The sequence below is a fragment of the Erigeron canadensis genome, chromosome 2, assembly GCF_010389155.1.
Source record: "Erigeron canadensis isolate Cc75 chromosome 2, C_canadensis_v1, whole genome shotgun sequence".
Lineage (NCBI taxonomy): Eukaryota > Viridiplantae > Streptophyta > Magnoliopsida > Asterales > Asteraceae > Erigeron > Erigeron canadensis.
Window position 1 is genome coordinate 42,618,890 of NC_057762.1, and position 70,108 is coordinate 42,688,997.

The 70,108-nt window shown below is 32.4% G+C and overlaps 12 protein-coding genes and 1 long non-coding RNA gene across 16 annotated transcripts in view; 8 read left to right on the forward strand and 5 right to left on the reverse strand.

The window, feature by feature from the left end:
- The first annotated feature begins 2,372 nt into the window (after positions 1–2,372).
- LOC122588303 lies at positions 2,373–3,296 on the forward strand. Its single transcript, XM_043760417.1, has one exon. The coding sequence runs from the start codon at positions 2,373–2,375 to the stop codon at positions 3,294–3,296; it is 924 nt and encodes a 307-aa protein (XP_043616352.1).
- Positions 3,297–5,231: 1,935 nt separating this feature from the next.
- On the forward strand, positions 5,232–6,073 carry LOC122588305 (high-affinity nitrate transporter 3.2-like). The gene is made up of 2 exons (XM_043760418.1): positions 5,232–5,361; positions 5,610–6,073. Exons 1-2 carry the CDS (start codon positions 5,232–5,234, stop codon positions 6,071–6,073), a joined length of 594 nt encoding a protein of 197 aa, XP_043616353.1.
- A 3,490-nt stretch (positions 6,074–9,563) lies between these two features.
- On the forward strand, positions 9,564–10,520 carry LOC122587492 (high-affinity nitrate transporter 3.1-like). The gene is made up of 2 exons (XM_043759678.1): positions 9,564–9,697; positions 9,808–10,520. Exons 1-2 carry the CDS (start codon positions 9,571–9,573, stop codon positions 10,290–10,292), a joined length of 612 nt encoding a protein of 203 aa, XP_043615613.1. The 5' UTR covers positions 9,564–9,570; the 3' UTR covers positions 10,293–10,520.
- Positions 10,521–12,615: 2,095 nt separating this feature from the next.
- LOC122590305 lies at positions 12,616–16,215 on the reverse strand. Its single transcript, XR_006322458.1, has 3 exons — positions 16,138–16,215; positions 12,851–13,103; positions 12,616–12,717 (listed from the first exon to the last, which is right to left on the reverse strand). It is a non-coding gene; the product is annotated as an uncharacterized LOC122590305 (long non-coding RNA).
- LOC122590304 (high-affinity nitrate transporter 3.1-like) lies at positions 16,194–17,140 on the forward strand. The gene is made up of 2 exons (XM_043762628.1): positions 16,194–16,373; positions 16,478–17,140. The coding sequence occupies exons 1-2, from the start codon at positions 16,247–16,249 to the stop codon at positions 16,960–16,962; spliced, it is 612 nt and encodes a 203-aa protein (XP_043618563.1). The 5' UTR covers positions 16,194–16,246; the 3' UTR covers positions 16,963–17,140.
- A 9-nt stretch (positions 17,141–17,149) lies between these two features.
- LOC122590303 (manganese-dependent ADP-ribose/CDP-alcohol diphosphatase) lies at positions 17,150–18,815 on the reverse strand. 2 transcript variants are annotated; one of them, XM_043762627.1, is made up of 2 exons: positions 18,556–18,815; positions 17,150–18,266 (listed from the first exon to the last, which is right to left on the reverse strand). In XM_043762627.1, exon 2 carries the CDS (start codon positions 18,263–18,265, stop codon positions 17,306–17,308), a length of 960 nt encoding a protein of 319 aa, XP_043618562.1. In that variant the 5' UTR covers position 18,266; positions 18,556–18,815; the 3' UTR covers positions 17,150–17,305. The 2 variants fall into 2 exon arrangements, with proteins under 2 accessions (XP_043618562.1, XP_043618561.1); XM_043762626.1 differs by having other exon boundaries at positions 17,150–18,284.
- Positions 18,816–20,990: 2,175 nt separating this feature from the next.
- LOC122588537 (quinolinate synthase, chloroplastic) lies at positions 20,991–26,768 on the reverse strand. The gene is made up of 7 exons (XM_043760671.1): positions 25,999–26,768; positions 25,016–25,300; positions 23,903–24,121; positions 23,634–23,813; positions 22,607–23,113; positions 21,492–21,653; positions 20,991–21,397 (listed from the first exon to the last, which is right to left on the reverse strand). The coding sequence occupies exons 1-7, from the start codon at positions 26,671–26,673 to the stop codon at positions 21,326–21,328; spliced, it is 2,100 nt and encodes a 699-aa protein (XP_043616606.1). The 5' UTR covers positions 26,674–26,768; the 3' UTR covers positions 20,991–21,325.
- Positions 26,769–38,650: 11,882 nt separating this feature from the next.
- Positions 38,651–42,270, reverse strand: LOC122586828 (serine/threonine-protein kinase AFC2). Of its 3 annotated transcripts, XM_043758822.1 has the most exons (12): positions 42,037–42,270; positions 41,125–41,311; positions 40,803–40,829; positions 40,540–40,693; positions 40,389–40,437; positions 40,178–40,292; positions 39,924–40,015; positions 39,690–39,846; positions 39,552–39,616; positions 39,374–39,471; positions 39,169–39,271; positions 38,651–39,081 (listed from the first exon to the last, which is right to left on the reverse strand). In XM_043758822.1, exons 1-12 carry the CDS (start codon positions 42,136–42,138, stop codon positions 38,932–38,934), a joined length of 1,299 nt encoding a protein of 432 aa, XP_043614757.1. In that variant the 5' UTR covers positions 42,139–42,270; the 3' UTR covers positions 38,651–38,931. The 3 variants fall into 3 exon arrangements, with proteins under 3 accessions (XP_043614757.1, XP_043614758.1, XP_043614759.1); XM_043758823.1 differs by lacking the exon at positions 41,125–41,311 and having other exon boundaries at positions 42,037–42,107; XM_043758824.1 differs by lacking the exons at positions 40,178–40,292; positions 40,389–40,437; positions 40,803–40,829; positions 41,125–41,311; positions 42,037–42,270 and having other exon boundaries at positions 40,540–40,558.
- Positions 42,271–47,382: 5,112 nt separating this feature from the next.
- Positions 47,383–50,924, forward strand: LOC122589178 (cytochrome P450 736A117-like). Its single transcript, XM_043761429.1, has 2 exons — positions 47,383–48,293; positions 50,204–50,924. The coding sequence occupies exons 1-2, from the start codon at positions 47,394–47,396 to the stop codon at positions 50,822–50,824; spliced, it is 1,521 nt and encodes a 506-aa protein (XP_043617364.1). The 5' UTR covers positions 47,383–47,393; the 3' UTR covers positions 50,825–50,924.
- Positions 50,925–54,450: 3,526 nt separating this feature from the next.
- On the forward strand, positions 54,451–56,496 carry LOC122588306 (cytochrome P450 736A117-like). The gene is made up of 3 exons (XM_043760419.1): positions 54,451–55,383; positions 55,869–56,041; positions 56,196–56,496. The coding sequence occupies exons 1-3, from the start codon at positions 54,451–54,453 to the stop codon at positions 56,494–56,496; spliced, it is 1,407 nt and encodes a 468-aa protein (XP_043616354.1).
- Positions 56,497–57,701: 1,205 nt separating this feature from the next.
- LOC122586972 (28 kDa ribonucleoprotein, chloroplastic-like) lies at positions 57,702–60,153 on the forward strand. Its single transcript, XM_043759022.1, has 4 exons — positions 57,702–58,197; positions 58,428–58,529; positions 59,529–59,813; positions 59,920–60,153. Exons 1-4 carry the CDS (start codon positions 57,781–57,783, stop codon positions 59,980–59,982), a joined length of 867 nt encoding a protein of 288 aa, XP_043614957.1. The 5' UTR covers positions 57,702–57,780; the 3' UTR covers positions 59,983–60,153.
- Positions 60,154–61,773: 1,620 nt separating this feature from the next.
- On the reverse strand, positions 61,774–65,392 carry LOC122587385 (protein-L-isoaspartate O-methyltransferase 1). The gene is made up of 4 exons (XM_043759535.1): positions 65,148–65,392; positions 63,329–63,599; positions 63,088–63,252; positions 61,774–62,236 (listed from the first exon to the last, which is right to left on the reverse strand). Exons 1-4 carry the CDS (start codon positions 65,343–65,345, stop codon positions 61,986–61,988), a joined length of 885 nt encoding a protein of 294 aa, XP_043615470.1. The 5' UTR covers positions 65,346–65,392; the 3' UTR covers positions 61,774–61,985.
- Positions 65,393–70,022: 4,630 nt separating this feature from the next.
- Positions 70,023–70,108, forward strand: part of LOC122588415 (leucine-rich repeat receptor-like serine/threonine/tyrosine-protein kinase SOBIR1) — a 2,144-nt gene continuing 2,058 nt past the window's right edge. The window contains exon 1 of the mRNA XM_043760525.1: positions 70,023–70,108. This exon is cut by the window's right edge and continues 2,058 nt beyond it. Coding sequence (XP_043616460.1) covers positions 70,102–70,108 — 7 coding nt within the window. The 5' untranslated portion in view covers positions 70,023–70,101.

A 70,108-nucleotide genomic window follows, 5' to 3' on the forward strand; every position in this document is an offset into this window, starting at 1 on the left:
TGTGAGATGGTGCTTAGTAAGGAAGATTATTTAAAGACATTTTTGTCTTATTAGATTCTTAATTAAGTTAAGAGAGGAATCCAGTTTGCTTTATAAGGTATTATAGATTATAGATATATAGTGCATTGTATTTATCAACTCATTATTCATTACGCTATATTAATCGATATCAATGCTAGTGCTATGGGATCAATGCAAGTCTAATTAAACACAAATCGACATTAAGTTGTGCTAATGTAATGAAGTTAAAAAGTCGACGTCTAAGTTTATATTCTCACAATGATTAGACTGATAAGTGATAACACCAACAAAGCTAATTAAGCTCACAACTTATTACTACTATCATATCATATCATCATTCATCATACATATGATAATAAATATTTTGTTCACCCAATAATCATTGATATGCCATTATATCTGAAGGCGCCTGGTATCCCGATTATGATTTTGGTAACCCGACCAGATTATTAATGACAGGGGGCCCGCTTTTTACTCTATCATATATACTATTATAGACATAGGGACCCACACTTTTTGGTTGGGATACCAAAAAGTGTGGTTGAGATACTAGGGGTGTATCTGAAGGTTTAGGCATTTTATTTTGGTAGATGATAAATGTACTACTAATTTTAATAGATTTACCATGCTGTATAAGTTTTATAACAAACTGTACAATTAAGTAATGCATGAATATAATAAAACTATCAAAATATATGTTACAAATATCACCTTCTTTTTATTTTTGTTGGAGAGATTCTATGTGAGGCTACACCTAGCATCTTGCTGTCTAGATTCCAGTTGCCCACTATCTAGTTTTTTCAAAATCTTAAAAAAGAATAAAAAATACATAAATATTTGAATAAATAAAACATGAACACCCAGGACACCCAACTTTTTAATCCTTTATTATTAAATGGAATGCTTTTACCTCAATGTTTAAGATTTGACTGGTCATGAGTCAGATCATGTGCTCTCTTTCTTTAATTATACTCAAACTTATATACTCGTATATATCATTCGATCTATTATTGTTATTAACGAATGTTAATCCAATCAATTTTGTCCTTATCCATCCTAGCTAGTCCAATTTCCACACTCGAATTTGATCATAAATCCAACATATATTAATAGCTGTTAAAACCAAAATTTAAATTTACAAAACCAGCGAATACGGCTAAATTAAAACAAAACATATGTTTCAATTAAGTATAAACCTCTGGATTCCACAAATTCTTTTAGCATTCGGTATGTGTTTTTGAGATGATTTCTAGTGTTTTGTTAATTAATACTGTTTTAATGAAATCTAAGACCGGTCCTTATAAGCACATCGTCGTGCGTCTAAGCCAAATCTGACGTACCAGACGCCACCGCCGCTATTAGCACGGGGTGCGTCTGGTGCCGGCATCTGAATTCAAACGCAAGTGAACGTGGGTGTGTGGGGCCCGAGTTGTGGTCATCAGCGAAAATATAAAAAAAACAATTTTTTTTTTTTTGAAAAGGTAAAATGAAAGAATATAATAATGGATGAATAGTGTTAGAATTGGGTTAGGCTCTCCCCAACGCAAGTTTTCTCACTTTTTCTGGGTCTTTTTCTGAGAAAAAGGTTCTAACTTTTTCTCAAGAGAAAACAATAGAAAGTAGAGAGAGAGAGAAAGTAAGTAGAGAGAGAGAGGCTAATGTGAGTATAAGATTGTTTTCTTTTTTTTTTGAGAGAAAAGGGTGAGAAAGAGGTATGGTTGGTAGTAGTATTTTCTGGAATATAAAATGAGAAAAGAGATGATGTGGTGCTGACGTGGCAGTGAGAAAGAGGTTATGGTTGGGTAAGGCCTTAGAAGTGGGGGTTATAAGGAGGGGTGTGTCTTGGTGTGTCTAGAAGAGAGAGAAACTAATGAATAGTGTTAGACGTGGATTAGACGTCGTTCCTTATAAGGAGGGACCTAATACTACTATATATTATGTTCTAAAAAGAAAACTGAAGCATCTGAAAAATAAATTAAAATACTTTAAAACCAAGTGTCTTCAATCTAACTTTCACCAAAATTTGAAGACTAGGTGATTCGTATTTTTAGTACAAGCAAAAAGTTAAAAGTTGGAATATAATTTGACTGTTCCAAGTCAAAGGTGATGGATGATCGATTCCTAATTAATAATGTACCAACAGGGGCAACAGATATATACATGTATAAAGTTTTATAATAAAGGGTTTTAATGCACTCACTTCCATTATCTGACTGGCCATCTACCATCCAGTTTGAACATTTTTAAGCAACATTTCTTGCCACCATCTCCCTATAATAAAACACCCAAATACTATAACAAACTAATTTCTCTCATTTCCAAAAACTTTCATACAATTAATCATAAATAAAATGTTGCAAGACCCAATAGGGATACCAATCCCGTCTTGTTTTTCATCTAGTAGTTCTAATGAAGATCAACCCACTGGTGTCACAAAATCTGGCCAGACACTTTTTATGTCTGTTTACAAGACCAAAATAGGCGGAAACAGTCGATACATAACCATAACATGGTTTAAACACATGTTACTTCATGGTTTATCGGTATCCGTCGATGGACATGACCCAAATGAGGCTGACTACACTTGTAAAGTGGAGCTAAAGCCATGGTGCTTTTGGAAAAAACAAGGGTCTAAAAGGTTTACAACGTCCGATAAGGCCAATTTCGACGTTTTTTGGGATTTAAAAGGTGCAAAGTTTCATGGTGAGACAGAACCGAGCTCAGAGTATTATGTGGCTGTGGTTTGTGATCAAGAAGTGGTGCTTTTACTTGGTGATTTGAAAAAAGATGCTTACAGAAAAACAGGTTGTAGGCCTTCTTTGAATGATCCTGTTTTAGTATCAAGAAAAGAACACGTTTTTGGTAAGAAAAAGTTTACCACAAGGTTAAAGTTTCATGAAAAGGGACATTTTCACGAGCTTTCAATCGAATGTAAAAATCGAAGCGACGTTGCTCCAGAAATGGAGATAAGAATAGATGGGCATTCGATGGTTCATGTCAAGCATCTACAATGGAAGTTTAGAGGCAATGAATGTATTCATTTTAAGAAAGTAAGAATTGAAGTTTATTGGGATGTTCATGACTGGCTTTTTAGTCCTGGTTTAAGACATGCATTGTTTATTTTTAAACTAAGTGTTCCTTCGAGTAGTAGCTCTCCGGCGATATCCACAGCATCGTCGCCATTGTCATCGCTAAGTTCGGGTTCGGTTGATGGGTTTGATCCAAGTGGACTACATGAACTTTGCCTCTTTTTATATGCTTGGAAGGTTGAGTAATAAGCTCATATTGTATGTCAAAATATTTGAGATGATATCTTAGCTACTTGTTGTATATGTAAACATACGTTTGAATTGAATTGACGAGGCTATTATTTGTTATATATACTTAATTTATGACTTTTATCTTGGACAATCAATTGAATATTTATGAGGTCGATGTAGTAATTTAAAATATCAAGCTTAGTTATAATGTTGGCATGTGGGAAGGGTGAGGGTAGTTATTAGGATATTTGTGTAGTAGGGAGGGCCAAGAAGAGAAAAAGTGATACTTTTTGAGCGTTTGGTTATCTATATTCTATGGAAATGGGATTCATCCCAGTTTTGCCTTTTGGACCACCAACTTTTACGAGGCGATTTAAACAATGTTAGCCCGTCCGTAATGAAAAATAAAAGGGCATATTCATCCCTAACACACCGAATATTTGCATCTATTTGGTGGTGACCGCAGCAAGGTGAGGAACATGTTAGCTTTATTGGGCTCAAGTTTCTTCTCTTGATATATGACAAAACTTCACAAATGAAGACATTGTAGTGTAATTTTGTGGGTTATAAACAATGATGCCACGAATTTTCTCCTTTATAATGAGGGAAATTTGGAACGGGCCAGAGCTGGAAAAAGGATATGTCTTTGATCGGCCCATTTGATACTAACTTCAGATATATTATAGTTCATCAGATAGCCCATCTTTAAAGCCCAAATGGGACCAGCAGAACTACACAAAATGCAAAGATGCAAAGCCCATTTGACCAGCTAGTCGGCATTCGGCAACACGAGCTGTAAAGATGAGCCAATAACATCCTCGTTTTCGTAAAAGTTGTCCATGTTTAACTTTGTGATTTATGAAGTTATTAGGAGAAGAACAAAAAGAAAAAAAAACCCAACAAAAAGAGACATAACAATAACAATATTGTATAGATTTCACTTATTAATTGCATATATAGCTTGAATAATCCGTATTATGATTATTTAAATTAATGTTTTTTTTTTCCATACATCCACCTTGATCAATCCTATGACGTCTTTTTGTGATATTAAATAAATGTTTGACATGGGAGGGTGTAATTCAACTTTGTTAGTACATAACGTACGACAATCTGTACTACATTTTGTATAAATGGGTATACAATATAACCCAAATAATTATAAATGTTATATTTCATTAAATATTATTATCCATACAGATTAGAACCTTGCGACCATTAAAACAAGTGGTTATATTTTTCGATGAAAGTCAACTTCGTGAGTCGAAAAGACCTTTTTACCAATACATTCACTTTCAGAGATGATATATGTAAATAGCGAAAATGATTACTAACATAAAATGCTCGATCACATATTCCCATAATGTATATGTTGTACGTGCTATATAGTTTTGCAATTTGTAATTATACAGACATGCGAATCTCATCATTTCCTAAATATAAGTATATATGATGATTATTAACGTGCATGCATTCGCGTATAGGTTAAAAATTGATACAATTTCGTTTTGTGTGTGATAATTCTTTATATATGACAACTTCTTCTATTGGGATTTATTGGATGAATATATCTATTTATCAGCGGCGGAACTTGAACATAATTACAGGAGGGGTCAAAATCTTTCTAAACTTGATACATATATATATATCTTAAATTTTTGAAGGGTAAATACATATAAATGTTGTTTTTCACCATAAAACATTAAATAATTGCTAATTATATCTTAAAATTCTGAAAAGATCAGAACCCCTTTTGATCCTATTGATCTTCCGCCAATGCTTGTTGCCTTGTACTAATAAAGATAATGTTTTCAATTTGTTTATTTACGTACACAATTGTGTAAGCAACTATAAATAGCCTTTTGGTCTAACATCTCAAATCAAAAATAGCAAAGAACTTAAAGTGAATTGTTGTTAAATTGACTTTTAGTTTCAAAAGTCCACCCTTCAATGGAGGTTCATCCAACTATTCTCCTTCTTCTTGTTTCTTGCTTTGTAACTGCTTCTTATGCTCATAATGTCCACCTCTCATCTCTTAACCAATCCCTCATTGTTACCACTTCGCCTAAAACAAACCAAGGTACGTAATTTTCTATCATTCTCGATCTCCGTTAATATTTAAAGTACATTTACCCTACAACACACCCGACATTTTTGAAAAAACAGGTATCGGGTCTGTTGTATGGCAACAAAATTTTTTTTAAATATAGTCAAGCTCAATTATTAGCTACGTACTTTTAAGAGCTAAAGTACACTAATTAAACAAATAATTAATGATGTACCCATAACAAATTAGTTGTATGTGTATATAATATATATTTTTGGTAGTTTTGAAGGCAGGGGAAGATAACATAACAATCACATGGACATACAACACAAACCTCACGGCTTCCATGCCAGACACCAACTACACCACGGTGGAAGCCAAACTATGCTACGCACCCGTGAGCCAAACTGGACATGATGATAGAAAAACCGACGACAACCTTGATATTGACAAGACTTGTCCGTTTGACATCACGGACGGACCCTACAAACGCTCAAATAACTCTTTCACATGGTCCATTCCAAAAGATATCCCGAAAGCCACCTATTTTGTTAGGGTTTATGCCGTAAAGGCAAATAAACATGAGATTGCGTATGGCCAGTCCACAGACACTCTTAAGACGACCAACTTGTTCCAGATCGATGGGGTGATTAGCAACCAAAAGGTGTCGGCCTCGTCATCAGTGGCTTGGAATTATTTCGTTTACTGCTATGCATTAATGCTTCTTATGATGCTTTTGGTGTAACTACTATACTTATTTGATCCAAATATCCTGATCGATCATGCATGTTGGCACGTACGTACCAAGTGAAGTTTGATTTATTGATTCGTAATGTTAATAATAATACGTACATTTATCGAAACTTCCACTTTCGATATATATATGTTGGTTACTGTTTACGTTTTTCTTCAATTTTTTTACATGTATATTTTGAGTGTCTAAAACGAGGTTTTCATCATCACACTTGCAATTGTTTGAATTGGCAATAACATTTCATTTCTCCATTTGGATCGATTTAATTGCTTTTGTGGATATTGTGTATAGTTGAAACCACTCAAATTAAAGTAAGATTTTCATTTCTGTACTATATATATATAGCTTTAATCTTTGTTATACAGTATATTATAGTTAAATTTTATTCTAAATTAAGATCTACCCATGATGTATATATGATAGCTAGCCTAGTGGTGAGGGACATGCAACATAAAAGTGAAAGTCAAGAGTATATATAAATCTCGATCACCTCATATATATATCCTTTTAATAGTGCTACATGATTTACCTTTGTTCATGTTAGACATATATAGAATTGGTCGGTAATACTAATAATAGGTCGGTTATCCAATCTTAGCCTAATAATCTTGAATGAATAAACCTATATATAAACAAAGGCAGATCGAGTGAAAGTGAATGTAAAATGTTCCAATTAAATACAAAGCAACAAACTAACTACGATTTCATTCAACTTATAGAACTTGCGACCCTAAATCCGCTTCTTTCAACACAAATGTATAACTCATCTGTCATCTTTTAGCGACTTGTTAAATTAAATTGCTAGTTAAAATGCATGCTTTACAGTTTACACAATAATTAGATTGTACTTGAGAGTTGAGACTAATTCTGAAAATGGATTTTCTCTATAGTGGGCCTGGATATTCTCATAAACGGCCTATCCAATTAGATTTTGGGCTAATCGTTTGTTTCTTGTTCTGTTGTTCACATAGACAAAATAAAACTAAAAAAAAATAATAATAAAAAATTATGCCACTTAGGTAATAGCGCAGTGGTGGATGCCACAGGGTGTGTTCAAAGTCGGATACCCGAAGTTCGGATATCTGGAATTTTGGATATATGTTAGGACATTGAAATTTACTATCCGAAATTTCGGATATCCGAACTATCCAAACTATCCGAATTTTAAGAAATATATATATTTTTCGGATATTTTCGGATAATTTCGGATAGTTTCGGATATTTTTAGATATTATAAAATGTTAAAATTTCTTTTGGAAAATAAGGTTTTCGGATATCCAAAATTTTCCTAAATCACTATCCGAATCCGAAATTTCAGATAAAATCGGATCGGGTTTTCGGATAACGGATTTGGATGCGGATAGTTTTGAATACCTTAGTGGATGGGATTCCCTTCTTAAATTTGCTGTGGGGTTAGCTTTGTTTTTGGAGTAAATAGTTAGGTTATAGGATAGTTTTTAAAAAATTAAATATATTATTTTATAATAATAAAATGGTTTAAAGTTTTTTGTTCAATTTGTTTCGGTCACATGCGAATATCAATCAATATATAAATATATTATAAGCATCCTAACAAGAAATTTAAAGATTTTAATACAAGAAAGAAACTTCTGAAAATTACGGTTCTGAAGACTTGAAACTGCAAGGGTGTTAACTTAATTTCAAATGTAGCATATAGCAAATCATATGTAAGGTTGGTATATGATGTTTTAACCAATCAATGATGCATTTTTTTAGATTAACCTAGATATAATGTTTTACAAGCCGGCTAATCTTAGTGACTACACGTTTTACGAATAGCCTAAGTCATTGTGCATTTGTGTGTGAACCCTTAAAATATTTTACCTACCTTACTCCCTAACATTAATGATTAAATTACATTATCAATCTTTAACCTTTTAAAATATCTTCATAAACTTCTTACATCAATTATCTACAATCCTCGACGTCTCATCTACCAGACTACCACCAACGGTCGCCCCCACCACCACATCGTCACCACAATGCGGCGGTCGTGCTAGTAAGACAACATTAATCAATCCATTTCTCTCTCATCTTTTCATTTTCTTTTGTGTAATAATCATATAAGCAATATAATAAATAGACATAAAAATAGGAGCTGCAATTTTTTTCCAATATAATTGTATTAATTCGTTAATTAAAAAGGTTTTAAAAAAAAGAGAAATATATATACATAACCTCATATATTGAGAACAAACTGGTATATTTGAAACCGAGATTACTTATCAAACTATTGCTCAATTGTTATATAAATGAGTTTGTGAACCAAGCATACACACTTGCCTGTTCATGACTCGGACGCAAACATGTGCATATTCGTTGTGTAATCGTATCCTTTAGAAAGACAATCGTAAAATAAGTATTCGGCCAAAACATATGAATTCATAATCGACAAGTTTTTAGACACGATATTCAACAGTATGATGTAGATGTAAGTATGTAGTGTTTAACTAATGACTTCTATGGGTTATTAAAAGATATGAATACATCGGTGCATCCTCACCATAGAAAATGAATGCATGTTACAATAAATAGAAGAAAAGCAAGGTTTGTTTTTACATTACAAATTCTTCCTTAAGGGTGTCCCTGTGGCATCTAGCTCAAGGGTATGAGTGTATGACTACTACCAAAGCCTTTACATTTAATGGGCACAAGCTCTTAGATAATTTAGTTAGAAGAGAAAAGAAAGGGGGTTTTGTAATCATCCTCTGCATATCAATTACGGAGTATTTTTAAATAAAAGAAGTAAAAAAGAAGAAGTATTAAGATATCAAGCTAAGCCGACCCAACCCGAGCTACGATTGTCCCTTTCAACAAAAACACGTATTGACTGTCAACCAAATTGCCCGATCCACCCATATTTCCACTCTAGGAGTCTAGGCAACAAGGCCAACTGGTCGAAGATGAGAAGCCAAAGTTGTGCCTTAGTCAACCATGGCGTTATTGGTGTGTCTTTCCCAACAAGGAAAAGTCCATACAACTGTGTGTGTATGCAAGACTCGTTTCATTTTTTCCTCTTACACTCTTTCAACCTTTTGGGGGCCAAACACAAAAGCCTGTGTACCTTTTTTGTTTGTGTATAAGCTAAGTCAACTTATCTATATTAACACCATAAACACGAACAATCTAATCCTTTGAACATGCTTAAGAGTTATTCCACCACAAATATAGGGTCAATTTCCATTATATTTATGCGAAGTGTATATTAAATATATATCATATTCCTAAGAAGACAGGTAGCTTATATTTGACTTTTTAATCAGATGGATACTTGAGGATAATAAAATATTGCTAGACAACTTGATGAATACAATACCTTGCATAACTGAGATCTATATATATCTGCTGAATATCCAAATCTTTATTCATCTTCTCATCATCCGATCATTGGGAGCAGCATAAGTAGAATACACTCGAAGACTCACGCTTTTAAAAGTCAACCATCATCATCATCATCATCATCATCAATGGAGATTCCCACCGGTTTCTTGGTTGTTTCTCTTCTGCTCTCTTGCTTTGCAGCGACTAGCTATTGTGTGACTTTCACCAGCCTTAAAGAGACTCTTTCAGTTACCACTACCACAAAAAACCAAGGTTTGAACATAGCTATTGATTATAATTTGAATATTAATTAGAAAAGATGTGTGGGTGCAGAAAGATTTTAACATTTTTATTGATTATATAATTGCATTGGATTTTTGCAGTTCTGAAAGCAGGGGATGAACAAATTACAGTCACATGGGGATTCAACAAGACCTACCCAGCTGGGACGGACTCGGACTACAAGACAGTAAAAGTCAAACTTTGCTTTGCCCCCATTAGCCAAAAGGACCGGAAATGGAGGAAAACAGTGGACCTTCTGAAAAAGGACAAGACCTGTTTACAAAAGATTACAGCTGAGCCATACCGTGCTTCAAACAACTCATTCACATGGACCATAGAGAAAGACGTACCAACTGGTACATATTTTGTGAGGGTCTATGCATTCAACGCTCTGGGAGAGGAGGTAGCCTATGGCCAAAGCACAAATGCTAAGAAAGCTACCAACTTGTTTGAGATTCAAGCAATCACAGGACGTAGTGTGTCTCTTGATATTGCATCTATCTGCTTTTCTGCTTTCTCCGTTGTCGCATTGGCTGGTTTCTTTTACATGGAGAAGAGGAGCGCAAAGTCATCTGCACAGAAATGAGACTGTCAAACAGGTGTAATTTGGTACTTAACGTTCTAATGCAGAAAGAAAAAGAATCGTAAGTTGTTTTTACTATAGTGGTGTGCTGCATAACTCATTACTGATCACTTACAGGTGACTATACGGGGATCATGATAAATAAAAAGATTATTGTAACAGATGATGAGTTATTCACGTTTTTTGTTTTCCTTCAAAAAGATAGAAAGAAGCTCTCTTCATTGTTTTAAACTCTGATGTCATATATTTGTTCTTTCCATATTACTCGCATCTTAATGTTGCTCGATATATGTGGTTGACAAAGTCGAATATAAGACTGAATATCATGTGAGCTGTGAGCATTTTATAATACCCAGATTGATCCAGCTGCTTATAAAAAACTGATCACCAACATCATGACAAAAGAATTTCAAATATCATCACGAGAAGCTCCTACGCATCTATGTAGATTAACAGAAAACCAAGAAATAAGACACATGCATACATGTATTGCAATGTGCAATCTCAATATATTAGGCTTTAGGCATAATTAAAGAGTTACAAGAAATTTTACCAAACCAGATATCAGTATGCAACTGTCATGTCAAAAACACTCAACACTAAAAAGCAAGTGATTTTAGGATGTATAGATGATTTAAAACTAATTCAATTCTAGACTAGTTGATAGATATCAGTGAATAGACTTATCAACCCAAATCTGTAAAGCTCAGTTTTTAATATGAGAATTCATTTACTCTACATAACTGTAGTTGGGAATTAATTAAAAACAGTTTTCTTGAATCAACTCAAGACATGACTAAGCAAATACATAATTAACACGTTATGCTTTAATGACAATGTAAGACTGTTGCTTCCTTGCAGGTTCTTGCTATTCTATCATAATTAATTCATGTCTTAATAAGTTAGGAACTAGCAAGCTTAAAAATAAGTAAACAGGTAGATTGAGAGGGATCCCTGTTTAGGCTACCCGGGGAAAGTGAACTTTTTGGCTCTGATGTACACAGTCTAACTGGCATTTCCGTGGCCATTTCCCAGACTTTTTCCCTGGCCATCTCAAAATGTTTACTTATTGAGGTTCAAATCCTAAGGCCTTCAGGACGCCTAACCATTAGGCCACTTTGGAGATTGTTTAATGAACTTAACATAGAAGCATCAACATTCATAGGCAAGGATAATTAAAATCAATCTTGAGCTAAGCATGAGGTTAGTTTGGATAAACTAATCTTTTACATATATACATTAAAAGTCAAACATAGTGTCATGACTCATGAGGCTCCCAAGAGTTGAATCAATATATGGAATGACGTACCTTTGATTTAGATGTGTAAGTTGATATGTTACATGATTAGATTAAAATAAAGATTGCATGCCGATGAGTCAATAGATTTATGAGGTAGATAGTTGACAATTAACTACAAAACAAATCCATATGCGTAACTGCATTAAAAAAAAAGGAGAACGCAACAAACCCATCACTTAAAGTTCTTACTTTTGATATACTACGATTTAATATAGTATGGGAGGTGACAATCAAATTTTTGTCGTAGCCATACACAAGAAGTACAAGTAGGTGAGTAAACTGTTTACAATTAGATAAATCATACCAATGTTGTGTATGGCTACATAAACTTATGGCAACATTTTCACCCATATTACACTTAACTAGAAACATAGCAGCACATGGTATAAAGCTAAAATGATTAATGTTAATACTGTCGTAGGCTGTCTTGATTCAGTAGCATGATTGCTATTAATATTGTTTTATGCCGTGCACAATGGACCCCCCCCCCCCCCCCCCCCCCCCCCCTCTTTCCTCCTCTCTCCCCGAAGCTTGGTGACATGGCAAATAAACCTGGGACTCAACATACAACACAATTTTGGTTCTCAAGCTACACAATTTTGGTTACTAAGCTGGGATGGGTGGCCCCAAGAAGTTGCAGCTTACAGAAGCTGAAATTGGGATCTCATTTGAAGAATTCCAAGTCCTAACCACTAAGACAACCAAAAGTGTACACTATTTTCTGATGGTCCATGGAAAAAAATTCTAAAAGATATATCTTTCACGAGCTACAGGCACTATATTATTAACAAAAAAAGTCATCATAGTACTTCCTAGGTATAAAAAGTTCATCATGTACGGATGTACCCATTTTTCTGTTTTTTTTCTATTCAGAAGGCAAAGCCTTTGGGAGAATTGAAACGGTAGTTAACCTTGATACTATCCTAGCATGGGGGTTATGTAGGTACCAATGCGGTATATGGGACCAGAGGGTTTCCATCAATCTACCCTTTTAGAAGGCAGCTCTAGCATAATAGATACCTTGATATCGGGACCTTTCCAGTGTATTATAAGTTAAATAGTGAACAGTCAGCACATGCCAAACAAGCTGATCCTTGGTATATGGTTAGGACTTAGGAGCCAATTCACCTGATTAAGAGGAACAGATAATATAAAATGCAACATCAATGTAATATAAGCTAAGTGCTATGTATTTGACTTTCTTTGTTATTTACTCAATTAGGTGTTCTTTTATGATGATTTAAAGTTGTTTATTTCTAACCTGGTTGAAGAATATCAATACTTTGCATCATCCAACTCTATATATCCGTTTCTTAAATTCCCGTTTCTCATCATCTGATCATTAGTACTAGCATAACTGATTTGCATTTTCATTTAGGTCCCACAGATTGAGGTTAAAAGTCAACCATGGGCAATGGAGGTTCCTGCTGATTTCCTGGTTGTTTCTATTCTGCTCTCATCAGTTACTAGCTATTATGTGACTTTCTCCTTCTTTAGGAAAACTCTTGTCGTTACTGCTACCACAATAGAGTGAAAGACCAATTTTAGACAATAACCCTGACATTAATCTTATGGAATTTTGATTGCATAAATCACAGAAATCGAGGAAGGTTTAAATTAATGTTTATTGTTATTGAATTCAATTTTGCAGTCCTAAAGGCAGGGGAAGAACAAACCACAATGGTGGGTAATTAGTAACACCTTCCTACTTGTGACAGACCAGGCTACAAGGCCTTTAAAAGTTCAAACGATGCTATATTGTTATGTACCCATAACTCAAAAAGACCTATCTTATAAGAAAACATTGGACATTTTAATCTAAATCCAAACAATCACAGATCGCCATGTATCACTTAATATAGCATCCATCTGCCTATATGCTTTATCTGTAGTCTCATTGACTAAGTTCTTTTACTTGGGAAAGAGGAACGCAAAGGCTTCCCAACAGAAATGAGATCATCAACAGAGTGAAAATTGATGATTTCTTACTCGCAACATATGTAAGACACTAAATACAACAAGAAGAAAAAAAGAATCTTATACTTGCTTTTGAAGTGATGTGCTACAGAACTTATCACTTACAATTGCTGCTGTGCTGGGTTGTGGAATATCAAAAAGATAACTTTAATAATCAAGTTCAATAGTTCACTAAGTTACAAAAATGTGTATTTTTCAACTAATAGCGTATTTCTACATGTTGTCCAGCGTATGTACTAAAGAAAGTGTGGTGCCTATCTACAAGGAGTTATGGAAGAGGGGAGACATGGCTAAGCAGATTCTGGTAAGTATATGGTATTCAAATCTGTAGAAGTCTTAATCATCTTCTTAACTAGTGACCTATACTAAACTTCAGAATTGGAACGATAATAACAATAATTAGAATCTACAAGCCTGATCAGCCTAATCTTTTACATATCTACATCAAAAAGCCCAACATAGAGTCTTGAAAGTCACAGCAGTTGAAATAATAAAATAAGAAAAAGTGATGTAATTTTGTTTTGCAGGAGTAAATTGATGTGTTAATTGATTAAAATAAATTGATATGGCAGATAGATAATGAATGTAAACTGGTGAGTCACTGAAGCACACCATATATAGTTGACAAAAGTATATGACTGACAGACAGAGTGACAACCCAACTAATTGACAAATAAATTAGGAATCAAATCCATCTACGTAACCACATTAAAAATATATACGAAAGCTGTACCCGATCAACTTCAACCAAATAATAACAGCATGAACATTCATATTGAAAAACCTGCTTCTAGAAGGAATTGATCAACACCAACGTAACAAAGAACATCAAATCTCATAAAAAAGAATGAAGCTACTACTATATTTCTCAGTCAAGATGCTAATTAGCGGTGACCATGAAATGAAAATGTCTGCTGCATTGTTCAAGCTCCTCTATCAACTTAAGTTCTTACTGTATTGCATATGCAGGGTTATTTAGGCACAGTTACTCGGGATGACACAAGTTACATGGCCTCGTCCTTTAGAGGTCCAGTACTCCAGTCCTGTACTGTTATAATTTGTCCGCTCCTCGTCCTTTAAAGCCTAGGGTGGTTGCTTTTTCAATTAGATTTAGCCTTTAATATAATAATAACACATGATATATCATTCTCGTTACTAATTTTATATACGACTTATTGTGTAACAATCTATTAAGACATCTATTTACATCATAGTACATATTGAAAATTGTATACAAGTATAGTAAATTAATTAAATTAAAATCGTAAAAAACTCAAGCAGCAAAAAATTAAAAAAAAATAAACAGTAGAAAAAATATTTCCAAAATCAATATCCCAGTCCTTAAAGCAAAAGAAACAAGAAACGACTCCCTTTTCTCAGGCAAGGCTCCATCCATCCGTTTCGCGACTAAAGAAATTAAAGGAACAAGCTACCTTTGGTTGATAAACCGAGCCCCCAAAAGAAGCATCTCCTGGACGCAATGGAACTCCTTCATTTTCTAATTTTTCTAGGCCCCAGTACTTAATTTCCCTGATTATCTTGTATGCAACTTTCTTCTTTGTACTTTCAGCAACTTGCAGGTTTCTTAATCAATAAAGCTAATTTTCAATGTTCAAAAAAAAAAAAAGTAGCAAAAACAGATGGTTTGTCATCAACGTTAGACCTGGTTTTTTTGGTCTGTACTCTTTAGCCAGTGCTTGAACATGGGCACCCCGTCACCGGATTAAATATTCCATGATTTGAAGAATGGTCCCAAATTGTATATGACGGGTGGGTGTATAACTAGGACGAAGATTTTTGGGACGGGTCCTAGAACCTTTGACCCATTAGTCCATCTCCAGATATACTAAAAGTTTATGCATAATTCAGAAATGCTAGATGGAAGAGTACATCGACTACAACATAACTCTAAGTTTACTTACTGCAACTCCTTTACCATGTTTCAAATGACTGGAAAAATGACACCTACGGCACTAGATTATAGTAATCAACATTTAATACTGTCAGAGGCTGTCTTGAATCAGTAACAGGTGTGCTATATCTCATGTGGAGTTATGGGTGCAAAGAAAAAACTGAAGAAAATATATATTTTGTACGCTAGAAGTATGTATATACAAAACAACCATCATAGTACTTCCTAAATTAAAATGTAAGGATGTACAACTGTTTTGAAGAATCAAAGTCTAAAATGTAAGGGGTCTCAATAGAAGGGTTTGCCAAGAATGTACTTCATACGTATTAATAATTGTGCTCTTTTTAACATGTATCAAATGCAATTTTCAATAGATAAAAGAATAATTGAGTTTTTTTAATAAATCTTAACATGTGCATTGGCTCTAGGAACTTTTCAGGGTATGAGGTATGACAACTTAATCTTGTCCTAGCACGTCCTTTAAGCATGGTTGAGGGTTATTTAACCTAATAGATAGGAGAAGCTAATAATTAACTGCCTTATTGAAAAGAATATGAGTATATTATAATGCAAGTGGCTTGTAGTTGACTTTCTAGTTGTACGGGCGTACGGCAATTTCAAATTAGTTCATTTTTATCCTAGTTGACAGATATCAGTACCTTGCATCATTGAGCCCTATATATAGCTACTCAATTTCCCATTTCTCGTCATCAAATTGCTCTTCGTTTAGCTCCCACACATTGAGATCAAAAAGCCAATCTATCATCAATGGAGGTTCCTACTGCTTTCCTGGTCATTTCTCTTCTGCTCACATGCTTTTCAGCCACTACCTATGGTGTGACCTTCTCTTCCCTGAAAAAGACTCTTGTTGTTACTACTACCACAAAAGACCAAGGTTTGATCACAACACTTGACTTAACTTTTTACACAACAAGAAAAGATGTGTGTATGCATAATAATTTAACCTTTTTTGTATAAAACTGCATTGGGTTTTTGCAGTTCTGAAAGCAGGGGATGAACAAATCACAGTGACATGGGAATTCAACAAGACCTACCCAGCAGGGACAGACTCGGACTACAAGACAGTAAAAGTCAAACTTTGCTATGCACCCATTAGCCAAAAGGACCGCTCTTGGAGGAAAACAGTGGACCTTTTGAAAAAAGACAAGACCTGTTTACAAAAGATTGCGGCTGAGCCATACCATGCTTCAAACAACTCATTTACATGGATCATAGAGAAAGACGTACCAACTGGTACATATTTTGTGAGGGTCTATGCATTCAACACTCAGGGAGAAGAGGTAGCCTATGGTCAAAGCACAAATGCTGAAAAATCTACCAACTTGTTCGAGGTTCAAGCAATCACAGGACGTCACGTGTCGCTTGATATTGCATCTATCTGCTTTTCTGCTTTCTCTATTGTCGCATTGGGTGGTTTCTTCTACATGGAGAAGAGGAATGGAAAGGCATCGGCACAGAAATGAGATTGTTAACAGTATGGGAACTAATGTTCTATTACTCGCTACTATTTAAATACAGAAAAAAGAATAAAAAAGAAACACCCTACTTTGGTTCTATAACTAAAGATGGTTGTTTGTTTTTTTTAGATAGAAAGGAAGGTGTGCTCTTTGTTTATGTCTGGTGAGTGGTGTTCAAAACTGAGAAGTGAAATTACAAAATGTTTTACTTTTAAATTCATATGAAGAAGTTGATCTAATACAAAGCTCACGGCATAAAGTCCATTTAACTGAGAAGCTTTTTAGTACATTAAATCAAAAGAATTCAACCTCTATATGAAAAAGATGATTTCCACAGGCTGATACAGCTTTAGAGGTTGAAAACCATTTTGCTGCTTGCCATCCGGTCAGTACCGATAAGTGATAACCTATCTTCATAAACATCTATATATCCAAATGCATCTGTGCCTGGAGGGCATTCCAAGGCGGCTTCTAGTACTCGGTGATGAACCCCATAAGAATCAACAGAGTGTCCACCTTTATGATCATGACCACCTAAGCATACCTTCACACAACTGTACCGGTGAATCAAATTCATAACTTCATCATAATTCCACAAAAGTGCTTCTTTGGAAGTAGCTCCAGGATCTAGAGGAACATGGCAGCATACAACAACTTTTTGATTGGACTTGGTTGCATCTTGGAGAGTGTCGTCCAACCATTTCAACTGCTCTTTCCCAACTCCACCATTGAACTTAAGGAACCTCCTCTCAAGACCAACTAATCCCTCTGGACTATTTTTCTCCTCATTTGGATTCTTCTCCGTGAGGAACATCAAGGCTTCAATCGTGTGAGGATGATCATGAGGCCAACCAATCGCACTAATATCATAACCATCAAGAACAACAAATCTATACTCGGGGATGGGACAAAAATCATAGTAAGCACGCGACTCACCACCAGGAATAGCCAACAAGGGAAGCAACTCACTACGAGGAAGATTATAAAGACAATGATTCCCAATCATATGATACACATTCCCATCAAACTTCTCAAACTCTTTAACAACTTTCTTGACAGCATTCAAAGATTGATCTTTAGGACAATACCCATCAACAATGTCCCCAAGATTCAACGAAAATCTGATATCTTTATGACCATTCCATGCTTCTATCGCCTTTTGCAACACGAGAATGCTGTTTCTGTAATACCGAGGAACACCAAGAAACGACCGACCGTCAGGGATGTCGGCATACTGAACATCAGTGATAACCCCAAATGAAAAAAGAGGCTGTTTTCCTTGTGATACTAATCCATTTGGGTACTCCATTCTTGAAAAATAAACAATTCTAAAAAAAATCAAGCACTACATCAAAATAAGCATATGGGTCTATACATATTCTTGATATTCATAAAATGTGATCAAAATTTAAGCTTTAAACTGGGTTTTAATCAATCAACTAACCAGTTTAAGTATATACATTGTAAATTTAATAACATGGCATATAAATAACAAGCATAAAGCTTTTATAAAACAAAAGATGATTTCTAAATGAAAGATTGGAGACGAAAGAAATAATTGCATAAAAGTATAGTACTATAATTAATTGAAAAACTTACAATAGAAGAGGGCCGAGTGAAATGGAATAGATACAGAATCGGATGGTGTGTATACTGTATAGACTACAATAATGATAAAAGGAAGATTACTTATTGGATAATTTTCGGGCCGACGTATTTGGCTTTTTGAAGCACCTTGGTTTCCCCAATTTGCAATCAAAGTAGTCTCCTGCTCACGAAATGGTGTAAAGGAAGATACTTTTTCAGTTTTATATCAATCAAACATTGTAATTTTTGAGTTTTCTGTATTGTTTAAGGGTGGAAAAAAAAATGGAGTATAAAAGGAAAAAGTGTAGTTTTCGTTTTAAAATTTTTCTCTTTATTTTTCAGGTGGGTGATTACAAAGAAAAATTTTCATTCCCCTCTTCTTTTTTTTTCCTTCCTTTTTTATCCACTATTTAAGTACTAAAGAAAATGAATGGAGAAAAAAAGTTTTCTTTTTCTTATACTTAGTATTTTGTTAATGAAAATAAATAGATGAATAGTAAAATACAAGTGTTTTGGAACCCAAAATTAACTCTTTTGACGGATTTAAAGTTTTTCATTTTTGTATACAACTAATTAAATTCTGTCGCGTTTCGCAACGGAACGAAATATTAAAATACAAACAGTATATTTAACACCATTAAAAGCTGTGTATTATTTTTTCACACATTCTGCATTTGAAGACACTTTGCACATTAAAATGAGACACTTATATGTCCATGAAAAAACTATTGTCGGCTTTTCATATAAAAAAAATAATCACACAATAAACACCAGTACATATCGAGGTGGTGACCACATATCAACATATTACTTGTTAAATAAGCTAATTAAACCATGAGACTTTAGTGGCGGGACCATAAGTTTTTCTAATTTAGTTAAAATGTAAGCTGCTATAAAAATTGCAATTCATGTTAGTGAAAATGTACCTTCACTTACATCGATTATACCTCTAAAACTTAGATTGTCTTATAACTAAAAAGGAAAGAAAAAAAAATGAAAATCCATCATTTGTAGCCTTTAGCTACAGTAATCCCTTCACAAACTAAAATTGTTTTTGTTATATATATAATTTGACATAGATCAAGTTAACTTATATAAGTAGCAACTTACAAAATTATGATGGAAGGGTGAGAAAAGGAAAAAAAAAAATTAAATGGCCAAAGTTAAAAAAAACCAAAATTTTGGTGGCAAAAGTTGAAATCTCTAAAAGTCTAATGTTCCTAACGGAACCTGAAATTTAATATGTATGACAGACAAAGTTTAATGGCACAAATCGAAAAGCAGAAAAGTTGCTTTAACAATTTGTGGTCGTCCATTTCGTCGAGATAAACAAGACGAAAGTTTGAAACTTCTTATTTTCCGACAAAAGATTCATATGAGGTGGCAGAATTCCAAAAGCAAAAAAATGTAGTTAATCGGACTTCAAATGTAATATATATTAATTACCAGTTTAATCCGAACCAATATTATATCATGAGGCTTATATTACTCATTCTTTCCACTATGCACAATAACAACAAACTCATAGTAATTTCTCAATAATCATTTTTCTTTTCACAAAATAACTCATTGTAATATGTGATTCCTTTCAATTATGCGTTAGAAATTTCTTAGTAATTTGTAATTAGATAGAAAAATCTATTTAATTCATATTGGATATGATTTAGGAAGGTTGAAAATTATTATTCCCTTTTCAAAAGGCTTTTTTTTAATAAATTAACCCATATACTTATACTTTTATGTATTTAATACCATTTATCTCTTAATTCTAAACTCATGAGTAATAATTACATTATCTTTTTTAACACCAATTACATATACCACTCGTTGTTGCTGTCGCCACCACCATCACACTGCCGCTCCCATACCATCGCAACGCACATGTATCCACCTAGTTATAATTTAAGATTTGACGTTTAAAAAAAAAAAACAAATATTATATCAGTGACCACCTTTTTTTTAAAACTCGAATATTTATCATAAAACTTAAGTCATTCACGAAAATATTCTAAAATATTTTTTTTAAATTTAAAATCATGGTGGGAACCCCAACTATAAGTCTATAAATACATTACCAATGACCATTAACACCATTGGTAATTCTTTTTAAATTTTAATTTGAAAGAAAGTAAAAATGAAACGTAGTCAAAAAGATGTTACTCGATTTAGAAAGTAAAAGTTAAATTCGATGAGTTGTTACGTAAAAAGCAGATTTCTACTTATATAGTTTGTATTTTATGTGTGTAATTGTGTAAATCATAGTTGTTTATAAGTTAAAAACAACTATATAAAAACGTGTTCACCGATATCTGTAAAAGAATTTTAATTTATCTTGTTCATGAATGAATAAAGTATTACATTTCTTTACCAAGATAATAACAAAAAATCAATTTTATTTCCCGTCATCTTCGATAGAAAGTCATACAAAGAGAACAGGAACATCACCCTTCATTAAACATTTAAACATCCACTCATAAAAATTCATCACGGACAAAAATTGCTGATTCTGTAGCCTGCTTTTTATGTATATAAGCTGCTGCTAGTAAAAATAAGGCCATTAAGTTATGGAAAATGATACAACAGGGGCAGACAGACAGACACTAGAAAAATTTGTTGTACACATCTTTGTATAATGGAACTTTTCTCCAAATTAGCTTTTTTTATCTCTCTCCCTCCCTTTCTTCCTCCCTACATAATTTGCCATTTTTATGGCTGACAAGTTCGAATCCCTCACTATGATAAAGCAGATGACTCCAAACCTTTGGCGCCCTATTGTACTAAATTACGAGGCTCTTCCATTATTACCGGCACCAAGAATCTGATTGATGAGCTTCTCTGGCAGTTTTTTAGTCGCCTAATAAAGATGAAACAGATGTAAGTAACCCGCACAACTTTCTTTGATTCTTCATTTTTTAACTAGCTAAAAGAGAAGTATTATGGAAACTGACCTGATAATGTCTCATATGTAGAATCGGCTCACAACCTACATCTGCTATTGAATTTCCTTTTGGAGTACGCAAACTAAATCGTCCAGCTTCATACCGAGTAAGACCATCTTTACCCAGCGGTAGGCTGCCACACACTTTCAGGAGTGAAGTAAGAGAGTTCATCTGTACAACATAAGAAAAAGAAAAAAAGAGAAGTCCATTTAGACCTATAAAATATAGATGATGGGGACATAAATGATGAAAATTAAGCTCAATTTGAGGATGCTTGATGAAGCTCGGGAAAAAAAAAGGCAAAAAAATGATTGTTCACATATTACTGGAGTAGTTAGCCAATGTTCTAAAGTACAAGGTATTGAAAGAACTATAACAATAATATTAATAAAAATAATAATGATAATAATACAGTTCTCTAAAACTACTTAACTAGTCAAATACGTAAATTTGTAAAACTCAATTAACAAAAAAAAAAAGGCTCAACCAGATTGAAAGATGCCCAAAGTGACATCAAAAAACTCAATCAAAAAGAAAACAGGTCGACCAGATTGAAGATGCCCAAAGTGTAACCAACTCACTTAGGTGAGTTAGCCACCTGTGTGTGCAAACACTTAGGGCCCACTGAGGAAGCCAATAGTGGTGCAGGTTCGATTCTTAGTCTCAGCCGGATTTCTTGCCTATTATCCAGTGGGTTTTGGGACAGCATACTCACCGGCAGTCCAGATTGCAGGGTTCCTAGACTGGAAGGAAAATTTCCTTCACGAGACTAAGGGGTGCCCGGCCACTTACCCTTTTATTAAGATGCCCAAAGTGTCGTCAAATGCTTACAACTTCATAAGCTTAATTAAGAAGGCTAGGTTCTTATTTTCACAGTTTAAGAAATTTTGTTTCTTATCTAGCATGCATTTTAAACAGATCCCCATTGAAAAACACCAAAAAAGTGTTAGGATTGACACAACTTGACCCAAACCATTTGAATCTCTATGATATACTGCCTGTTCAGACACCAAGTCATTTGAACCCAAGCATGTTTGGACCCGTCACCCAACTCTTACAAGACACATACCGTTCCACTTTGACCACCTCTAGTAACAACCATAGAAATTAAAAAAACAACTCACCTTCATATATGGACAGGATGCACAGCCACCGTGAAGAGAACAGCCCTCGCCACTAGCGACCCCTGGTATTACAGAGACATTCATATCATTACCCAATCCTAGCCCCGAAGATGAGTTTTGTGAAGTGGTTGACACTGAATCCGAAGACACTGGAAAAACTATTTCAACCGTAACTTTTCCTTCCCTGGAAGAAGATTCGGAAGAACATAACAAATTCCTAACAGCTGCAACAATTGAGGTCACCATTCCCGATTCAGTCCCCAATATAAACTGAAGATGGTCATCAACGTTTCTATCCAAAGCCTCTTGTACCCTATTCTTTATAAAATCTAATATGTTTTGGGTGGAACCTACCACCCCCATTCCTCTTCTTTTAGCTTCCATGGCCAACGAGAACATTTCACCAGGGACCTCAAAGTGGGCAGTAAGAAATGCATCACAATACATGTCATTAATTCTCTCTACAACTTCATGCCCAAAGAGATGATGAACAATGCATGTTCCTTCCTGACAACACATAATTGTGGAACAAATGTTAGCTATTCATTTATTAAATTTCTTGGATTAACCTAGGTATCCAGACAGCTTTGCGAGCTGACTGATCCCACTAGCTTTGGGTTTCATTTATTAATTTTAACACAAAGGAGAATAGGAAGACGAAAAATCACTCATGCTAGAAATTCCAAATATAAAAAGCTTAAAACCTTTTAATAGAACAAGTAGGAGGTATGTGCTAAAAAAAGAGCACTTTGGGCAAATTTTATCCCGTTCAGCCCATTCCGTATTCCGTTACTTGCAAAATTTCTCTATTCGACCCATTTAAGATTAGAACTAATCAAAGTCAAGTAATTCATAAACCAATGGATGAAGATTATCACCTCTATGAGTAAACAAAACCCAGATTTTTCTACCATTACCTTTCCCAACTCTTATAAAATTTATTAACTGCTGATCAGTATATCAATCTATATATTACACTAGCAAATATCAGGAAAAAAAGTATTAAACGACTGTAGCATTGGATTACCTGAAAATAACGGAGCCTGGGTATCAGTGCCTTAATTGAGTTTCTAGTATGATCCGGATGTATCTTGGCTATTTCTTCATCTGTCATCAATTTCATTTGCTGAAACAATTCCATGATATTTGCACCCATGTAGGAATCAGGACCATACCACACATTCAAGTTAGGCACTTCAGCAAAGGCCTGAAACAGCCACATTAAGGCTTGCATTTAGTAAAATAAAAGATGCAAATTGGAAAAGTTTCGCTGCCCAAAAGAGAATGAATAAGAACCTGCAAAATGGTTTGCACAACATTTGAAGAAGTACATGTTATAGTAGGCACAAGTTCATGTGCATGAGCTTTCGTTTCTAATGAGGTATTTATGTAGACAACATGCAAGGAAGGAGAAGTGATAGAAGCTTCAGAGAGATAATCTATATACGCAGGACTGGATGCAGCAACAGCAAGTGAACAGCTAATCTGTTCATCAGACATCCGGTACACACCAACCTGGAAAAGACCCATTTCGGTCACCAGTTGCATGAAGAAAAAAGAAGCAACATATATTACATTAGATAATGAAAGCAGAAGTCTTGTCTTGAATGAAATGATGAATAGATTTAGACATTTTATTTGTCATTCAGCTACTATATTAATGTATTATCAGGTCATCAAGAAATCATTACGTAAGTTTTTCCTAAGCTAGATTTACTGTCCAAAACAATGATTTTGCAGTACACTTTACAAAGTTTGACATTTAATAAAATACAGTTCTTAGATGCCAAAGTAGAACACCAGGCAAATGAGAAAGCCTAAAGTTTACATTATTTTATCAAACATGTAGTTTAAAGGTTTAAAAAGAATTCAACCTTTTAAATAGGTGCATAATTGCATAATATCTTAAACATACCTAAAATTTAAGAACTAATGACACGATTTATCTTCTAAATTATATAAGATTACACTGATATATAGTATATATATTGGTAATCCTGCAATGTGTCGTTCTTTTTACGAACAATTTCTCCGATTCAAGTTTGTGTGTCAGTATATTTGCACAGATACTGTTGGGCGTTGGCCAAAGGCCAGACATTGCGGCTAAAACAGAAAGTAATCATGCAAAAAGAAATGATTGCTTCCTAGCTCAATGGTCATTCACAAGGTTGAAAAATAAGCGGAAAAACAAAATTCTCTAAGCTCAGAATGATTAAACAATATGACTTGCAACGCTACAAACCTTCCTATAACTAACCATATTATTTCTGAATTTATTTGAGTAACATTACTAGTCGTTTATTGTGGCATTTATAGTTTAATTGATGTACAATTCCTCACCTCTATCATGAACGCACAAAATTAAAATTGAACAAACTACATAATAGAAGGTTGTAAAATGATGATTACCTCGGGGAAACATGCCTGATCAAGAATTGCACGAACATTCTCTGACATAAAATCTACCCCTAAAACAGTAATGAATTTGCATCCGGCTTTGGCCATGCTAACAGCACTGTCTGCCATTACCAACGAGTCAGAGATATGAATGTGAGGCCAAAGCTTCTGTGCAGAAGTTAGAACACCTTGCACCTCTGGATCCATGTAAAAATGTGCAACAACCCCAATTTGCTTTTCCTTAAGCAAACTGGCAAGCTCTTGAACCTTTTCATCATCAGGAAACAAAAACCTTGCCTGAAAATACAGAAACTAAAATTAGTACTTCAGTACTTAAAACATAATATAAATCAGAGAAGAAGACGTGATTTAGCAAAACTTATGGGTTATCCAGTTTTTGTGATTGTACTTGTTTTAGACATGCAAAGATTCCAAGTGATTTAACGTTAACGACAGCTTTGTGTTCCATTTGGGCCATTCTGTAACAACCAATAAATTTAACATTTTTACACAATCTTTAACTTATAGATATATCTGACATTTTTTAATTTTATATAAAAAATCAACATTATATATTAAAGTTGAGATTTTTTCTGTAAACGAACTATTGTTAGCACAATGATTCCAACCGGACAAAAAAATCCACCTTTATACAACTCCAGTGTACTAAAAAGAGTATAACTACTAAATCATAACAAAAAAAAGTACCTCGCTTTATGCAAAAATAAAACACTGCAATAAAAATAGCATAGTTCAAAAGATTGAAAAACAATATTACTAGTTATATATATCCTGATCTGATATGACAAATATGTATGAATAACTATACAAAATTAGAAAACCACTATCCTAATCATTGTATATAGCTCCAAAACTTAATATTTCTATTTATAGTCATATCTACCAACAAATAATATAAGTACAAACATATAACTAACAAACCATCAAAACCTGTCACATCAATTAACACAAAAAACATGGTCTAAAACCCTAACCTGCGCTTCTGCAAAGCTTCCTTTCGCGGAAATACCGTCAGACGTAATAACCAAAGACGGAAAAGGGTCACCGAAACTCTTCCCCTGTTTCTCAGCCAAAATAGCTTTAGTCTTTTTCTGCATACTAATCAACACATTATGCCAAGTATTCACCCTCGAATCCACATACAATTCCCCCAAATCGTCCGGTTTCACGGCCAACACTTCCTCCGGTTTCGAACCGTCTAATACCGAAATCAAACAAGCACAGAACCCTTTAGTAATCTCGGAATCACTATCGGCTAAAAACGACATCGTTCCATTCGAATTCATTTTCACAACTAACCATACTTGTGCCGTACATCCCATCACGCGGTTTGAATTCACTTTCATCGAATCATCGAGTTTCGGAAGGCGGTTAGCGTAATTTAGAAGCAGCTTTAAACGATCAATCGGGTCGGAAACGGAAGTGAATTCGAATAAGAGGTTTTGGAGAGGTGGTGAGTGGTGGTCGGAGGTGAGGGAAGACGGCGTGACGGTGACGGCGGACGGTGGAAGGGGAGGAGATCTGGTGTTTGTGGAAAGGTTTAGATAGGGTTTGGGTTTGGGGGAAAGGAGAAATGAAAGGGGGTGTTTGGAAACAGGGTTAGGGTTTGGGAGGATGGTGTGGAAGGCGGGAGAGAAAGTGGCGGCCATTGATCGGAAAAGGGGTACCGCCGCCGTGTGGAGAGAAAGTGGTGAGAGATATGAAGGAATGAATGAATGAACGAGGACGGGGTTGTAAGCAAACCATGTGTTTTTATATTTCTAATTAACCCGCCAAATAATTGAATATTGTTTGTATATCACTACTTATTGGTATTTGGTTTCTCGGTTTATTTTATGGATAGTTATTTCAACTTAGAATAGTTAAATTTCAACCTTTTTTTCTAAAATTTATTTTTTATGATAAACTTAAAATTTAATAAAAAAAATTATTACTCTTAAAATAATAGCCTAAAAATACTCTAAAATATTAGGTTAAAACATGTGGTAAAATCAGGGGTGAGGTTAAGAAATAAATATAGTGGATAACATTTGTCATGTTTTAAAGTTTTTAGGAGCATTATTAAAATAATTTTTAGAAGCATTAATCATTTTCCAAAAATTATTTACGAGTTTAATGAACTTTATTATTATTATTATTATCATTATTATTAAACAATGTGTTGATTAGTTAGTGGATCGAACACTAACAATGAAATCCAAGCAAACATTATGCTAAAGATTGGAACCCGAAGGCACTCTTGGAGACCAAGGTTGTGATAACACATCCCGCACGCATCTGAAGAGGTAAATGTCCGTGACCATCAGGAATCAAGATTCTACCTCTAATCTCTAAGTCAACATCCCCTCCTCAAAACTCCTAAAGAAGGCCCTAGGTGGCCACCAAGTGGTTAGTGAACTAATTTTATAAATTGAAAATAAACCATAAAACTTGAGCTTATAAAAGATAAACAAAGTTACAAAACTAATATAAGTAAGCTAAACACCCTTTCATTGAATAAAATTTTTAAAACTAATTAGGTTTGTCAATTCGGTCAAGTTCGAATCGGTAGACTCGGATGCATATCTCAAAATGGTTTAATAAATCAGTGGTTTGACTGTTTTTGGTTTGTTTTAAGCCAAATAGGTTGGCATCAAGTCAACAAGTTAACGAGTTGATAAGTTGATGAGTCGATGGATCAACTTTTTAGATAAATTTTATATAAGGTTATAATATTTTCGGGTTGACTAGTCAACTTGTTAACCCAACTTTAAATAAATTAGGTTGGTGAGGTTAACAGGTTGTAGCGCAATAAGTCAAAAATACAGTCTTAATTTAATTATTTTTAAGTTTGGTTTCAAATTAGATTGAGTAATGCGAGTCTAACCTAATGATGATCTATTTAAATTTTACAACATAATTAGATTGACAGAGGAATCATATGTTCATACGCTCCTTTGCTTCCAAGAGGGCAAGAGACTATATGTAGTACATATCTCTTGATCAAATGTATCCAACTAAACGGTTCACTTATGAATAGATCCCACGATAAACTAATTTTAACAAAAAGCTTTTAAGGTAGTCCATAAAACATTTGTGATAGAGAAGATGCCAAATTGCCAATAGACCTAGAATAAGACGTTAAAAGTTATGTATGTATCTTAAGATTAAAATAGAGATATTTAAGATTAAGTTAAACAAAAAAACTTTAGAGTAAAACGTTCACGTGATCCGTTGGAAATTGTCACGTCTTATGTGTGTACGGATTCCTCTGTTTTTTCTTCCCTGCATGTATGTTATAAGTATATATGGTACTGCATACCTAAGGATCAAAACTAAAATACTTACATTGTTGTATACATCTCTTCTCTTTTATCTCTATTTCTATTATTAATAATGGAAGATTGTTTCTAAAACAAAAAATTATATGTGTTATATTGTAATTCTTTCCTAAATTCTATATAATTAAAGATGATATCACATTACAAAAATATAATTATTCTAATCTAACATTTTCTTTATTTAGTCATCATAGTTTAAAATTTCCACTTAAGTTTTGATAAAATATTTATAAACTAAAATTAAGGATATCTTCTATAGGGTGAGTTATTTTGAGAACCACTAAAAAAAAAGAACGCGAGAACCAATCTCAGCCCTCCATTCATCAAGATCAGGAAGGGCATGTTTTTCATTATTAGAAAGTTGGTCAGCACTCTCTTTCTCTCTCATTTTATTAAATCAAAAAATATCTAAATTATTAAAAAACTTTTATCTCACAAACCGTACATCGTTAGACGGAAAAAAAAAGCATGGGTAGTCTTGAAATTTCGTCCTCTTTCATTAGAGATGCGATTCGATATACTTTTGACGACTTTTTAAATTTCGTTTTTTTTCATCACGTTCATCCTACACATGTGTAAGTACAACCTACACATGTGTAGGAAAGACCTGGAAGTAGTGAGTTGTATAACCTGCTCATGCGTAAGTACAACCTACCCATGGGTAAGTACAAGGGTAAGTACAACTTGCCCATGGGTAAGTACAACTTACACATGTGTAAGATGAACGTGATGAAAAAAAAACGAAATTTAAAAAGTCGTCAGAAGTATATCGAATCGCATCTCTAATGAAAGAAGATGAAATTCTAAAACTACCCATGTTTTTCTTTTCGTCTAACGAAATTTATTATAATTTGAAGCTTGTATAGTCTAATTAATGTCCACCTATAACAATTTTTATTAATTACAAATTTATAGTTATGATATTTTGTTCATTATTGAATTCAATATTTGATAATGTTAGGATCAATGTCTGCCTCTTATAACAAATTTTATTTTTGTATTTATTATAACGAAATATATTTGTAACTTCTCGGATTGCATCCTGGTTGATTAAGATTTTATAAAAATTGTATTACTACACATCCTTTTAATTTAATTAGCATCATCATATTTTTTTATTTAAAATTCAAAATATTATTTTCTTAAATATGTATCGTCAATATAGATTTTTATTAAATGTCCACATTATTATGTAAGTTTTAATCACCCTATTTTTTTTGTTATAATAGACTGAAAACTATGGTGTTTTTTTTTTCTTTCTAGACAACGTTTTTGTTTTTGTTTTTGTCAACCAAATGTGTTTTAACGTGTGTCCACAACTACAATACTATTGTTTCCGTTTAGTTTCGTTTTTTACATAATAATTTATCACAACTTTCAACTTATTTAAAGTTGTTTTTTATACATTTTAATATAACAATATATTTTAAAGTTACCCGGGTATCATTTGGTTTATTTGCAAAGCTTTTATTAGTTAACCCGGGTTGATTTGCTAGTTATTATATAATTAAGATTTAAGAGAGGATATTTTGGGCTTAGTAGGCATTTATGAATGATTACCATATAGGATTTTAGCTTAGCTGTCATTATATTCCATTATTTGTTTTATTTAATGCAATTTATATAATGTCGTGATCCATGAAGTTAATATCCAAAATGGTATAAATGGAAAATATATTTACCAAAATGGTGTAGTTTAAAAAATATTTACCAAAGAGTTGTTTTCTTAATAAATATTTACCAAAATGGTGTTTTTTATTAATGTTAATACAAGAGAGTATAAGCATAAATCTTATATAAAAAGTACCACATACATATAAAAATCATTGGTTTCATTCAAAACGCAATATAGAAGTTATCACCATTATTAAACAATACTATGTATATGAACAAAATCAAGCAAATGGAACGTTTACAAAAATTGAAGCAAATGGAACTAACGATTTTTATATGTAATTGTTACTTTTTCTATTTAAAATATATGATTATATTCTCTTGTATCGGCTTTGTAATTTTATAAAAATTCATGAGCTTTTAAGTTTTAATGATCAAGTAGATTTGTCTTCATCTTTGTAAATGTTTCATTTGCTTGATATTTGTTCACATACTTGGTATTGCTAAATCATGCGTTTTGAATGAAACTAAGAATTTTTATATGTATGTGGTACTTTTTTATTTAAGATCTATGCTTATACTCTCCTGTATTGGCATTGTAATGTTATGAGATATCATGAGTTTTAAGTTTCAATAATTTGGTAGATTTGATAAAACAAGTACAACGTAATGTTTAGGTAAAAATGCTACAAAAGTAATAAAAAACACCATTTTGATAAATATTTTTTTGAGAAAACGCCTCTTTGGTAAATATTTTTTAAACTACACCATTTTGGTAAATATGTTTTCCATTTACACCATTTTGGGTATTAACTCTGATCCATGTTATCATTATCTTTTATTTGGCATACAATATAATATAAAAATTATAATTAATTATTATAATTATATGAGTTGTATTCATGTGAAAACACAAATTTTGGTGAAACCCAAAGGCTAAATTTCAGCCCTTGGATCAAAATAGATCTACGACTCATTCAAATTTAAAAAAAAAACACAGAAGGGTATTTTTGTCATTTGACACATTCTCCCACTTTTTTCCTTTCTAGTTCCAAACACACACACACAGATCTCTCTTTCTCTCTCACTCCCCCTCTTGGGAAATCACCACCACCACCACTACCCTCATCGTGTTTAGGTCACCTTCGCGTTCCAATCGAAATGGCACAACCATCATTTCCGTCGCCATCATCATCTTCATCAGTCATCATCAATGGATCTTGAGAAGTTAATATCATTGAAGGATGTATTGAATACGAACATTACGACTTTTTGTTATGTAAATTTGAATTTTCTCAGGTGATAATCAAATGTAATTTGATAATATGTGATTAGATTTATTCTAACATTTGCACTTGTTAAATTTTATTAATTATTCAATTGACTTTGTTGTTTGGTACAATATTGCATACAAGGTGTTTGATGAAATGTCTGAACCAAAGTTTATTATATATGATTTAATATCAAATCACATTTGATTGAGTATTGCACAAGGTGTTTGATGAAATGTTTAAATCAATGTTTGATAATATGATTTAATCAACTTTATGATTCTGTATTAAATTGGTGTATAGGTTTGTGGATATAAACTCCATTTGTTTTGTGGAAATGTATGAGTAACATCAAATTCGATTTGTTATTTGTTATTGATTACTTTTATGTTCATAATCATAGTTTATTATGTATAGAGATTATAGAAATTTCTGTTTTTGTAACTGTATGTGTAAAATCATATTTGATTTTGTATATAGATTCTATAAATTTGTGTTTTGTAAATTTGTTTTGTACAATCAAATTTGATTTTGTATTGAGGTTTTAGTTACTTGTGTTCTTATGCCTAGAATCATATTTGATTTTACTCTTACAGTGTGAAAATCCTATATATAATGAATTATTCAAAATCAAAAATGATTTTACGCAATACATTGTGACAAAACCTATTCAAAATCAAAAATGATTTTACGCATACATTGGAGAAAACATATACAAAATCATATATGATTTTTTATAACACATTGAGACAAAACCAAATGAGTTCCATACAAAAAAAATCATTTAAAATCAAAAATGATTTTACGCATAGAGTGTCAAAACCCTATACAAAATCATATATGATTTTATTCATTCATCTAGATAAAAAAAAGTGAGTTCGGTATCATTAAACATATTCAAAATCGTATATGATTTTGTATATGTTTCCGTACAAATAAACTTATTCAAAATCAAAGTTGATTTTAAGCATACACTATGAAAAATTTATCAAAAATCATATATGATTTTACGTATTTTGAGACAATACAAATGAGTTCTATACAAATAAACCTATTTAAAATCAATTTTGATTTTATGCATATAGTGTGAAAAGCGTATACAATATCATATATGATTTTACGCATACATTGTCAAGAAAATACTCGTATACAAAATCATATATGATTTTGTGTAGCACATTGAGTCAACCAAATGGCTTCCTTAAAAAGAAATTTATTCAAAATCATTTTTGATTTTACTCATAAAGTCTGATAACCTATTCAAAATCAACTATTCAAAATCAAAAATGATTTTACGCATACATTGGGGAAAAGCTATACAAAATCATATATGATTTTGTATAGCACATGGAGACAAAACAAAATGAGTTACATACCAAGAAACCCATTTAAAAAACAAAAATGATTTTAAGCATATAGTGTGAAATACCCATACGAAATCATATTTGATTTTATTCATACATCTAGACAAAAGAAATGAGTTCGGTATCATTAAACCTATTCAAAATCAAATTTGATTTTGTATAGGTTTTTGAAACCGTATGCGTAAAATCAATTTTGATTTTTTGTAGGTTGTTTGGTATGAGCTAAATTTGTTTTGTTTAAATGTATGCATAAAATCAAATTTGATTTTGTATAACTTTGACACCATATGCATAAAATTAAATTTGATATTGAATAGGTTTCTTGATATGGAGCTCATTTGTTTTGTCTAAATTTTCTATACATAATCAACTTTGATTCTATACATAAAGTTGTAAAAACTGAAATCCCAAAATATATCAACACATGATCAAATTTGATTGTAGGCATATAGTCACAAAATCAAAGTTACAAAATCAAAATATCAATACATATAATCAAATTTAATTCTAGACATATAGTCACAAAATCAAATTAACTATAAACTCAATACAAAATCAAATTTGATTGTCCAAACAAAGTTACAAAATCAAAATCTCTAAAATCTCTATATATAATCAAATTCGATTCTAGACATAAAGTTGCAAAAATATAAATCACTAAAATATCAACACATAATCAAATTTGATTATAGACATATAGTCACAAACACACAAGTAACTACAAACTCAATACATAATCAAATTTGATTGCACAAACAAAGTTACAAAACACAAATTTAACAAATTCATATTTTAGAATAGATATATGTACAATCAAGTATATGATTGACTGTACAATCAGTAAATACATATATAATCAAATTTGATTTAGTACATATATTTTAGTTTAGACATTTCATCAAATACTTTGTGGGCAAAACTCATATAAAAATTTTAAACAACAAAAACCAAATATACAACTTCTTATCATATAAAAAACAAAAATGCTAAAACCTACAAGAGGGGGACAAATGTATATGGTACGCTTAGGGGTTTTTGGTTTAAAGTGGGCTAACCCTACGACTTCAAACCCTAAACCCTAAGCTACAAAGTAAAACCCGAGGGAAAAGTTACATTCTAAAACCCTAAATGCTCAACCCTAAAATGCTAAAGCCTACAGGAGGGGGACGGGTGCATACGGTACGCTTAAGGGTTTATGGTTTGAAGTCGTAGAGTTAGCCTAACGGCTAACCCTATGACTTCAAACCCTAAACCCTAAGCTAAAAAGTAAAACCCGAAGGGAAAGTTACATTCTAAAACCCTAAATGTTCAACCCTAAAATGCTAAAGCCTACAAGAGGGGACGGGTGCATACGGTACGCTTAAGGGTTTATGGTTTGAAGTCGTAGGGTTAGCCGGGTTAGCTGTTAGGCTAACCATACGACTTCAAACCATAAACCCTAAGCTACAAAGTAAAACCCGAGGGGAAAGTTACATTATAAAACCCTAAATGTTCAACCCTAAAATGCTAAAGCCTACAGGAGGGGGACAGGTGCATACGGTACGCTTAAGGCTTTATGGTTTGAAGTCGTAAAGTTAGCCTAACGGCTTATTTAGTTTAGTATTTAAATCAAAAATGATTTTGTATATATTTTTTTAATAAAAGATTGGGCTTATATATTTTGGGCTTTTAGCACAACCATTATGTATTTTCTTAATTAGGTCAACTGTTGAGGATATATACTCAACACTACCACCGCACTTTAATTTTAAGAGACTGTAAAAAACAAAAAAAAAATAAAAAGTAAAACATAGATTTAAAATGAGTTACATACAAAGAAACTCATATAAAATTAAAAAATGATTTCAAGCATGAACTGTGATATTCAAAATCAAAAATGATTTTATGTATGCATTGGGAAAACATATACAAAATCATATATGATTTTATTTATAAATATAGACAAAAAAAATTAGTTCGATATCATTAATCCTATTCAAAATCATATATGATTTTAGTCGTAATTAGTCAACCAAGTATACCAAATCATATATGATTTTGTGTAGGACATTTAGGTAACTTCCATCTCATTCATAAAAAAAAATACGAAATCAAAAATGATTTTATGCATCATTTAGAAAATCTATGCAAAATCAAAAATGATTTTACACATACATTAGAGGAAAACTTTAGAAACTCATTTATGATTTTGTATATTACATCGAATCAAAATCAAAATAAGTTGCATAAAAATATAACCGTTTGAAATCATATATGATTTTAAACATAGTGTGAATTATCCATATTCAGACTTATACAAAATCATTTTTGAATTATCCATAAGAATGATTATACGTATGCATTGGGGAAAACATATACAAAATCATATATGATTTTATTTTAGTTAAAACAAATGGCTTCCTTAAACAAATCATATATAAAATCAAAAATGATTTTTAGCATACACTTTCATATTCGAAATTTGATTTAGTACATACACTTTGGCTTAGACATTTCATCAAACACTTTGTGGGCAAAACTCATTATAAAATTTTTAAACAACAACCAATAATACAACTTCTTATCATACGAAAAAACAAAAATAAGAGAAAAAGACTACAAATCATGTATAAAAATGGTTTGTTTGTCCATTTTTTATATTAAAAACATAAACTACATAAAATATCACTCTAATAATATCTAAAACAGCATCTTTTATTTGTTGTTGTTGCTAGTGGTTTGAGATGAAGATCCAGATTTTAGTGGTGGTGGTGGTGGTGGTGGCGGCGACGGCGGTCGGATATGTTGGTGGTGGTGGTGGTTACTGTCCAAGAGAGAGAGAGAGAGGGAGAGAGAAAGAGAGTGTGTGTGTGTGTGTTTTGATCAGGAGAAAAAGAAAAGAAGATAAATGAAAGATAGAGTCTTTTTTTTTTTAGTGTAACTTACGAATATACCCCTCCGTGTTTTATTTTTAATTAGGGGTAAATGTTAATTTCCACCATTGATGGAAATGATCCAATGACTAAGATTAAGCCCTTGAGATCCATGAAAAATTAAGAATATAAATGAACAAAGCTCTACAAATATAATATTTTAAAATTCAAATACGGTGGTGTTGATTTAAGATTTTCAAAATTTCTAAAGAAAAGGCTGTAGAGGATATGTATGGCATACTAACAAGTACATGCAATATTTTTAATACGGATGTTTTTATCGATCATATGTTGTGTAATTTTCTAATAATCATTACATAATCTTCTTCATTGACAGACTATATTAACTGTAATAGCAGCGACGATGACGATAACAATGTTTTGTTAATGTAAAAGTAATTGATATAAAATGGAGTTTGTAGTTATTTTAAGGATTGATAGTTTATATTGTAAATAATTTCATTACGAGTGTTATCGGTATATTAAGTTAAGACATTTAAATCTCTAAATCTCTATATATAACTAAGAGTGAAAATTTAGAGATTATGTAGCTATTTTGTTTGTTTGTCAAGTTAGCTTATGTGCTATTTTATGATATGTTTTGTATTTTGATAATATTTTGACAATTAAGTCTATATCTTTTAGTGCTTATCAGCTTATATGACACTTTATTTGTCACATCATCATTCTCTTACGTGAGCTACATATGTAGGCATTTGCTTTTATCAATTTTAAATAATTAACTGAAAAGACAAAGAAAAGATTAAAACTCATGACCTCTAAATTATAATATTATGCACAATCCATTTAATCTAACTTAATATTTGTTTATGTTTTATAAACTAAGTTAGATATTAAGTTAATACAAAAAACTAATTAAAATACATCGATTGTATAATTATGGATCTTTGTAATTTATCACTAACCATTTATCTTTGCATCCAACTATTTCGTACAATGAAACATAATTTACTTTAATATATAAGATATATTATAAGATAAATTTTTCCATTTATTATATGATAAATTATATTGATAATTACATCTTAGTTTTATTTAACGCTTATATTATAAGATATATTTTTCCTTTTATTAGTCTATTTTTGTAAAATATAAACATTAAAGTAGATTATTTTTTCCTAATTTCACACGCACATATTTTAATATCTGCTTTTATTTTCAATTTCACACGCTTTTGTTTTCAATTTAAATATTATTGAAATTATCAATAATATTCATTTTAGTAATTATATAAATATTATATGCAAAAGTCTTCCATTTAACAATTAAAGTGGTAGTAAAGCAGTTAAAAGGAATATTTGACTATCAAAAAGAGTTTAACATCTTTAGTAAAGTATGGAAACTTTTACAATCCAAATCGACACCAAACACCAAAAATTAAAACTGTACATTCATTTGTTTCCTTTATATAATTTTGTTATTTCAAATGAATTTTGTAACAAATATTATGAATGGTTGATAGAGAAAAGAATTTAAACATAGTCATTATGACAAATTTTGAAGATTTCAGTGAAGTTGTTTTAATAATATATAATTTGATGATTTAACATATAAATTACATGTTAATCATTTCCTTTTTATAAAAAGTGCTTATAATATTTAGCATGTTAAATACTATTGCTGTTGCACCTACTTTGGGGCAAAATTAAGTGGTGAACAGTGTTACACTACAACTTTGTATACTAATTAATATGTCTTGGTCGAAGATGATTTGCATTAAAACTCCGTGTTATCCTTATATTTGCATGCGTAAATGGTTGATTGATTTTTTCCATGGAGAAAGTTGACCCATTTTCATCTTGCGTGCATCTGGAAATTAGAACCCAATGCTTTTTTTGGTAGGGGACTAGAGAACCACAACAAACCATACCAATGGATGAAAGGGCGGCCGGACCTTATTCCTTACCTTTTTGTCAATTTTTACTTTGACCTATATGATTGATTCCATATCTAAGTAAAGTGACCCACTCAGAATTTGTGGCCAATTTCTATTTCTCAACGTATGCGACAAGTACCAAGATTGTATCGTTATTTTCACTCGCTATTGCATGTATTCGTCTCTTCAGGTTGCTGAAAGAATGGATATTGCATTACAAAATAATGAGTCATATTCATGTGTCTGTGGAGAATCATAAATTTGTAGTGACGCTTATCGTGATTGTAGTTTGCAATAACGCCTTTTTATTTACTTGGTCATCTTACTATCCGGTGTGTTATTTTAGAAAAACATTAAACTTATACACCATTTTATTTCAATGCCAAAAGCCAACGAGACCCAATCAGGTTTTGTACTTTGACATGTAAATAAAAACCATTCATGTCTCCACACTAATCTTGAGACAGTTGTCAGTTGAACTATGTCTCATTGGCTATTTCTGGCGTTTAGATTTTGATTCGTCTCATTGTGCGATTCATATATTAATGCCAAAATGGATATGCAAGATAGAGTTGAGTTAAACTCAAGTAAAACAAATCACTTGTGGGTAATGTAAAGGATTAAAGGGCATGTTTGGGTTAACTTATATGTTTGAGCTTATATGCTTATTAAAGTAGTTTATGACTTATTTTTGGTGAACTAGAAGTCATTTTTTTAGTAGAGTGACAAACAAGTGTTTAAAAATTTGTATGTTATCAATGAAAGATAAAGAGAAAAACAGGAGAAAAAAATAGATTGTAATTTGATTGGTCCATTTCACATAACTTAATTTATAAATATATGTTTATAGAGTAACTAGTTTGTCATTCTAGTATTTGAATTATATGTAATTTATACCCCGTACGTGGATCTTCATATAAACTTATTTAAAGTCCCAAACACTAGTCTTATCTCTAATTGACAAATCTATTAAAACTTATAAAATTGACAAGTACATCAAAAATAAAGTAAACCTAAACACACCTTAATAATCACCACGTAAATAGTAGTTTCTTGTCTTAATTTTTGATTAAACACATTAATACGTCACGGTTGTTAGGTAGTATTTAATTATTAAGGTTGATATATGAGTGGTGGTTAAGGATTTAATATTATGTTCAACATTTAACATGTACTCTAATAAATATACTAAGCTAGAAAATTAACCACAAGTCCACAACAATCCCCAATTCATTTTGCAAAATCAACTGTAACTAAACGACTTTCAAATGAACTATTTAATATCATAGAAGATGACAACAACACACCAGCTATCCAAAATTAAAAGTCTCCAGGGTTTGTACATATGTCGGGGTCATGGACAGATGTGGTGGATAATAGCGCCTATTATTGGAAGGCCAGGGCAATTTCTCTGAGCACAATTTTGAATGATAAAACTATATACAACGATAGCACCCGCCACCATTGGTGCTTATCACATCTCTTTCCCCTTGACCCACGTTAAGCTGTTAGAACTTCCACAAATTCACCTAGAATCGTCTAAAATGATCCCTGGTAAAGAAAGGATGCCTTAGAGCTGCCCGGGCTGTGAGCCTCTCCGAAGGATCATACTTTAAAAGTCCTTGCAATAAATGAATTAGATCACCAGCGGAATGATCAACATGCTGCATAATCAGGTTCTGCAATGCAAAAACCACAAGTTAAAAATTAGAATTGATTCACCAATTATAAAACTAAAACATAAAATGTCATTCACAAAAATATACCTGCAGCCGAGGTAACTTGGTAACAGCCTTTATACTATCTCTTGAGGCAGCACCTTCAGGCCAGTCCAACCTACCTTTTCTAACATATTTTTCCGCATGTCGACTGTATAGAAAGAAGCATATGGTTAGTCAAAGGTGTTAGATACAAGGCACTCCAACATAGATCGGAACAGCTGGAAGGAAAAAAAACAGAAAGTACACATACTCTGCTTTCTTCAGCATATGCATAGGCAACTGGCCAAGGACACGCTCCATCATTGCAAGATGTTCCAAATTTTCATGTGTTTGGAACAAGGCTTCACCCTGTAAAAACAAAGACGGTTAGATACGATCCTTGAAAGATAATTACCAAAAGTCTAAAGTGGAATTAAATTCAAACTTACCGAGCAAAGCTCCACCAGAATGCAACCAACACTCCAAATATCACATGGATAGCTCCATCCAAGACCTGCCGGAAACAACGCTTGGTCAAATATAGAAAAAATCTAACCACAGATTAAGGTTTGATAAAAAAAAATTACCTAAAATAACTTCTGGAGCACGATAATGTCGGGTAGACACGATGTAGCTTTGATCTTGACGATCATATGTAGTACTACCAAAGTCAATCACCTTAATTGCACTAGATTTTGGAACCCTTTTTGAATAAGAATTATCCTTTGGTGATCTTGATGAACCCTAAAACAGAGACGGACAACAAGAATAAGAAACACACACAATTACCAACATAAAAAATAAAGGCAACTTATCCGTACCTTGTAATCAGGCACTTTCACATACTCGGGGGACACCAGAAGAATGTTTTCAGGCTTCAGATCAGTATGTATCAGCCGCAAATCATGCATAACTGCGAAAGATTTAAAACAAAAAGTCAGCAAGACCATTCATTTCCACTTGCACTTCTTTCTAGAACAAATTATTGGCATACAGAGAGTAGTTTTTAACATGTATCAAAGGCCTTGTAAAGAAGTAGATATGAAAGAAACTAGCTTAGGTGATTACTACACACATGCAATACATTCCAAGAGTTGTCTGCCAATCTCCCGAACTAGGTCAATTGGAAATGAACGATAATTGTTTTTGCGAAGAAAATCATATAAGCTTGGTCCAAGCTTCTCAAAGACCTGTTAAGACCATTTAAATGCACCCAACATCTTAACCCTATAACTTTTGTCAATCTGGGGAAAAAATCCACCACATTAATCATATCATATACTTACAATACAGATATGGTTACGATAGTCAAACCAGTTCCTTAATTGCACACAACTGCAAGGAATAAACCAATTTAACAACACAAACATAAAACAACCCTGATGCAATTATATATAGCATTGCACAAGGACAAAACAAATGATGTTGGTCACTCACCGATTGCCGCCCTTGTCATGTTTACCAAGCTGTTGTAACACATCAATCTCTATCATTGCTGCCTCACGATATTTCTTTATGCCACGAACAATTTTAATGGCAACCATTTCCTTTCTTTCCTTGTCCCAACATTCCAAAACTTGGCCGAATGTACCTACATGAAACATATAACATTAAGATAATTTGATACATTACCAAAGACAACCCAAAACTAGATATGAAATGTTTGTTTCAGGACAAGCTAATATATGAATTGTACTAACCTTCTCCCATTTTTCCATGAATCTTATCTGCAGATCACATCAAAACATGAAAGATAACGAAAGAGTAATCAGTACCAAACACATTACCAACTAAATATTATGAAACTAATTCAAAAACATTATACATTAATAAAAAATCATTTAAATGGCAGGCAGGTAAAGGTTGTAATCTTTAAAAAAAAAGTGAATCCTATCAATCTATAGTATAATAAAAACTACTGAAAAGCATCAACATGCATATTTATGATGCTAGATATATCTTATAATATAACCAGCATCATTGATTTAAAAAACAGTTTTGATAGTGGTGAAGGGTAGTTACATCGAGGAGTTAAATTATCTCCAATTGCAAACACATAATGTCCATCTTTATCATCTTGTCGCCACGGTGGAGAAGCGTTTCGGGGACGCTTAACAAGGGGTGAACTAATATGGTCTGAAGGTGCCCGAGAAGGTGCAAAGCTTGTAACATTTCCAATCTCTTGTCCAAAAAACAATCCTACCTGAGCCTACACACATGCATCATTCATGTATCCTTTCAATATGCATAATTCATCTCCTATGCATTTATTTTCGTACGCAAAGTACCAAACCACGCATCACACATTTGAAAATTTCATACATATATCATGACACTGAAATAATTAATTATCTCAATGAAACAAAATTTTACAATTTTTTTCTAAATTGCCACATCCTTCAAAAAAAATTTATAATACAGATTCCACTCTTTCACCTCCTAAAATTTAAAGAGATTAACTATTTTTCTCAAAAAAACAATATTCTCACTAAAAATATTTATACTTCCGGCCTTCACAATTATTATATTAAATTACTAGAACAAAACAAAATTCAATAGCATATCAAACTTGATAATTACATGATATATGAATTTTCACATATATATATATACACATATAACTGTAATTATTGAAACATTTAAGGAAAAAATAACCAATTAGCTGCAAAAATACACTAGAAATTGGATCCTTAATCCAAACACTAATTTATCAATTAGATCCATACGCAAAATCATAACAAAATAAAAAACGATGATTAAAACGAATTTAAGCATAATAGATCTATATCTATATTTCTGTCTGTATATATATACACAGATATAATAATAATAATAATAATAATAAGAGAAACAAAAATAAATTCAATTCAATCTAGCACAACAAATATAAAAGAAAAAATTAGGAAAAAAATTAAAATATAACGAGATCTATACCTTCGGAGGAGTAGGGAGAACATCCCAGCCCAAACGGTGTCGTTTTCTCGGTCGAAGATCAAATTGAGTCATCGGAAACTCCGTAACACGTTCCATCTCCATAACCTAATCAATCGATAGATATACAAAACTAAATTATATATGAATAAATTAGAGAATATATGAATAATTGAAGATGATGATATTTGGATTTTTTGTGTGTAGATCTGTGAATGAATTGGTGGGACGATATTAAAACCTAACGCAACCCTAAATATTTGACCAGACAATGTTAGCGATTATTGGTTGGGTATTTATCCTTGCCGTACACGTGTAATCCGTATTAGACGTAGATAAACATTACTTTTTCTTTTTAAAAGCGGTGTTTGACCGTGGTTAGGTCGGCTATCAACTATGGTTAGAAACAAATCATTGATTTTGTTTCCGTTTGTTTGACTTTAAATTTTGGAGTAATGATAAACTAGAGGGTTTGGGACCGAGTTGCGGGCTTTAATAGTCGAATTGATATGGTTTTGTTGTATTTGCGTTGAGCCTTACAACAACAGTCTAATTATAAAATTACTTTGTCTTGGATATATAAAAATAATTATTTAAGAGCAATGTCATAAACGTAATAAAAAATTTACATCATCAAATCAAATACATATATGTAAGAAAACCAAAACCCAAAAACAAACACAAAAAGAATAATGAAAATTATTAACATATTTGTTGAAATGGGGATATCACAAACGATTTTACAATATCAAATACACACATGTAAATTTTGTAGGAAAAAAACAAAAATCAAAAAAGAAAATGTTAAATGAAAGTTTACATTATATTAATTAAGAATACAAAAACAAATAAATCGGTGGAAAAAATACCAATAAAAAAAAGGAAACAAACAAAACTCTAACGGGATCGATATAGCAAAATCCGAATAGTGGTGTCAAATGTAAGATGGAGCAATAGAATAGTGTCACCGTCCAAGATATTAGTTAAGAATACAAAAGCAAAAATGTTATGCAAAAAAAATCAAGAAAAACCAAAAGGAAAAACCCCATACAAAATTCGAATAGTAGTGCAAAATGTAAATAAACCAATAAAATAGTGTCACGTGAGGGTAACATTGTTCATTATCTTTGTGTTTAATGATATTACAATAGGCTTTGAAAATTTTGAGATATATGTTTGAGTCATTCATTTTATTATTTTTAAATTTTTTTATACAATTGATTTAGTCATTATCAATCATATTTTTAGGTATATCTTTTAGACACATTACATAGTTTGAACGAATTTTATAATCCTCGTGTCCAAGTGATAATATATATACCTACAATTAGAAATAAAGATTTTCTAAAGTTGAAAACAACTTTATTGATAAAGTTCGAGGATCTTGATATTAATATATATATTAAAAACAGTTACGGAAATGCGTGTAAATAATAGTAACGGGTCGTTTTATTTCTTTGGGCCCATTTTTATTTTCTTAGTGAGCCGCTTTATTTTCTTTTGGACCCATCTTATATTCTTAATTTTGGATTTGACAAATTATGTCTTGATATTTTAAATTGCTTTCAATTTGTTTACAAAAGATCACTTATTTTAATTGCATATTATTATTTTTTAAGTTTTTAACATTTTTAAAATTATCTCATCTTAGTACAAGTGAACTATTACATAGTATATATACATATAACAGTAGGTTGCATGTTTTGGATATATACACCTAACCATCTCCGAAATTTTTGATTGCTATACTTATTAGTTTCAATGTTATTTCGGTTGATGTTTTATTATTATGTTTTTTTTTTCACTTTCTATTTTCAATGATCTAAGAAATTAGCTTTAATTATGTTTTTATTATTAATTTGTTTTTTTATTTTAAATATTCTACTTTCATACTTATTGTCTTTTAGAATTTATATAATATATTAATCTGTTATAAATTAATATATATATATATATATATTAAACACAAAGTTACAGAAGTATGTGTAAAGAATAGTAACGGGCCGTTTTATTTATTTGGGTCCATTTATATTTTATTAGTGGGCCGCTTTATTTTCTTTTGGACCCATGTTATATTCTTAATTTTGGACTTGACAAATTATGTTTTAATATTTTAAGTTGTTTCCAATTTGTTTACAAAAAATCACTTATTTTAATTGCATATTAATATTTTTTAAGTTTTTAACATTTTTAAAATTATCTCACCTTAGTACAAGTAACTATTACATAGTATATATACACATAACAGTAAGGTGTATGTTTTGGATATATACACTTAACCATCTCCGAAAAATTTGATTGCTATACTTATTAGTTTCAATATTATTTCGGTTGATGTTTTATTATTATGAATTTTTTTTTTCACTTTCTAGTTTCAATGATTTAAGAAATTAGCTTTAATTATGTTTTTATTATTAATTTGTTTTTTTATTTTAAATATTCTACTTTCATACTTATTATCTTTTATATAATATATTAATCTGTTATAAAATTATATCGTCGATTTTTTCTAATTTACAATTGCTTACCCATTAAAAAATTCAATATCAACTCAGGTTTTGAGCTAAATGATGTTTCTAAAAGCATGTAATAATTTTTACATAGTACGGAACACAATAAACATAATGTCTCCCGGGGCATCGCCCGGGTAACGTATCTCGTTTAGATTAAAGTCGAAAGTTAAAATTTAATATTGAGTATTGACTTTTGATTTAAATTCAAGAGTCAAAAATCTTTCAACTTTACTTATAAAGTTGTTTCTAAATTTAAACAATCTCAATCCAAAATTTAGACGTAAAATGGAACCTAAACATCTTATCATTTAACATGTGTTATGTATCTTTTTTCATATCATTAATTTTGTCACATGTATTGATCTTTAAAATTAAGTCTATATGTTGGTCTGTGATTGAACCTATTACTCATTTTGCTTGTTATTTTTGGTTTTAAGAAATGATACACCACTTTAAAAATTAGATTAAAAAGACCCCTAAAACCATAAGATGATAACATGTATCCACTAATTATTTATTCTAATTTTATAGCTTGATTTTATACTTGCAAATTTGCAATCATCTTGTGATTTGGAAGATTTTTAGACTATTTAGTTTGAAAAATTAATTATTTTTTTTTGGATTTAGCTTGGGCTTTTGGTAGTGGTACAGATTGAGTTTATGACTTTTATCCACGAACCCAGTTATGTATAGGCATTTCTCATGGGCTTTAGTCATAATGCATAATATCTTATGAAGTTTTAAATGATAGCCCAATGCCCCAATGTATGACCGTGTCTTAAGAAGAGTGTGTTGATAGTCGGATACTTTAGTTACAACGGACGCATTTTTACAAGAATTTTACATGGCGTGTTTAATTTGTAGGAATGTTTCAATTTTTGACTACGAGTTACAACAAGATTTTTTTTTTTTTTTTTATATAGTAATGAACTGAGGCTCAAAATTGGTAAAAGCAACAATAAAAAATCGAGCATATTTAATTGTAAAAATGTTTTTTTTTGTTTTAAATGAAAAAAGTTTTTCTCATTTCTAAAAACAAATGAAAAATTTTAAAAACGCGTCCAAAACTAAAAAATGTTATTTTTATTTTCATATTAGAATATTTACTATCACCTTTACATCAACCTACATCACGTGACACCACCACCACCAATAATACCGTCACCGACACCACTAGACCGTCGTCCTCACCACCGCTGTCGCATTACGCGGGTACCATGCTATTATGTTTTATGTTTTTTGGAGGAACCAGCTGGGCAATTCATTTATAACTCACGTTCTTATTAGTATCTCCGCTTTATTTTTTGTTTATTCTGATTGATTGTATTTCATTGAAAGTTATTACAATAAAACATAGTATTTATATTCAGTTTTGTACACAAATTTCCTACTTTCTGTATATCCCTCGTAAAGAATGTTGAAAATATCAATTACTCCGTAATACAGTACATGTTGAGCAAGCTACTACATGTTTATTTTTTTCCTTGTGTCTAGCATTATGAATGTTTACATGATTTTGTGAAACAATACACTACTTGGACCAGCACCAGCTAATTAAGTTCAACCGAAATAACATATAAAAAGAGTCCAACCCATATTCAAAGTCACGGGCCGTTGAAAGACCGGGTCAAATGACACTTTTCTTTTTCGTTCTTCAACTTCTTCGTCCCATTAGTCCGGCTTCAGTCGGAAATACTAATATTTTTTGATTACCTTTTCTAATTTCATTTCTCTTTAAATACTTTATTAGCATTATTTTCATCGTTCAAACAAATTCATAATAATTTATCAACAAACAAACAAAAACATATTTAACAAACACGAAGATGCGTTGTAGGATTTCACACCCACCACGAAGAACGAAGCTAACTACCCTCATTTAACAAAACAATATAAGAACAAGGGACCAATTAAAATAGTTTTTGAAAATGCTTACTTTTCATTTTTTTTTACCTTTTATTGGCCATCAAAAATCTAACCTAGCTTTCTTGGTCAAGATCTCACTACTAATTTAATTAATCGTATTATCTACACTTAATTTAATCTTGAAATTTTGTTTTGATTACAGTTTTCTTTGCCAATTAATAACTTGATTTCATGAATCCATTATAAATTTATAAGGCATATAATGTCAATCTCTTCGTCAAAATTTTTTTATCATAAAAGTCTTGTAACGTTTTAACTTTGAGAGTTCTTGATTCAAATCTTTGTAAGCACCGGGTTTTACAAGTGAACGGATTGCTGAGTTTCCTTAAGATTATGAGACTAACAGTTTTTGAATCCGTCTAATTGAATTAGGCCAGTTAGAGGTAGGGTTTTAGCTATATAATTAACACGAGGACGGTAATATGAGATTGCTTTTAGGTGTGCAACATTCATATATTGTTTTTTAATTCATAAAATTTAAGGGGCTCAAACATTTATTCATATATCAAAAAATATTAAAAATTTTGTATGTGTGGGGCTCCACACCTAAACTTAGATGACGTACACCTTATATTCACTTTTCATATATGTATACATATATGTATATATATATATATATGGGGTAAGGGAATATGAGACTGTTAGACATCTAAGTTGGGTGAAAAACCCCTCACATACATTTTTTTTAAACCATAAAAATCACGGGGGACAAAACATTTATTCATAATATTAAAATATTGATATATGAGGGACTTTTCACACAAATTGGGTGCATAACAGCCTCATATTCACTTTTCTATATATATAATATTGTTTTAGTCGGTTACATTATCGTCCAAATGCACACCACTAATGATCTTCTATAAATAAACACACCACTAAGTAACTTTACCATAGTAGTGACCAAGAAATTAAGTAATCATGTTTCCTTTGGTCTATGTTCTTTCATTGTTACTCTTACTCTTCTTTTTCTTCAACTTAAAATACTTTAAGCGATCTTCTAGTAGTAAGAAAAACCTACCTCCCTCACCACCACGACTACCGGTGATCGGTAACCTCCACCAAATCGGCCCACTCCTCCACCACTCCCTCCATTCGTTATCCCAAAGTCACGGTGGCCCGGTCATGCTCATCCACTTGGGCTCAGTCCCAACCCTAGTGGTCTCATCAGCCGAAGCAGCCCGTGTGATTATGAAAACACAAGATCTCATGTTTGCCAATAGACCCAACGTAAAAATGTGGAGAAAACTCCTTTGTGACCTAAAAGAAGTCTCGGTAGCACCTTATGGTGAGTATTGGAGGCAAGTTAAAAGCATCATGGTTGTGCATCTACTAAGCAACAAAAAGATTGAAACGTATCGTGAAGTGAGAGACCAAGAGATCGCCTTAGTAGTAAAAAAAATCGCCGAGAATTCATCTAGTAAGAAGAAAGTGGTGGATTTGAGTGATTTGTTTGTGAAGTTTACTAACGATGTCGTGTGTAGGGTTACGTTTGGAAACAAGTATAGTGAAGGGGAGAGTGGCAAGAAGTTTAGGAAAATGTTGAGTGAGTTTTTTGAGGTGTTGGGTGGTTTAAATCTAGGAGATCTTCTTCCGAAACTTGCATGGGTAGATCGGGTGAGAGGATATGAGGCTAAAGTAGATAAGGTCGCTAATGAGCTCGGTGAATTCTTGGACGGTATCGTGGAGGAGCGGCTAAGGAAACAATCGACGGATGGCGGTGGCGGTGAAAATTTCTTTGTTGATATATTGCTAAAGATCCAAAAAGAGGATAGCATAGGTGTTACGCTCGACAGACTTGCTATCAAAGCACTTCTTTTGGTATGTAACTTGTTTTACCAACTATTTTCTAGCTACTAATTAACTGATGGACGTCGTACACTTTTAAGTTTACGAAAATCGTTTATTCTTGTTTTAACTTATAACGACTTTCTCTTTTTAAAATTCCTTCGGTTTGCTGAGGTTTTGTATTGTTTGGATCTTTCATAAAGTTAAAGATAAAGATTTTGTAGGTAGAAAATAATATTCGTATGAAAGTTATATTTAGGAGAGAAGAGGTGAAATGTCCCTTTACCAGGGATACTTGTACGTGCATCTAAAAGAAACAATTTACATTGATGTTTGTCTTCAATTCTGAGTTTTGATATGATCATAATTGATTACGTACGTACTAAGATTTTTCAAAATTACATATTAAATATTTATAGAGCATCGTGAATTATTTATTTTTTTTAAAAAAGTTACTTGAACTAAATAATTTATAGTCTAATTTCATCATATTATAACCTATTTAAAGACTTTTTAGGTCTTATAAGTGGCATAATTTACCCCTAATAATCGTTGTAGATTCGAACGGATTAATAGAGGGTTTTCCCCTTAATCGGGTATTTGAAATAGACATTTATGCTCTGGGTAACTCTCTAGCACGGACCCGGTTAAAAAAACATATGCTAGATTTCTCGCTGTCGAATCATGACACAAAGCTTTAAACGAAATTCATCTTTTAAGAAAAAAGTAACTTTCCCTTTCAAAAGAGTTAATTAATTGGAACTTGGAAGTTTGAATCCATGGTCAACATATTCATCTTTTTTCCTTCTCAAATTTAATCTACCTAAGAGATTAGCCTATCCAAATTGAAAGCTTTTATATAATACAAATTTTATATAATGCATGCCTAATACTAGTGTAGGTATAGATATGAGTATATAAGTGTTACATCTAAGCTAGGATGTAAAATCTTTCAAATATAATTTTTTACGAGTAATATTTATTCGATTTATTTATATCTATATCTATATTACCTCATAAAGCATTTTGTCTTTTTTTAAAATCTAAAAAGATGATTTAAACTACTTAAATTATCCTTTTTCTTTATCACTAATAAACATTTTTACCTAATATATTTATAATACCCTTAAGTCTCAACCACTCATTTTTTCTCTCTCTTCTTAAATCTCAACCACTCTTTTTTTTTTCTCTCCCCTCCATAAATCATTTTATTCCTCTAATTTATTCAAAATCTTTTATCTCAAAAACCGTATATCGATAAATTATAAAAATTGCATGAGTGTTCTTAAAATTTCATGCTCTTTCATTAGAGATTTCATTCGATATACTTTTGATGAAAATTTTTAATCCGAGTACAGAGCCCGTACAACTAAGGCATTTGGCTATCACACTTTATGATTTATCACCTCCTATAACCTATCACCCCATCATCTCAACGCCACATTGCACGAGTACTATTGTTCGTAATATATAAAATGATTAGCCCCATATTTTTTATGAACTAAAAAATTAAGATGTGATGGATTTTACACCCAAACTAGTTGTTTAACAGTCACATATTCTCATTTCTCTCTTCATATCACTTTTTTTTTTTTTTATCATGTGATTCATATCACAATACTTGATTCAAGATTTTTTTCAAATTACAATTAACTTTTTTTCTTTTTGAGTAAAAGGCTTTAAGCCTGATAATTAAGTACGTATAAGGTATTTGATCAAGAGGACTTGGTGCGACATATTAATTATTAAGTAGCAATAAGTTAAAGGATTAGTTGAAAGAAATGATGATCTCATTAATATTACAACAAGATAACTATATATACAGACAAGATATATCGTTGTCAGGATATATACTTGTCACTCTTCGTAATTAATTAACGGTTTAAACCGTGTCTACATACATGTATCATTAATTATAACATGTACGTTCTTAATTATTGTAGGATGCATATACTGCTGGAACTGACACCACCGCAACAGTATTAGAATGGACATTTGCGGAACTCGTAAAACATCCCAAGGTTCTAAAGAAAGTACAAGATGAAGTGAGGATGGTTCTCAATGGAAAACAACAAATAAACCAAGATGATATTGACAGTATGAAGTACTTGAAAGCAGTCTTGAAAGAAACCCTTCGACTGCATCCCCCGATCCCAACGCTAGTTCCACGAGTAGCAAGCCAAGATGTGAATGTCATGGGCTACGACGTTGCAAAAGGAACCAGGGTTATCATTAATGCATGGGCCATTGCAAGAGACCCTAAAGTGTGGGATGAACCCCATGAGTTTCGACCTGAGAGGTTCTTGGATTCAACAATTGATTTCAAAGGGCATGATTTCGATTTGATTCCATTTGGCGCTGGAAGAAGAGGGTGTCCAGGGATTTCATTTGCAATGACAACCAATGAACATTTGTTGGCTAGTCTTTTGCACAAGTTCGATTGGGAGTTGCCAAATAAAGGGAAGGAAAATGATTTGGATATGAATGAACGCCCTGGCCTTACTATTCGTAAGAAAGTTCCGCTTTTGGTTGTTGCGCGCGACGCCTTTCTCTCCATAAATTAATACTCGTACGTACAATTATGATTCTATAAATACTCCGTATTAATTAGTATGTTTACATGTATTTGTATAACTAATTATCCAATAAAAGTGTCTTTGGTCATATTATATCATCATGGCATTTTAGATACAAAATGATGTAAGTTAACGTATATAATGTCAAAGAGTCATCTCTATGTATAATAAAACAAAATTATTTTTTATAAATAATTTTATAAAGTTTTTGATGTGCCAAATCCATATTTCATCTTAAAAACTTTTTATCTAATTATGATGTCATATATAAATAAAATAGGAAATAACCCCTTACATGTTAATTGAAAATATTGATCATTTATTTAAAGAATAAAAATTCTCTCTTATATAATATTACAAATAAAATGTTTTTTAATTTATTTAATTGATTTATTAACTTATATAATTATTGTGTTAGTTAAATTATTAAATTTATATCAAGTTATAATGTTTTAAGAACTACATAAAATTTTATATTATATTTTATAATTTTAAAATTTTAATTAACATGCCGGAGTTGAATCCGGGTTGATTAACTAATTAATTGATATATATAAATTTAATTTTTACACTATCAAAGTGAATTTTCATATTTGGAAAGGAAACCATATATATTAATATACAAACCAACTAATTAACTACATCATCACAAAACTAGGTTTTCATGGCATTTTAGATACAAAATGATGTAAGATAATAATTTTTTTTTTTAATTTAGACACTTAATTACTGTTTTTTTTTCCTTCCCAAATCCTGGATTGATCAAAATATTTCAGAGATTGATAGGAGACAAAATTTTTCTCAAAATGGATTTTATTTGGATTTAAATTAAAGTTGGATATATGTGTTGGAAATACAATATAATAATATAAGTAATTCTTTTAGAAAATTACAATATGAACGAAAATATGAAACAATAAAACGAACAACAGAATGGAAGAACTAAATAAAGAAGCAAACTGAAAAAGTTCCTGCAAGACAAAATAAACGTGATAACAATAAAGAAGAACCGGGCTTGTGCTTGACACAATTCCCTTAAACAGATTAGTCGTCTGTTCCAAGGGTACACCGGTTATAGCAGCGTACTGCCGGACGTTGATCACTTGCCTGAAAGAAGAACAGAACACAGGGATGGATGTTGCTACAAGAACGAATATGAAAAGATAGAGCAGTGTGTATGTGCTACGAAATTGTGTGTTGTTGTGTATTTTTCACAAGTCCATGACATCCTTATATACACAAAGATGTAACTGATATCATAAATAAGCTAATTAAAACTGACCATAAAGCAGCTATAATGGTGAGTTATTTTATCAGTGACAAGACTGATAATTATGATATCAGTTTCAGAGTTTATCTCGGATCGCAGCAAAAAGGAGCCCTGCTCGCAGGTCGCGCATACACGCATTGGTTCAGAGAATTTTGACCCAGAAACCCGTCGCGTGCGGTTAGGAGCCAGAGTAAAACACAACAAGATCTTGACATAGCTTAGAAACTTCCACTTATAAACTAGTGAAAGTTTATATCCCACACCAATGTGGGACAAGGTTTTCTAATTCCAACTTATGCACCAAACACATTACTTTGAGACTCGATATCTCATTCATCTTTAATCCAATTTGGACGCATCTTAGTTTGTTGTGTAGCCTTGGCCAGAGACTACAAAACCCACTAAACGGTTTTCGATATATATCACTTGACCATATATTTATTTATGTCCAAAGTGGTGAAAAAATGCACTTTTTCCCAACAATATAAATATACAATAAAGCTGAACCTAAAGTTAATGTTAGAAAAAATCTGTAAAAATATTAAAATATAAAAAAAGAGCAATCATCTTGTGTAGAGCTGTAGAAGTTACCAGCATGTTTTCCGGTTCTCCCACATGTTAAACACTTAGAAGGGATCAATTTCCATGTAACTCTTTTATTTTAATCATATATTAGATCGATAACTAATTTAAAACAATTTGTCTTTTAAGACTGAAATTAGGAGTATATATGTGATCCTGATTCCTAATAAAATCTTAAGATTTAACATAGCTAGGGATAATTAATGTTGTTTGCATCTCACATATATTTCACATATCTCATGAAAGATAAAATTGAAACGAAAGCTAATAGTTCATTTATTCATTACATTGTTCATATATATTGGCGGGGAACGCATTCTACAGAGGCAATTCAATAATAAGAGTGCATTGACTGTGATTTCCACAATCTTTTCTAAGTATCTAGCAAACAGTACCAAACCATAATTAAAGTTAATGTACCATGTTATAAACTACAAAGATATTAAAAACACGCTTGTTGTACAATTACCTAATATTTATTCTAAGAACCTAAGGTCGCTTATCGGTCTCACAAAAATCATATAGTAATACTATGTTTACAACCCTCAGCCCTGCAGTGTGTGCACCAAAAACTTTTACCACAATTTTATTATTGAAAGTTATATTTTATGTAGACTTTGAAAGACTAATCTAACGTACTACTCCGTATATTAATAAAATCTTAGCTTTCTTTTTTTTTTTTATAAAAAGATTGTACTACCTTGCATGATGGCTAATGCAAACTAAAGTTTAACAAACCCCCAAAGATGACTAAACGCGGGCAAGCTAAAGCCCGAGTGCCTGACCACATACATACAAGTAAAAATATATAACTATTTAAATAAGGAATTATTGAGGATGATAATAATGTGTTTTTTTAATACGGAGTAAACAGGTAACAATGACAACAAAGATGAAAGATCAAAAACAGGGGAAGCTAACCAACCTAACGAAATTATATTACATCCATAAACCTACTTCTCTAGAAGTGATCCAAAATAAGAAAATAGCTTGATTTTATTTCCTATTTCCTAGAATGCTACTTAATTAATTGATGTGCGTAGAGGAATAAATAGCATTGATACTTTGAATCTAATAAAGGAATTAATTAGCAAATGAAGTTAGCAAATGCATCCCTGGTTTTCCCATGGGTTTTGGGTTCGACTCTTTGGATTGACATGTCTGTGGATATTTACCCTGAATCACCTAGTCTAGAGTACGTGCATGGCTTCACCATTATATGATGAGTTGTTCCCTGATATCGAATACTGACTAATTGTAAAAGAAAAATAAAGGAATTAATTATAAATCACATTTTTTTTTCCTAACCACTATTGATTAGACGTAGTAACATTTCATATTAGAGGTCTTAGGTGCGAAAAAAATTCTAAGACAAGAAATACCTTGATTATGATAGAATAAAGGTTTGTAAAAATTAAAATCAAAATACAAGTATATGATAGAATAAAGTTTTGTAAAAATGCAAAATTAAAGAGGTGACTGGAAAATAAGGCCGGGGAATTATATATAAATCCTATTTTTAGAATAGAATAGCAATTCATCCTAAATTTAGTCATATATTTTTAGATAGGATCCTTTGTGCGGATATAACTAAGTGAATGTTATCGAAGTAACCACAGAATAGAATCGAAAACGGTTATACTCTGGCTTTATATGTAGCAAGAAAAAAACTTGTGTCCGGCTGTATGTACGTCTTATAAAAGAAGACCGATCGAATTGATGAACAATATATGCATATTCAGATCACACATACTACAATTTAATGGCGAATCCGTTGATTTACATTGTTTTATTCTTTTCCTTATTATTGCCCTTTTTGAGTAAATTGTATTCCATTATAAGTAGCCCAACCACCAGCAACAAAAATCGACCACCCTCCCCACCAAAGTTGCCAATTATTGGAAACCTTCACCAGATCGGGCCACTTGTGCACCATTCATTATTTTCGTTATCACAACGTTATGGTAGGGATCTGATGCTAGTCTACATGGGTTCAATCCCAACATTGGTGGTCTCATCACCCGACTCAGCCCGTGAGATCATGCAAACCCATGATCTCACATTTGCTAGCAGAGCACCTTTATATGTTTACAAGACTCTTTTTTACGATTCAAAGGAAATAGCAACCGCCCCTTATGGTGTATATTGGAGACAAGCCAAGAAAATACTTGTCCACCATTTTTTGAGTAACAAGAAGCTAAAAAGATTTAGTGGGCTTATCGACCGAGAAACTGCCATTACTATGCGTAACGTTGTTGAAAATGCAACAGCGTGTAACAAGCAGGGTGTGATCAGTTTGGGGGAAATGTTATCACAACACGTGAGCAGTGTCTTATATAAGACAACGTTTGGCAAACTCCATGATGATGAGGAAATGGGGAAGAAATTTAAGATGGTTTCAAAGGATTTATCGAAGGTCTTTGCTACTTTATATATAGTAGGTTTTATTCCTCAACTTGGATGGATTGATGTAATCCGAGGTGCACCTAGTAAAGCTAAAGGTCTTGCTAAAAATATTGACAAGCTACTTGAAATAGCGATTGAAGAGAAGGTCGTAAAAGTGAAAGATGATGATCATCATCATGAGGTTGTTAGTGAAGGCGAGGAACCTCTGATTGACACATTGCTTAGACTTCATAAAGACGGTAGTATTGGATGTTTGTTGGAAAGAGATGCCGTCAAGGCCCTTCTCATGGTACGTACAATCTGTTAGTAAGATGGGCTCGATCATAGTAGCATAACCAAGTAACCAACATATATTTATTCATACTTGACTAGATAGCTAGCTTAATTAAGTATATTAATTTCCACAAAAATTGAGTCATGTTTAATTAAACCATATCAGTAGATAGTTATGTATGATCTGCCCCGATATATCATCTAGAATTAAAGTTTTGTATTTAGTGTTATAAACTTCTAATACAAACCTTGGTCTTAATAATATTACTAGTACTACAAAAGGGAATTTTAAAAGATCCGTTTTCTATTGACAAACTAACAAAGATTGTTTCAATCGAAGAAGATAAATAAAATTGGATCATAAAGTTAATTAGTTTGTCGTGCATGCTAATAAATTAACATTGGTTTTTCGATGAAAAACATAGTAGTAACAAGAAGATTGATTAAGCATTGATACATATATATATTGTTTGGATTAATTAATTGTGTGTGTGTGTATAGGACTCTTATCTTGGTGGGTTAGAATCAACATCAGCATTGTTAGAATGGGCAATGGCAGAGCTCCTCAGACACCCTAGTGCACTTAAGAAAGTGCAAGCAGAGATAAGGATGGTTGTTAATTATGGAAGTAGTAGGCAACACATAATAACGGATGAGGATATAAAGCAAATGAAGTATCTGAAAGCCGTAATCATGGAGACCTTCCGCTTGCATCCTCCTTTTCCCATCATATTGCCTCAAGTTGCAATGCACGATGTGAATGTGATGGGATTCGATCGACATTGCAAAAGGAACCCCGGTTTATATTAATCTATGGGCAATTGGAAGGGATCATAAAGTGTGGGTCGACAGACCTAACGAGTTTGTGCCTGAGAGGTTTCTTGCATCATCTATGGATTTTGTCAAACAACATGATTTCAAGCTTCTTCCATTCGGTGCGGGACGCAGGATGTGCCCTGGGGAAGGTTTGGCCTTGACTATAGCTGAAAACCTGTTGGCAAATCTGTTGTGTAAATTTGATTGGGCCTTACCAGAAGGTGACATGGACATGAATGAAAGAACTGGGCTTGCAACTCATAAAAAAACCAAACTTCTAGCTTTTGCAAAACCTCACCTCGATAATTCATAAAACCATCGGTTGCCCATCAGAAAAAAACCAAACGTATCTCTCAAGACCGTGGGGGAGAAAACGGTAAAAAAGAAAAAGAAAAAAAATCAAATGCGGGACTACAAAACTCATCACAAGCTTCTCGCTCAACGGGTCACACAACCGATGGGATGTTCATGGCATTGATTTTCAGATTTTGAGAAGAAATCGAAGAGGCCCACCGATGAGCCCAATTGGAAGGGGCCGCAGAACTTTTAGATCATAGTCCAGTAAAACTAATGTAATTAGACTCCTCTGGTTTTTGCTTTGACATTAGAGTTGACTATATGGAGTTGTTTTAGTAATTTGCTTAAACTATTAAGCTTCTATTAGATGGGTCTTGATGTTTTAATAAACTCAAGTAATTATCATTTCCATTAGTTTTTAAGGTCCTTACGAGTGAAAGATTATTTTCATTCATCTGAAAGTAATGTTTTTTTTATTAAGTTTATCAATTTTCTTAAGATAAAAAAATCAAAAGTAACACAACCCAGTGGCCAGCCCCCCCTACAAAGTCGGGCCCCACCATGTGTACCCTCACAAATATGGGGCGTAGGTTCGAGTCTCTCAGCCAACAAGCATGAAGATTTATTCCGTTGTAGTGGTATTTGGTGGAGGGGTTTCAATGGGATACTGGTTGTGCGACATGCGAGTATCGGAACCAATGCGGTTCTAGAGATCGGGGTATTCCCTCCAATCTATACCTTTTACTAAGCTAATTTCTTTTGAGAATATCGGTAACGATCCTAATAGAATATCTTATATATATCTATCTACAATATACATATAAAAGAATCTTAAATTATAATTAAGAAAATAAAATTAACTTTTAATTATCAAAATAATCATGTCAACTTTATATTTAGTAAATAGGTATTATGTAAAATAAAACAAGTATTAAAGTAAAATAAGTAAAACAATAGGTTTCCCTTTACTGAAAATCACCATACATCATGAAAATCATCGTGCATCAATTGCTTTGTGAATCTTCGTGTATTAATTTAACCATGATCTAAAAATCAAGATCTTGTATTATTTATTTTCCTTTAATACCTGTTTTACGATATCCTCAACGGCCAACCCCTTAATAAATAAACATTTACATTTGTAAATTTCGAAACGAAGCCCAATGTTGAACAATGTTAGGCCCATTGATATACTGTATTCTGTATACATCCTTTCTAAATACTCATCACTTCGAAAAATCGTTTCTTGTTTGTGTCGACCTGTAATAATCGCCTCCTTATCTAAAACCCCCCCAAAAAAATGTCTTGTGCTGCAAAACCCATATCAATGGCCAACACTACTTTTCTATTTTCATCTTCTCCGGCCATCTTCACCGGAAAATCTCACCAACATATCGCCATACCTTTAAAAGCAATCAAATTTAACAACTTGACTCTTTCTTTCACTTCTTTTTCTTTACAAAGAAAGCCCATTTCAAGAAGCATCACAACTTTTGTTTCTGCCCAAAAAGAAGAAGAAGAACTTGATCAAGATTTGATCTTGGAAAATGAAATTCAAGAAAATGAACCTGCCGTCGCCGCCGCCGCTGGAGGTGAGGAAGAGTATACTGAGCCGCCGGAAGATGCCAAGATTTATGTTGGGAATTTACCTTATGATGTTGATAGTGAGAAGTTAGCTCATCTTTTTGAGGAAGCTGGAGTTGTTGAAATTTCTGAGGTCATTTCTTCATTATGTATATTTCAGTAAAATTTGAAAATGAAGTTTGATAATTATTTGAAGGAGCAATTATTTTTATGTAAAACGTTTTACTTTGTGTTAACCATAACCTGCATAGTTGGCAAAAGTATAGTACTAGTAATAATGTTATTGTATATTTGGATATTTTTAGTGTGTTTGTGGATTATATGTTTTGATTGATTGAAATAAAGTTTTGTTTGGTTGGTTAGGTTATATATAACAGGGAGACTGATCAGAGTAGAGGTTTCGGGTTTGTGACAATGAGTAGTGTTGAAGAAGCTGAGAAGGCTGTTGAAATGTTTCATAGTTATGTAAGTTTCTTGAATCTTGATTGCTGTTGGCTGCAAAGGTTCTGTCTCTTATATGTTCGTATACCACTTGTTTGTTATTAACATTAGCATAATGGGAATAAGTTCAGTGTCATAATCGTTTTTACCTGATTAGGGAAAATCTAGTCTGCTTACTCCGTTTATTAGGCCTGGCAAAATGGGTGGGTTGGGCAGGTTTGGGTAACGGTTCAAAATGATTATAAATGGAATCATTTTACTTTCTAGGAAAGACCAAGGATAGAAGTTATTAAGATAGGAAATATTTTTGTTTTGGTAAATTAAAAAGACCATTGTTTAATGTTTATATAGACACCAAGTTTAATCATCCATTAACAACAGACACAAGTAGATTGCTCTGCTCAATGTACAATTGTATGATTTAGATGGATGGTATTTGACCTCTAATGCGGATATGTATGAGTAAAAACATGTGAGGGTGTTTGGATTTGTGTTTTAGTATGTGTAGATTCTGTTTTGGTATTTTTTTTTTTTTCAATTCTTTTGGAATCATATAATTTTATTTGGATAGCCAGTTTCATACCAGCTGGCAGGTGCTACAAAACAGACTATCTAATGGTCGAATGAAACTACTTTAAACTTATTCCCGTTTCACTACTGGCATTTTATCATTTTTTTCTCTAATTATCAAGTTTTCTTAACACTTAAACATCTAAATGGCACAACTTTTTTTAATATAGGCTTTTTATTTGCATTTTATTTGTTCATTTTATGCAGTTTGTTATCTGATTCTGACTGTTCAGTATCAGATGATCACTATCAAACACACATTCAAAACACCCCATTATAATCATTAAATAACAAGGGTAACCTGAAAAGGAAAAGGGGGAACCAATTCTAGATGAACATTCAACACCTATGTGGACACTTGGTTTGAGATGAGATAACAAGGCAAGGCTCTTTGCAAGTATTCGTCATTTTCTGGGGATCTTTTTGGATTCAAATTTTGCTTTATACATACAGGAATTAGGAGGCAGGAATTTGACGGTCAACAAGGCTGCTCCAAGAGGATCAAGACCTGAGCGTGCAGAACGCACACCTTCTGGACCTTCATACACAATGTATGTAGGGAACCTATCATGGGACATGGATGGTGATCGTCTTGAGCAGGTTTTCAGTGAACATGGGAAAGTGATGAGTGCACGTATTGTTTATGATAGAGAAAGTGGTCGATCGCGTGGTTTTGGTTTTGTGTCAATGTCATCTGAAAGTGAAATGAATGATGCTATTGAGAATCTTGACGGTCAGGTTTGTATAACAGTAACCTTCTTCACCTTCTAGCATTTACCATATTACCATCCATCCTTGAATAAAGCTCACATTTATTATTACTTGCGTGTTTGGTTGGCTGCAGAGTGTGGGTGGGAGAGCAATTAGAGTGAATGTAGCAGAGGACAGACGGAAGCCTGGTTTCTGATTACAATGAATTTGATTAATCTTTTCTCCTAGTGGTGTTTATGTATTTTTGCAAGATTTAAATTCGGTAATGTTTATTTTGTCTAGGACATAGAGTGTAGATGCCGAAATATCCTTTTGTCAAATTGTGGAGCGAGTGATAAAGCTTAATTCGAAAATTGAGTTCAGTTCATTCATGGTTGGTTAATATGTTGTGGTTTGTGGCCTATGCCCTTTGTTTATGTAGAGTCTAATGTAGTTTATGACTCTTCCCTCTTTTTGTCATGCACTCATGCCTTTATATTTCAGAATTGTTATTCTTATATTAGAGAAAGAGGCCATAGTGGCAAGAAAGCTTGTATATGTGATGCTCTGTTTACTTGCTGAGAACTGAGTAGTGCTGGTGGTTGTGGGTTGTCTGGTTTAGGATAATGGCCTTAGAGCAACTACAAGGAATGCATAAAAGTTGCACCACTTTTAGACTGACCATGACTAATATCTTCGATGACTTGATAATGATTTTTCTGTATGTCTAATTATCAATTCTCTGTACTTGTATTATGGAGTATAAAACATGAATCAGGAGGATATATTACTCACATTTATTTTAGGTGGCTTGCTCAAATCTTAAAGCGTTTTAACCAATTCTTAGAGATTGATCGTTTTGTCCTGCACCAAAGTGATTTAATCATAAAAATCTAAGGGAGCGTTTGGTTATGGAAAACACCTCTTGTTTTCCATTTATGTTTTTCAAGAAAACATAAAAAACTAAAAATGCAAAACACCTCTTGTTTTCCATTTATGTTTTTCAAGAAAACATAAAAAACTAAAAGCGCGTTCTAATTATAGTTTTCTAAAAAATGTTTTCCAAGGAAACAAAAAACAAAGTTTTTCATCTTTCATTAGAAAACTTGAAAACATCTTATTCTTGTTTCCATTCCCCCCTTCTCTTCGCATCTCTAACATATTTTCCGGTTTTCAAATTAGAACGCGTTTTCAAATTTTTTATTTGTTTTCTAGAAAACAAAATACCTTTCATTTTCTAGAAAATTAAAAATAAAAAGTTAGAAAACATTTTCTACTACCAATCGGGCCCTAACGATCTTCATTTAACTTTTTTCCTTTCCTTTTGTTGTACATATAAGACTCCGTAATTACGATTTTGCAGTTCACATTTCACAAACAAACAAAAAAATCTTATGATTATTCTACAAAAGCTATTTGGTTCAAACGACAAGCCATTTTGGCAAAAATGCCCTATAAACAAAGTTAATTTTTAGATACAAAATAAATCTGTGTGATCGTCAACTTAAGTTGGTCATAATAATTGGATACGAGAAAGAATAGGTTAGTGGCTTCAAAATGTATTCAACGATACACAAATATCTATATTATGTATTTAACAATGGAACTTTCAATTTTTTAACATTATATGTATCCAACCAATCACAAGTTTGTAAAATAACCTGACACTCGATGTATCAACATATATGGATGTTATATAGACCTGAATATATATAAAGTTAAAATTTTGAAATTTAAATACCTACAGCGAACACAATTAAAGTTCGTGTATGATTAAATATATTTTTGCTATTAACCCAAGAATTAATAACAAACTTCCCTTAAAATTCTCTTAGCAGCGAGTTCATCAAAAACACATTGATCCTTTTTTATAGTTGAAAATGTTTTTAGTGCATGAATACATGCTCCATAAAAATCTAAAATTTTCTACCTTCCACCCAAGGGGATTCGTCTTCCACATGCATGAAGGCATTCAAATTTGGATTTAAGACATGAAAGACACTACTAATTGACTTCAAAATATATTTACACCTAGAAAAAGGAACCACTAGTACAGAGTTCTATTTGCCTTTCATGTATTCTTATTTTGGTCATTCATATTGGAGTACACACTTAACTGAAAACACACGCGAACCTTTACAATGTCCAAGAGCTTTTATGTGCAGAAAAGGAGTAAAGGTATTGAGCCTTTGACACTTGACAGCGCTAACCAATGTGCTCTCAGTAACCACGCAACTGTGCTTCCCTACTTGTGAGGGGAACATATCGTACAGAAGTCTCGCTACGCACAGTCACAGAACCATCCTCATTCTTGTCGACAACTTTTAACTCCTGAAATATGTTCCCGACCGGGATTACCAACCTTCCTCCTGGCTTCAATTGATCGATAAGTGGTTGTGGAATTTCCTGAGCTGCTGCTCCAACATGAATTGCGTCATAAGGTGCAAACTCAGGCCACCCTTCTCTGCCATCTGTCATTTACATGTAAATTTTATTATTTGTTATTCAGTATTCAGAACTTTCAAATGCATCAACATACCAGGAATAGCCGGATAACAGAGGCAGCAAAGTAGGTGGGTCGTAAAGGTTGGGTTACAGGTAAGGAGAGGTAAATTTAAGGGTATGAAAACATGGTCCAGACCAACAAAACCAGGCTGACCGAGTACTTGCTATATTCTATCCAATTTCGGTTCTAGATGTCAAAAGAAGGGCTTAGTAACTTAATCACAGTTCTTCGTATACAATTGTGAATAATCAAGCAGAGTGTTGTGTAAACTAGAAGAGAAAACTGAGCTAGAACACACCCAAACAAGTGGAACCAGATAGTGAAAGCAATGGTTGCAAACTTGCAATCAAATGTCCTTATGTTATATGAATATCTAACTAAGGTTGGTCTTGGCCGCTAGTGTGCCTAATTTGAGTAAGAGTGGGACCAGATAGTGCAATAGTATGAGTAAGCCGTAACAGTTCGACCCTATCTATATGCGATAGAATTCTTACAATTAATGAGAAGGTGTGTTAGTAGCTACTGTTTCCCTGTTTTGGTGCAAGATGCAAGGAGAAGCACAAGCATTGAATTTTCTATTTTTTATCAAACCAATTTACATATAAAATATAACCAAATCAGGTACGGGTCTAAATCTACTAATAACAGACAAGGTCCCGAACTACTGAGTGAGCGCATCACATTATTTGATTATTTGGCAGTGGCTACTGGTTTATGTTAATCTAAATGACAAATAATAGCAAGCAGAGATGCATTTCACTCCAAAATCCACAACAGAAGTTTAAGAAATGCGTGAATTGTCACGGCAGTACTCACCGCCAACATGCAAGGCAAGAGATCCATCTTTGAGTAGCTGGGAAGCTGCACTTTTTTCGACATTCTTAACTGACAATGCAACTAACTCCGGAATATGCTCTATGCCGATTGAACGGCCCTGAGGCCCAACCATAAGTGCAAAGCATGCAGTCAAGTACCCGGTTCCTAAAAAGGTTTAAGAACAATCAGAAAGAATAACTTAACCAGCATTGTATACATCTGATTGAAAATAAAGCAATACCTGAACCAACATCCAAAGCATGCATCCCAGGCTGTAAATTTTTCTCCAACAACTGAAGGCAAGTAGCATGCATATGAGGGGCAGAGATGGTGGCATTATAACCTATTTGCATGGGACTGTCTTCATAGGCTGGGGATCCATCAGGTACAAACAATGCCCTGTCAATGGTCTCCATTATTTCAGCTACTTTCTTTGACTGTATAACTCCATAACGCTGTAAATGCTCCACCATGCCTTTATTCTTATTAATGCTATTCCCAGCCCAGAATCGCTGTATGTTGACATATAAAAATATTAAGCTGAAGGAGTTATTTCTCTATATTTCCAAACTGACTATGAGCCACAAATAATATAGAGTTTTGAAATTAAAACTCTTTTACAAATAGTTTGACCTTATCCATCAAGTCAAAATTTCTAAAACTATATCTTAGAGCACACTCGTCAACTCAAATTTCTAATTGTTGAACTAAACTATAATGCTTCCAGTTTTCAACGTCATTATTTGAAAACATCAGACCCTTGCAGTTTATTAAGTTTTTCAGTCTCCTTGCATATATTACTTACAACCAACAATGTGGGAATTCAAATACAAAAGACAACTTAACCTTAACACATATATTCCCAAAAGGTGTAGCTTGGGAGGGACACCCTTGACCCCAGGTGCCATTTTGGCTCCATCCATTCTCCACTCCGCAAGAAATAGCTCCAGGCAACTTCCCTGACACAATGCAACATGCTAAAGGCAGTGCTTGAACCCAAGATCTCCTTATTCTCAAAACCACAAAAGTCCATCCAGTGGGCCAATGTGTTTTGCGCATGTAGGTACCACTTATGCTATGCTCTTAATGACCAATAAGAGCCTTTCTAATAAAAATCAATTTAGTTCTGTTGTTTTAACCAACTTAATCAACTAAGAAAGCAAAACATTCTTTTAACCAAAAAGTTCACCAAAAATTAATAATTATCCCATTATAAATCAAAGACTTAATGATAACTATTCTTTCTTTCAATATATATCAAAACAAACATCCTTTTCAAATAAAAAGGCAAAATAGCAAATGCATCCCTAATCTTAGAAATTTTACAGAGCGCCAGAGCGGAATGCCGGAATGTAATGTACTAATGTGTAACAGTGTAAGAGCAATAAATATATTTCTAATCATTCCATTTACTTAACTTTAGGTTTAGGATAACAATTTACAAAAATTGCATAGTCAAAGCAAGTAGTTTTTTTAATATATTTAGTTTAGGTGTACGAATAACTGTTTGATAATTTTTGTTATGTTTATTACCGAGGCAATGTGATTTAGTTCGGGTGTAACAACAACAGTTTGTTAAAGTCTTATTGATATTATCAAGTCAGCAAGTATTAATTTAACTTCTAAATTTGATTGATTTTGAATGTATGAATATGCAGACTAACAATATAAGTAAAATGCTTAGTAATATCATATTTCATACTAATATCAAGTCTCAGAATACATAATACAAAGAGCCTTATACATTTCAAAGACTGGCATGTATAAATGCAAATATACACTCTTACAATACAATACACTAACTGTCATTTTTGATATCGAAATGATTACACTACTACATAATAACAATTCAATTTATATGGTAAAGTTTATCATCTCCCTTATAACATTGTGACACGTAAAACACACACTACTATACCTAATCCAATAAACTTATAGCAGAGAACAATACTCTTTAATAATCAAAGTCACGCTGAAAGTACTCACTTCACGTCACATATAATATAGATATACATATACATATTTTAAATATAGAATTTATTGATCGACTTTATTTATACCTCCATCTTACGAAAGAAAGAATTCCCCGTGAAATTGAGAAGCCCGGCGGAATACGGTGAAGATATGACGGTGCACGGCAGCCGGAGTGGATGACGGTGTAGAGAGAATAACCTGAGAGAGCAGTGGTTGTGATTGTTAATTATTAAAGGGGGTAAATGGCGGAAACTATACGCAATTACGGAACTCGACATTTTCATTTTTCATTTATTTTCTTCTCTCTCTCTCTCTCTTTTTTTTTTTTTTTTTTTCATTTTTTTCCAACGTGAAGGTTCGGGATAGCTAACTTGGTTTCATGACACGTGGTCACGTGCTTGGGCTTTGGAATAGTAGTTTTATATGGCCCAGTTTAAACTTCAACCCAATATTTACCCATTCTGAAGTTCTAAACCTCCAAATTAAGGTGTGTTTAGTTGGAGAAAATGTTTTTAAGTTTTTCATTTCTAGTTTTCTAGAAGAGAAAAAGTTTTTCATTTCTAAAAAACCAAAAAAATTTTGAAAACGCGTTCAAAATAAAAGATAGAGTTTTCATTTTTCCATTTTAGAAAATTAGAAAGCATGTTCAAATTCACTTGTTTTCTAATTTTAGGTTTAGAAAATAGAAAAGTGAAAACAAAAACTGAAAGAAAACAATTTTATAATTTTAGTGCAAAAGTTGGAAAAGGAAATTTTCATTTTTTAGGAAAACTTTTCTAAAAAATTACAATTAGAACGCGTTTCCTGTTTTCCATGTTTTTTTGAAAAATAAAAATGGAAAACAATGGAGTTTTCATGAACTAAACGCACTCTAATATTCTCTTCTTGGAGCATCTCCAATGCGACAATGCCCAATAGCCAATGATAATAAATTCATAAATTGCTACTTGTATAATAGTGGTTTTTTTTGTGACACGTCATTTCATAAATTAATTTCTCTTTTAAAGTTTTTTTTTTCTTAAAAAATACATATTAAAAGTCATATTTTAATGGAATAAAATGAAAGAAGGTATAAAAAGTACATTTGGAAGAGATTAAAATAAATATTTTATAAAATAAGTCATTGTTGAATAGGTTAAAAAATCTCAATACTTATGAAAAAAAAAAAAAAAGTCTTTCATCAACTCATGCTTGGAGAATCCCTTATAATCTATATTTTTCAAACGGCAAATACTACACTATTCTTGTATCAATAGGTTGGAAAATATCATATGCAAAAAAAATGTCTTTCATCAACTCATGCTTGGAGCAAACAATGAAACTCTAGAGTGTCCCTTGAGACTATGAGAACACGTCAAACTAGTTTGATCGAGATCTTTGTGGTTTAATGACAAGGTTTATATGAAAGTCACTAAAAAATAGTAGCACCTTAGAGATCTCATTTATACTTAAGGAGAACAAATGGACATAACAATGCAACTGAAAGGTACCGAAAAGCCAAAAATGAATTGTCAAAGGCAACAACACAAGCTATAGATAAAGTGTATGGAGATTTTTACGCAAAACTAGACTTCCAAGAGGGAGAAAACGATATATGAAAGATTTTTAATGCTGGGAAAAGAAGAGACAAAAAATAATGAAAACATCAGTCACGTCAAAGATGACAAGGGAAAAACCATGGTGAAAGACGATGGAATTAGAAGAAGATTGAGTGAATATTTATCATATTTTTCCAACAAGAGCATGTCTGGTCGATAACAGAAGAACCATAGTGAAAATCATTTATTATTGACAAGAATGTTTTCAATATATTCTGTTGACATTCGGTACCATTCTCATTTCTCATTCGGTATTATTTTCAGGTACCAAATCCGGTACCGTGGCCTCAAGTCCCGTGAACCAAGAAAATGGGGTATCGGTCCTGGTCTCAAGTCCCATTTGGTACCACTTTCCGGAATCGATATCGGGATGGGATTGAGACTTGAAAAAATCTACTTATCCCTAGTTATTCTCATGCTATAGACTAAAGACTATTAGTCTATGTATGGGTCATCAAAGGTTTTAAAATGGATTTGGCCCAGCACAAACAAATAAGAATCAGCCCAATATTTAAATCCATGTTTTTTTTTCGGCAGGGGTTTTGAACTTTTGATAACTTCAACTTTTTAAACAATGGACTATAACAACATTAAAATATATGAGTAGGTATGACTGTATGAGTTAATTAACTAATGATTCTGCCTAACCTTTTCTATTAGTCAAAGTTTAAGTGTTGTCCTTTTTAGTTTTTGGCGTGTTATCTCATTTTAGCATTTTATGTGCTTAATTTTTTTTCCCTCCCCTAAGAAGTGTAAACTGACAGAGATATTTTTATTTTAGAGAGTTTTTTAGCGTCAAATATCAATCACTTCATAGATAATGTGTGTCAACTCTCAATGTACCCATTTCATATAATCATAATTCCTCACTTCTCATTATATGACATGTTGAAATATGGTTCATTTCCGACTTTTTGGGATCATGGTTCGGCCCTCACCATATTTACGTGGCTATTATTATTTGATCATTATAACATATTTGATCATGATAACATTAATGTGTGTCAATGTAGAATGTGGATGAAAAGGGTACTTTTGTCATAGAACAGGTAAACGGATGACTTAGCTTTATAGATTAATTGTTGTTTTGCTATCTAGCCCTTATGGACCACAAGCGTGGACCCATTTACCCATTACCAGTCAAACTCTTTGAAGTGATGGTCTCATATGTTCTATGAAAATAAAACAATCAGATTTGGTTTTTAATTTATAGTTTTCTCATTATTTACCAGCGTATCTACAATTCTACACTGAAAGATGGGTAAAAATCTTCTCAGATCGTACTAATTTAACTAATCAAATTGGGACAACTTTTATCATTGGATTAAATTCGAACAGTGGACAATGTCTTGACAACTAAGAATGTAAATAATATGCAAAAAACCAAAAGAAACTAGAAAAAACTCTATAAAAAGGCGATATCCAAATGACGAAACGGGATGCAATTTTCTCATTATTTACTAGCGTATCTACAATTTTGCATTGAAAGATGGGTAAAAATCTTCTCATATCGAACTAATTTAACCAGTCAAATTAGAACAACTTCCATCATTGGATTAAGTTGAACAATGGACGGTGTCTTAACAACTAAGAATGTAAAAAGATATGCAAAAAACAAAAGAAACTGGAAAAAAAAAAACTCTAGAAAAAAGCGAAATACAAATGACAAAACAGGATGCAACATGGCCGAATCAAAACTTGCTACACTGCAATTTATTGTTCATTTCCTCTCCTATTAATATAGAAAAATGGAAAAAGAAAAGAATGTTTTAAAAAATGAAGAAAATACCCGATCAAGCAGGATGTGACGTGACGAAAGCCAAATGGTGGAATGGTGTTTTGACCATTAAAAAGGAAAAAAAAAAGTGCAAGAAACCAAAAAAGACCCTGTTAAAAAACAATGAAAATATTCGATCAAACCGGATGCGACGTGACAAAAGCTAAATGGTGAAATGATGTCTGAACAACTAAGAAGGAAAAAAAATGTGCAAGAAATCAAAAAAACCCGACGGAAGAAAACCCAAAAAAGTTAAGATATGGCGAAATTCAAACGACCGAATCGGATGCAACGTGACCGAATCAAAACTTTTGACGTAGCAATTTACTAGACGTAGTAATTTACTGTTCATTTCCTTTTCTATTAATTTAGAAAATAATAGCAATAATGTATTTAAGTTACTTAAGTGAGTCATAAAGCACTAATCAATATAATATGAGAAATAAATATTTATTTTTAAATAAAATTTACAAACTTGTAATAAATTTATTGTTTATATATATATATATATAAATATATATATATATATATATATATATTTCATTTTCTTCTTTTTGTTTTATTGATCCTAGATAAATGGAAAAAGGAAAGAATTTTTAAAAAAACGAAGAAACTACCCGATCAAGCAGGATGTGACGTGACGAAAGCCGAATGGTGGAATGGTGTTTTAACAATTAAGAAGGAAAAAAACTATGCATGAAACAAAAAAAGACCCTGTTAAAAAAACAATGAAAATATTCGATCAAGCCGAATGTGATGTGACGAAAGCCAAATGGTGGAATGATGTCAGAACAACTAAGAAGGAAAAAAAATGTGCAAGAAATAAAAAAAAAAACTCGAATCAAGAAAACCCGAAAAAGTTAAGACATGGTGAAATTTAAACGACCAAATCGGATGCAACGTGACCGAATCAAAACTTTCGACATAACAATTTACTGTTCATTTCCTCTCTTGTTAATTTAGAAAATAATAGCAATAATGAATTTAAGATACTTAAGTGAGTCATAAAGCAGTATTCAGTATAATATGAAAAATAAATATTTATTTTTAAATAAAATTTACAAACTTGTAATAAATTTATTTTTTTATGTATATATATTTTTTTCATTTTTTTCTTGTTGATTTATTGATCATATATCCAATTCAATCCCACTCATTTATTATTACTCCAACTTAAAAGTCCAAAAGACAATCATATTCAGGGATAACAAATGGAATGGTTCTTATAGATCAAGGATCATACGAGAGATTTGCTTACAACCAACGATGGAAATTTTAAGGGGCCAAATGGGGTTCCAGCCCCTCCAAAAGTATTTATCTTTAATACTAATTTACTTATATATTCTTTAAAAATAATTTTTATGATATATATTAGCTTCTCTAATAAAACTAAATTTTATATGTCATTGAGTTCCACCTATTCATAACAAGTATTCAAATTCCGCCATTCAGTTACAGCAACTTGTAGGAAGCTTACCAAGTCAATGAAAGGCCCTCAGCCTAGTTTTTTCCACACGCATATTGACCAATAATACCATTAAAACGAAAAATCAACACAACGTCCAAAATATGCTACTCTTATTATATATGGAAATGCATCCCATTTTGTCATAAAATAATATCCAAAATTCATTATCTCATTTCCACTACCATAAACCACCGGCAATGGCCA

Coding starts and splice junctions, on each gene's coding strand:
- LOC122588306 (XM_043760419.1), top strand. CDS start 54,451: ATGGCGAATCCGTTGATTTACATTGTTTTATTCTTTTCCTTATTATTG. Junction 55,384..55,868: donor CCGTCAAGGCCCTTCTCATG/GTACGTACAATC, acceptor GTGTGTGTATAG/GACTCTTATCTTGGTGGGTT. Junction 56,042..56,195: donor GAGGATATAAAGCAAATGAA/GTATCTGAAAGC, acceptor GGCAATTGGAAG/GGATCATAAAGTGTGGGTCG.
- LOC122590303 (XM_043762627.1), bottom strand. CDS start 18,265: ATGGAGTACCCAAATGGATTAGTATCACAAGGAAAACAGCCTCTTTTT.
- LOC122590304 (XM_043762628.1), top strand. CDS start 16,247: ATGGAGGTTCCTACTGCTTTCCTGGTCATTTCTCTTCTGCTCACATGC. Junction 16,374..16,477: donor TACTACCACAAAAGACCAAG/GTTTGATCACAA, acceptor GGGTTTTTGCAG/TTCTGAAAGCAGGGGATGAA.
- LOC122586828 (XM_043758822.1), bottom strand. CDS start 42,138: ATGGAGATGGAACGTGTTACGGAGTTTCCGATGACTCAATTTGATCTT. Junction 41,312..42,036: donor TTCTCCCTACTCCTCCGAAG/GTATAGATCTCG, acceptor GCATGTGTGTAG/GCTCAGGTAGGATTGTTTTT. Junction 40,016..40,177: donor ACTCTTGGAATGTATTGCAT/GTGTGTAGTAAT, acceptor AATCTTTCGCAG/TTATGCATGATTTGCGGCTG.
- LOC122587385 (XM_043759535.1), bottom strand. CDS start 65,345: ATGAAAATGTCGAGTTCCGTAATTGCGTATAGTTTCCGCCATTTACCC. Junction 63,600..65,147: donor CTTTCTTTCGTAAGATGGAG/GTATAAATAAAG, acceptor GTCAACATACAG/CGATTCTGGGCTGGGAATAG. Junction 62,237..63,087: donor TCTTGCCTTGCATGTTGGCG/GTGAGTACTGCC, acceptor TGTAAATGACAG/ATGGCAGAGAAGGGTGGCCT.
- LOC122588537 (XM_043760671.1), bottom strand. CDS start 26,673: ATGGCCGCCACTTTCTCTCCCGCCTTCCACACCATCCTCCCAAACCCT. Junction 25,301..25,998: donor GAAGCTTTGCAGAAGCGCAG/GTTAGGGTTTTA, acceptor CTGTATTTTCAG/GCAAGGTTTTTGTTTCCTGA. Junction 23,814..23,902: donor TTGTGCAAACCATTTTGCAG/GTTCTTATTCAT, acceptor TGGCTGTTTCAG/GCCTTTGCTGAAGTGCCTAA.
- LOC122589178 (XM_043761429.1), top strand. CDS start 47,394: ATGTTTCCTTTGGTCTATGTTCTTTCATTGTTACTCTTACTCTTCTTT. Junction 48,294..50,203: donor CTATCAAAGCACTTCTTTTG/GTATGTAACTTG, acceptor TAATTATTGTAG/GATGCATATACTGCTGGAAC.
- LOC122586972 (XM_043759022.1), top strand. CDS start 57,781: ATGTCTTGTGCTGCAAAACCCATATCAATGGCCAACACTACTTTTCTA. Junction 58,198..58,427: donor GAGTTGTTGAAATTTCTGAG/GTCATTTCTTCA, acceptor TTGGTTGGTTAG/GTTATATATAACAGGGAGAC. Junction 59,814..59,919: donor TTGAGAATCTTGACGGTCAG/GTTTGTATAACA, acceptor GGTTGGCTGCAG/AGTGTGGGTGGGAGAGCAAT.
- LOC122588305 (XM_043760418.1), top strand. CDS start 5,232: ATGGAGGTTCATCCAACTATTCTCCTTCTTCTTGTTTCTTGCTTTGTA. Junction 5,362..5,609: donor TTCGCCTAAAACAAACCAAG/GTACGTAATTTT, acceptor TATTTTTGGTAG/TTTTGAAGGCAGGGGAAGAT.
- LOC122588303 (XM_043760417.1), top strand. CDS start 2,373: ATGTTGCAAGACCCAATAGGGATACCAATCCCGTCTTGTTTTTCATCT.
- LOC122587492 (XM_043759678.1), top strand. CDS start 9,571: ATGGAGATTCCCACCGGTTTCTTGGTTGTTTCTCTTCTGCTCTCTTGC. Junction 9,698..9,807: donor CACTACCACAAAAAACCAAG/GTTTGAACATAG, acceptor GGATTTTTGCAG/TTCTGAAAGCAGGGGATGAA.